Source organism: Argentina silus (assembly GCF_951799395.1).
Source record: "Argentina silus genome assembly, chromosome: 21".
NCBI lineage: Eukaryota > Metazoa > Chordata > Actinopteri > Argentiniformes > Argentinidae > Argentina > Argentina silus.
The window spans coordinates 5,583,943-5,647,462 of record NC_139675.1 but is presented as its reverse complement, the minus strand read 5'-3'; the positions used below and the strand labels follow the sequence as shown (position 1 = coordinate 5,647,462).

The 63,520-nt window shown below is 43.4% G+C and overlaps 2 protein-coding genes across 3 annotated transcripts; one reads left to right on the top strand and one right to left on the bottom strand.

Annotated features, from left to right (window-relative positions):
• Nucleotides 1–12,607: 12,607 nt before the first annotated feature.
• cUnh4orf33 (chromosome Un C4orf33 homolog) lies at nucleotides 12,608–16,815 on the bottom strand. 2 transcript variants are annotated; one of them, XM_083692753.1, is made up of 6 exons: nucleotides 16,512–16,815; nucleotides 16,012–16,192; nucleotides 14,545–14,605; nucleotides 14,341–14,392; nucleotides 14,019–14,218; nucleotides 12,609–13,696 (listed from the first exon to the last, which is right to left on the bottom strand). In XM_083692753.1, the coding sequence occupies exons 2-6, from the start codon at nucleotides 16,190–16,192 to the stop codon at nucleotides 13,600–13,602; spliced, it is 591 nt and encodes a 196-aa protein (XP_083548879.1). In that variant the 5' UTR covers nucleotides 16,512–16,815; the 3' UTR covers nucleotides 12,609–13,599. The 2 variants fall into 2 exon arrangements, with proteins under 2 accessions (XP_083548878.1, XP_083548879.1); XM_083692752.1 differs by lacking the exon at nucleotides 16,512–16,815 and having other exon boundaries at nucleotides 12,608–13,696; nucleotides 16,012–16,484.
• A 1,262-nt stretch (nucleotides 16,816–18,077) lies between these two features.
• LOC310820808 (sodium channel and clathrin linker 1-like) lies at nucleotides 18,078–27,955 on the top strand. The gene is made up of 22 exons (XM_083692610.1): nucleotides 18,078–18,121; nucleotides 18,957–19,001; nucleotides 19,172–19,227; nucleotides 19,482–19,534; nucleotides 20,016–20,088; nucleotides 20,291–20,346; nucleotides 20,476–20,611; nucleotides 20,971–21,093; nucleotides 21,318–21,383; nucleotides 22,034–22,104; nucleotides 22,229–22,319; nucleotides 22,442–22,533; nucleotides 22,759–22,936; nucleotides 23,118–23,216; nucleotides 24,362–24,433; nucleotides 24,847–24,921; nucleotides 25,097–25,239; nucleotides 25,560–25,752; nucleotides 26,357–26,553; nucleotides 27,002–27,080; nucleotides 27,334–27,429; nucleotides 27,749–27,955. The coding sequence occupies exons 2-22, from the start codon at nucleotides 18,965–18,967 to the stop codon at nucleotides 27,809–27,811; spliced, it is 2,049 nt and encodes a 682-aa protein (XP_083548736.1). The 5' UTR covers nucleotides 18,078–18,121; nucleotides 18,957–18,964; the 3' UTR covers nucleotides 27,812–27,955.
• Nucleotides 27,956–63,520: the final 35,565 nt, after the last annotated feature.

Below are 63,520 nucleotides of genomic sequence, written 5' to 3'. Positions count from 1 at the left end.
TGAGGGGGAGTCTGTACACTTACAATGACATTACATTTACGTTCATGGCATTTAGCAGACGCCTTTATCCAGAGCGACTTACAACAAATACATTTGTTTAAGTGAGTGAGTCATCTATCCATCAGTCATCAAAAGAAAAAGTAATCTATGAGAGGACCAGGGGCCATTGGCAGTCACAATGCTAGAAGAAGGAAGAATTACTTCTTTTTTCTCTTTTTTTTACACTTCAACACCTTTTACCTGCATCAGTAATGTGGAAATGAAGTCTCTATTTTCAACAAGAGTACCTTCTTAAGTGAGATGGTATGCTCTACTCTATCCTTCCTGAGATGTAGCCTGTACCAACTGTGTCTGTCATTTCCCCTGAACAAAGAGATGTATTAGCAGTCTGCTTGAGATCCATCTCCTCCTCTGATATAAACCCTCCACACACACAGACACACACACACACACACATACACACACGCACGCAGGCGCTCACACATACACACAAATACGCACACACACACACACACACAATAACCAGTAACCTCCGTTAGCAGTTAGCGGAGATAGAGTCGCATGGGGTTTGGGGGAGGGTTTTGGGGGCTTCTGCGCTAGCCTTTTGATGTGAACCGCGGGAGATAATGCGATTGAGATTCAGCTGTTAAGAACCCTGCTTCTGACAACAAAGACTGAGACACAGAGGAGGAGAGTGAGAGAGAGAGAGAGAGAGAGAGAGAGAGAGAGAGAGAGAAACTCATCTTAGGGAGAGGATTTAATCAGGGCCCCAGCAGTTGACGGATAACATTAACATCCATTTTCTCTTTTCTTGCCCGTTCTCCATCGCCACGGTTACCCCCAGATGCAGACCATTGATCCAGGGGTGGCGTACGTCACCTTGTCGTTTTTCAGTAATGGAAAACTAAAGGTGTTCCGCTTCATTACGCCTTCATCTGAGTCTGACGCACTGGTTTTCCAAACAGAAGCTGTTATTCCATTATTTTGAATGTGTGTGTGTGTGCGTGTGTGTGTTTGTGTGTGTGTGTGTGTTTGTGTGTGTGTGCGTGTGCGTGCGTGTTCATCACACTATATGAAGTAATAGTGTAGTTCTATTTATAATCAAAGCCATCAGATTAACACATCATGGTGCCACAGGAGGTGAGTGACAGGTGGGTGAGGGAGTCACAGAGGGGCATCTGCCGCCAGACGTAAGCTTGATGATGTCACCTCATCCAGCCTACCTCCATCTATCTGCTTGAAACATCCAATCTCCCGGAGCCGAACAATATTGAACAACACAGACACTGACTGTGCAAGGAATTAACAAAAAATTGATGTAATTCCACTCTGAGGACTCCAATTTGCTTGAGCAAATAGAGTTGAACAGAGCAAAAAAAAAGTTCAGTTCGATTTTTTTTATTGCACGTTGTCTTTGACAATGTTCTGGAGAAAACTGTGATCATTCAACCAGAGTTTGAATAAAAGCCTGAAATAGCACAACACTTAAAACTTAGTTAAAACTTCCATTCCATTGTGTCTCAGCCTATGTGGCTTTGAAGCATTATGGTTAAGATGGCTGACTTTTTGGGACTTTTTTGTTCACGCAAATTGGAGCCCTAAGTGTGCATAACACAACTCAACCTATCAGGGGCTTGAGGAACACAGTAAGACCAGAAGGATACTTTGTGATCCTCTGTGGCTCAGTTGGTAGAGCACGGCGCTAACAACGCTTAGTGGGTTTGATTCCTGCTGGGACCATATATACTGAAATGTATGCACTCACTGCAATGTAAGTCGCTTTGGATAAATGGTACAAAGGTAGCTAGAACTATTTAGTTGACACAAGATGTGAAGTTATTTTTTCTTGTCAAACTCGTATTGGAAAGGGGTTTTCACTTTAGTGAAACCATCTACACAGGATTTTCCAAATTTGATTTTCCAAATTCGTTATTATGGATTTAATTACAACCACGAAATGAGTCATAGTAAAACAGCTCCAGTGCATGTTCTTAGCGGACAACAGGTTACCATGACAATAGAGAAAAACAACAATAGCCGACAGTATAGGTTTTTGTGATGACAGCTAGGCTACTGATTGAACAGGGAGCACAGCACCTCTGACAACAGATAAAGGTAAACATGTCACATTATGAGGAGTTAATCTTTCAGTTTGAAGTGATTTACTCCATAATGAAAGCATTTACATTTACATTACATGTTAGACATTCAGCAGACGCCTTTATCCAAGACATCCAAGACAACAAGTACATTTGTCTAAAGTAAGTGAATCAGCTATACATCAGTCATGATAAGAAAAAACAAATCTATGCTTGGACCAGGGGCCGTTGGCAGTCACAATGCTAGAAGATGGAAGAATTACTTCTTTTTTTTTAATTCAATAACTTGTAGCAGAGGTCAAAAACTGCATTTTAGAAGTATTGTACAGAAAACGACCACTAAAGCATGATATTATCTTTTTTGTGTGTTTATGTAAGCTTCCTACGGTACAGTAGCAAGGCCTTAGAGAGAGACATGATTCCACAGCCCGAGAGTTGTTCGTTTGGAGGAAGATGAAGGAGAGACTTCTGCTCATTGATATAAATAAACAGAGAAAGACAGAGAGGGATCAGGCGAAGCGGTGTAGGAGGGGTGATATCCTTGGGGCAAATAGAGGAGTAGGAGGAGGAAGGGATGGAGAAAAGAGGAAGATTGAATAAAATGACGGTAAGAACTGAAATGAGAATAAAAAAAACTCCTCTGACATATATGAAAATGTGATTCTCCACAACATACAATTACAACTATCATCAAAGGGTGTGTGTGTGTGTGTGTGTGTGTGTGTGTGTGTGATTGTGTGAGTGCACATGTGTGTGTGCATGGCAAAGTGCATGTGAGTCACGTTATCTGTTTCTCATTCATAGCATATGGAACATGCATGTCTTAACTAGTGTGACTGTGAATAAGACATATAATATGTGGGCGTGTGCGTGTGTGTGCGTGTGTGTGTGTGTGTGTGTGTGTGTGTGTGTGTGAGTTCCAATTGCCTCCACCTGTACTTGAGGAAGTACATTTATATGAAATACCAGTTAACCTTTCTTTCCCATCCAAAGCAGGCCCGACGTGATTTTATTAACTCTGGCAGGTGATATATTACCACAGTTTCCACTGTAAGATTACATTAAGCTGTTATCAGCCTCTCCCTCCCTCCCTCCCTCCCTCCCTCCCTCCCTCCCCATTCCTCCTCCTCCCTGTCTCCCTTGCTCTCCGTGCATACAGTAATTACACTCAGAGGGGACAGGCGAAGAGGAGGGGGGAGTGGGTGGAGGGAGAGGAGACAGAGAGGGGGGGGGGGGGGGGGAGAAGAGAATGGACACAGCTGAGAGAGACAGAGAGAGGGAATGAAGAGAGAGAGAGAGGGGGGGGGGGGAAAGAGAAAGGGATTAAAAAGCTCTTTAAACTTCTGTACGCCGTGCCTTGCCAAGTTGGCAATCCCCTTCTGTCTGAGTGTGACTGCTGTGTCGCTCAGGTCTCTAAGCAACATGGAGCGGTTTAATATAGCAGTTCCCTCTGGATGCATACTAAGAGAGAGGGATGGAGAGAGAGGGGGTGGAGTGAGACGGAAGGAGAGAGGGATGGGAGAGGGGGGGGAAAGAGAGAGGGATGGGAGTGAGAGGGGGGGAGGGAGGAAAGAGAGAGAGAGGGGGGGAGGGAGGAAAGAGAGAGGGATGGGAGAGAGAGGGGGGGAGGGAGGAAAGAGAGAGGGGGGGGAGAGAGAGGGGGGGGAGGGAGGAAAGAGAGAGGGATGGGAGAGAGAGGGGGGGAGAGGGAGGAAAGAGAGGGTGAGAGGAGGGGGGGGGGGGTGGAGAGTGGAGAGAGAGACACAGAAAGAGAGTGATGAAAGGGAGATCGGTCACCAAGCCCAATTACCGTACCTTAACATATGATGTTCTTTTGACGGTGTAATATTGTATAGAATGCAGTCTATGAAAACCTCCCTATTAAGAGGGATAATATGATAATAAGAAGAATTACTATTATTATTATTATTATTAGGGATCATCATCGTTCAATAGTGTACAGAATGCGAATAGGTTATTCCATTGCTGTATAGAACGACAATTAGCTATTTCAATGAAACGTTGGATCAGTGAATGAGGTGGAGAGTTCAGAAGCTTATGCTGATGACCTAATTAGGTCCTTTTTGATGGCAGGCCAATATAGAGGGATGGATGGATAGATAGATTCTGGCAAGAAAAAGAGAAAGAAAGTGCATCGACAACCTCTTTGGCTTGGGCAACTTTCCCCGATTCAGTTTGTGCCAGAATTAAATTCACTCCCAGATGACCAGTGGTCAGCCAAAGAGAGAGAGAGAGAGGGAGGGGCCTCTGACAATGAAGCTAATTAGACTGACAGGTCTTGGACGCAACGTTGTCCAATGGGGAACCATTTCAACCGGGACCGGTCAATCACTTTCACCGTGTTCGACACTGAACCGACTCCAGTGGAATTTCAAGTTAAGAACCATCACTTTTCATTCCCTGTCAACCGTGTTAGCAACCCGCCTCTCTCTCCATGTACTCCAATTATGACATTACAAAGTAATCGAAAAGTACAGCCGGCCCTCCTTTGGTGTCACTGCCATATTAGTCGTGTTAGCCCTGGAAAAGGAGCGCGGGCGGCAGCTGCGACAGGTTATTCAACCACCCCCCTCCCTCCCTCCCCCCACCCCCCCCCCACCCCACCCCCCCAAATTAAATGAGCCTGCTTTTTGAAAATGAGATTAGCCTGCCGAGCAAAAGTCTAGCCAAGATTACCCGCAGACTCGAAGAACGCAGCTGCACCTCGCCAGCGAGCCGACAAGGATGCGTCTGCTTCTGCGTCTGTTTCCGTGTCCTTAGTCAGTTTCAAAAGCCGGAGACATGAATAAGCTGCCGCCTTAATCACAGATTCATAAGGTGGCTTTGTGAGAGCGAGAGAGAGAGAGACACACACAAAAAAGAATATGCAGACAGATGACTTTCCATGGGGAGAAACAGACCCAGAGTTAATTGCGGTTGGGGGACGCATCAGAACTTTATCAGCGTTTTTTTTTCTCTCTCTCGCCAAGGATGTTGAGCAGCGGGTGGATATAACCCCTATCAACAAGCCAGATAAAGAGAGAGAGAGAGAGAGAGAGAGAGAAAGAAAGAAAGAGGGAGAGAGAGAAAGAGAAAGAGATAGAGAAAATAGAGGGGGGAGAGTGTGTGATGAAAAAAGCAGATCGAAGGAGAGAAACAGGGAGATGCTAGTATAGAGAGAGAGAGAGAGAGAGAGAGAGAGCGTGAAGAAGTGGAGAGATATTCAAATGTTCTCTCCTCCATCGGAGAGTGAGCGGGTTATCTCCTGCTCACATCGGAGCCTTCGCTCAGATCAGCCGAGGCCTTGATTGGCTGGCAGCCAGTAAACACTGACATGGAGACACTGATCAAAAACAGCTTCTCTCTCTCCTCCATCTCTCTCTCTCTCCCTCCCTCCCTCCCCCCCCCTCCCCCTCCCCGCCAAGAGCGACTCCAATGCAGACCTCATTTGCATCTTGTCCTCTTTTCTCACCCTTCTCCTCCTCACATGCAAGCCTTGCTCTTTCCTCTCCTCTCTTCATCCCTCCCTTGCAACCACCCCCCCCCCCCCCCCACACACACACACACACACACACACACTTCCTCCCAAGATGTATTCCAAAGCAGGCCTCTCTTCCTCTCTTTTCTATTCCGTCCCCCCCTCCTCCCCCTCCTTCCCCACCCAGAGTGACTCCAAAGCAGTCCTTGTCTTTCTTTTTTTTCCCCTTTTTTTCCCTCTCCACCTCCATCTCCCCCACAAACGTCCTCCCCCTCTCCACCTCCCTCCATCTCCTCCACAAACGTCCTCCCCCTCTCCACCTCCCTCCATCTCCCCTCTCATCTCTGTCCATACTCCTCTCCTGCCTCTCTTCCTCCTTCCTTACAACCTTTCCTATCCCACCCCCTCCCTCTACCCCCGCCACCCCCCCCCCCCCCCACACACACACACACACACGCGATGCAACAGCATCCCTCATTTACAGTTAATGATATTCCCATTTAAAGAGGTGCGACTTCACTCCAAAGTGTTTTTCGTCATTGTAGAGAGCGCCGTGCTTCCTCACACCCATTCTCTATATGCACTCCCTTTCTATCCAACACACTAATTACGTATTCCCACAGAAAAAAAGTTCATCTTCCGTAACACCAATTTAAGAGCACCAATTTTAGCATACCGCTATTCAGGCCATCTCGCAGTAATTTACCCCTTAATTGAGCAATTAAGCCGGATTTACTACATTTTGCTTTGGGCTCCACTGTGTTGATTGATTTAGCTAAATGCTAATGAGAGAATAAGTGGTAGTCAATGAAGCTACGCTAGCTGATCATCCAGTCACTTTTAGCTATCGATTTGCACCTCTTATCTCCTCAGACGGACCTGGAAGATGCTGTTAACAAAGGATGGAGATTAGGGTCTGTTTTTATTAGTCGACGAAAGAACGGAAAAAAACAAAAAGAGAGTGGACTTTCCGGTCGTTTCCATGATGGAACGTGTACTGTCTGTCACGACCCTTGGCTGTCAATAAGAGAAGGTTAGAAGTGGTCGTGAGTGGTGATTCATCCCCGTACCTCACAGCTGAGGGCACGCATTTGTATTTGGTCCCAGCGGGAACTGAACCCTCGCATTGAGAGCACCGAGCACCATCCCCCCCGCCAACCGGACCATAGAGGACTCGTTGGAGCTAAAAGGAAGAGGAAGCCGAGGAGAGGTCTCACAGCAGACTGTGTCAACGAGCTGCCGTTTTAATGTCAAGAGGTCCACCGCGACCGGAAACACAACTTGCTTTCTGTTCTGAAGTCTGAAACGTTCTGTCACATTTCCAGAGTGGCTGACCCTGGGACTGAGTGGATGGATGGATGGAGGGATGAAGAGATGGAGAGAGGGGGAGATTGAGAGAGGCGACTTTTCCTCTGCAGTATAATGAGGAGCACTTTGGTTTGGTGTGGGGGATACATTGTAGGCTGTGCCTCCTCCAGACTCTGACTCACCTCTACCAGCCTCTGACTCGCCTTAAAGTAGAGATTCTCAGCTTGTGTACATATTGGTTTCTCCATTCAGAAAGTACAGGAAATGAAATGCATGTTAAATTGGATTTAAATCTAATGAGTGACATGGCCAGTCAAGAACACTTGAAGCCCCTGAAAAACTGCCTGGTTGCTATGGCAATATGTTTTGTGTCATGAGTCTTACTGTATGATGAAACGCCATCCAAGGAATTTGGAGGCATTCACTTGTACTTGAGCAGACAAGATGTTTGTACACTTCTGCTGCTGTCAGCAATTACATAATACAAGTTAGCCAGTTGTAGTGGCAGCTATACATGCCCTAACATTAACACCCCCTTCCACCATGTTTCACAGACGAGGTGGTATGCTGGAAATCTTTTTTTCTCCAAACTTTCCACTTCAGTACATGATAATATCCATCTTATCTGTCCACAAGACCTTTATCCAGACCTTTGCAGGCTTTTTGGGTACTTTATAGCAAACTGTAAGTGACCATCCTTTTTGAGGATAACTAGCGGTTTGCACATTGCAGTGAAGCCTCTGTAGTTCGGCTGCTGACTTATTCTGCGGTTGATAGTCTCTGACACATTCACGCCACCCTCCTGGAGAATATTCCTGATCAGCGGGGCAGTTGTTTTGTGTTTTATGGTGAGCATTCTTCGGTCATCCACTGCAGAAGTCTTCCTTGGCCTTTGGGCAAGCTGAAAGTTGCCTATGTTTATGAGATTTTCAGGCTATTAAAGGCTCCCTTGACTTTCAGTGACACCGCTTTGATACCAATAGCAGACTCCAAAGGCAAATGCAAAGCCTAGAATCAATACTAGACATTGACAGCTCTCTTATGCCTGCACAATTGATGTGACGGAACACACCTGACAAGCCACTTGTCCCATTACTTTTGGGTACCCTGAAATAGGGCGACTATGCATAAGAAGTGTTGCAATTTCTGAATAGTGAAAACAATATGTACACAAATATCGTCAAATAAAAAAACTAACAATCTCTGCTTTAAACTACTACTTTAAACTATCTCAAACTTTTGGAGTGTTGAGCCAAAAGAAGAGAAAATGCTTCACTGTCCCATTAAATTAAAAGTCTCTGCTAAATGGCATTTATATCAGTGGAGGCTGGTGGAGATTCAAATCAGAGGACAGGCTTATTGTAATGCATGGAAATAGGAATGGTATCAAACATATGATAACCCATGATATGAAGTATCATTCAATAACCCATTTTTAAATCACTCCGTCAAGACCTCCAGGTCTAGATGCAGTTGTGGAGGCAGTTGAGGTGTCTAACCCAGATATATACCTTAATTACCTACTCTCCATTTTACTGCTCCTCTGTCTGCACACACACACACACACACACACACACACACACACACACACACGCAACTGCCCTATCAGAGCCACCAAAGGCCCTGTTAGATTTACTGGTGTCTCTATGGACTGCCCTCAGGCCAGTGGAGGAGAAGATTGTTGATGTGATGTGAGCCAGATTGTGTTATTCCAATCCATTCATTCATCAGCAGTAATGCCCTCTGCTCCTATCAATCTCAGACTAGGCCTGAGAGAGAGAGAGAGAGAGAGAGTGTGTGTGTGTTTGTGTTTGTGTGCGTGCATATGTGGGTGAGAGAGAGAGAGAGAGAGAGAGAGAGAGAGAGAGAGAGAGAGAGAGAGAGACGTCTGCACTCGAGGCCTGGCCTGGTGGGAGAGAGGGATGAGGGGGGAGAGAGAGAGGGGGAGGAGAGGAGAGGAGGTGTGGAAGGAGGGAAAGTAATAAAGATTTGAGGAGAAGATATGAGGAAGGTAGGAGGGATGAGAGGAAAGGAGGCAAGGAGCGAGGGAAGAGAGAATGGTGAGGTGAAGGAGACGGAGGAAGGGAGGGAGAGAGCCAGAGAGGGAGGGAGGGAGGTGGAGAGAAAGTGATGAGGAGGCAGGAGAGGACAAGGGAAGAGAGTGAGGGAAGTAAGGAGGAGGGAGGAGAGAAGAGCTATTTTAAATCAAGCTCTAGTCCTGATAATGTCACATTTCTTGTCATCATCAACTCATGACCACCCATCAGCTCAGATTAATTTCATTTGTTCTGGGAGCGAATACATCATACATTGTCTGCTCCCTGTCATCTGTTTGTGCGTGTGCGTGTGTGTGTGTGTGTGTGTGTGTGTGTGTGTGTGTGTGTGCGTATTATTCATGTGGACCAGATTGCAATTACCCAGCCAAGCATCAATGCCTCTTCCACAACCCTTTTTCTACCCATCCACTCAGTAAACATAACTACACCACTATTAATATATTCGTCATTCTTTTTAATTGCCTGACCCAAACTTTTGGCTAATAACTCATCTACATATTGTGAGTATAATATCACATCTTTGGCGATTTATAGAGTATAGGCAACTCTGTAGTTTCCAAAAACAGAGCACACAAGCAAAGGGTTAACAAAACCAATATTAAAACACCATAGCACCATAGAAGTGTTAAGAGGCTTAGCCTAGAAGCTACGACTAGCACACTAACAACACACCCTGACAATGTGACATTACTCTGTGTCCGTTGCCAAGGTAACATTGTTGTTTTCCAATTAAGAGTTTGTGAACTCTTATCTCCCGTATATAACCCTGTGTCAAGCTGCTCATACATTTCTTTCACTCACCATGTGTTCTTTAGCTTTTCCCGTGAGAGGAAAATGATCTACCGGTGTGAATATGTCCTATATGGGGAAGACTGGAAACACAAAGCAACCTTTTTGATATTTGTGTTTTGGATCTCCTCGCTAATGAATGGTTTTTTTTAACAGACTAAATGTAGAGCTAATATTACCTATCATCCATTTGCCGTAAAAATGAAGAAAAACAACTTATGAACGCCTGAACAACTAGGCCAAGGGGACATAATGAAATCAATTAGACCAACATTCATGATTTATTCTCTGTTTTGATACGAGGCAGAATACAATTTAGTTTTTTCCCCCAGCATTGTTTGCTATAATGTTTATTCAATGATAACGTATGAATATGATTCCCTTTTGTGACATACACACACACACACACACACCCACAGATACTAACACACACACACACTCACAATCACACTCACACACACACACAGATACTAACACACACACACACACACACACAGATACTAACACACACAGACACACACACACACACACAGCATGCAAACTTTCACATTGGTTTTTTTGTCAGGAGCAAAGTGCTAACCATTTGTTATTGACTAGACCCTGTATCATTAGGAAATGTCAATGAATAAATTAACACTAATTCATAAACATGAGGGCAATTTCACCTGATTGACTTTGCCCTGATCATAATGAGAACAGATTTGCATTTGGTTATTAATCTGAGTAACTGGTCAATGTAGATTGCACTGAGAGAAATATGGATGAGAGAGGTTGTGTGGGCCCATGTGTGTGTGTGTGTGTGTGTGAAGCTGATGATGATGTGTGTGTGTGTGTGTGTGTGTGTATGTGAAGCTGATGATGATGTGTGTGTGTGAAGCTGATGATGTGTGTGTGTGTGTGAAGCTGATGAGGATGATGTGTGTGTGTGTGTGTGAAGCTGATGAGGATGATGTGTGTGTGTGTACTCTGGAAATGTTATGCGTACAGTGCATGGGTGTGTGTGTATGTGTTTGCATGACTTGTTTGCCATTTTGCATTTTACACCCGTGTGTGTTTGTATGCCTCTGGCATTCTCCTCGAATGGAAAGCCTCTCTCTCCCCCTCTCTCTCTCTCATTCTCTCATCCCTCTCCTCTCCGCTGCATTGAGTGGAAGCTCATCTAGCCCTCATTAACGCTGACTGGCATTCGTTTGGCTCCGCGGCTCCCTCCCCTCTGTCTCCCTCGCCCATACCGCATCCTCCCCACGGCCCCAGCAAAGGCACAAAATGGCCGCCCTCGCCTGCAATTACCACCCGTGTCGTTAGCGATGGCCCCAGCCTGGCTCTGTATGCCACACTAGCCTAGCGTCAGGTAAAGTAACGATGGAGTTGTCAGACAATAATGAGATGCAGTTGATAACAGCATTTATCCAACAGACAAAGAGGTAAACGTAACGTTGTGTGTCCCTCCAATTAGGTGCTTATTCGGAGTTTGTGCCTTCCCCTCCGTTGGAGGAGCAACATGGAGGTGGTGTGTGCTGCTGTATAATGACGGTGTTGATGTGGGAAAAGGGTGAAAAGGGAAATGGGGAAGCTGACCTTGGGTTAAGCTAAAGCGTTGTCGTGACTTGCTGAGCAGATGTTACTGTGCGTGCCGACGCCTGGCCAATGGCATGTCACTGACGTCACCGGTGCTCGGCCGTGTCAATGTAGAGACCCAGGATTCAGTCAGGCGTGAGAAGTCTGTGGTTCCTCTACTGTATGTAACCAGAAGACAAACTCTTGGTATCATAGCACACTGAACACTTTGTAAAGTGCTTGTAGGCTTCAGAATACCTTGCTCTTTTTCATGCAACAAATCGACTCTTGATCCTTCTACAATTTTTCATCAAGACTTGATCCCCAATTCATACCCCTTAATTCTCTGAACTTTAATAAGACCCCTTTTTTCCCTTGATGGGGGCAGATTCCAGGAAAAGGCCAATAAAGTGAACTGAAAAGAGATTGGCAAAGATTACTAGAAGGTTTTTGACATTAAGTATCGTCTCCGTATGCTACTTTTAAATGTTTCAGAAGACTTTGCTCCATTCGCTGCGAGTCAAGTACGTCTGTGTCTCCCGTTTCAAACACTTGGAGGTTGAGCAGAGAGCGCATACTGGGCTTCTCTTCAGACTAATTAAACAGGACCAGTAGGAGGTCCAGGAGTGTGTAGGGGTGTGTATGTGTGTGTGTGTGTGTTTGTCGAGTTGAGAAGAGAATCACAAACGCTTTAGCTGGCCCTGCCCCCCCCCCCCCCCCCCCTTGTGCAGAAGCAAGGTACCACAGGCGATAACGAGGGGATTAAGCAGTGGGCTCTCTCCGCCTAATCACTGTCGTATTTCAAAGGGGAGAGGGCCAATTAAAAGAGAGAGGGCTCAATAAGGGATTACGGCGAGGGCCTCGGAGACGGCAGGACCAAAAGTTTTCGCGAGCGCTCCAAGAGGCGGGGATAAGTATGCGCTGGGTCTCGGCAGGGGGAGCGGTACGAGCAGGGTTTAACGGGAGGCAAGAGGAGGAAGGGAGGGGTTGAGAGAGACGCAGAGGTCCGACCGATCGGAGAGGGGGTTTGCGAGTCTCTGGAGGGACCGTGGGGGGAGGATTACCATGATGGATTCGGCGGCTGTGCTCATGTCGATTTTCCGAAAGTAGGTAGAAAAGTTAAGTGACAGAGTAAATATGGAGGCTGTCTGTCTGGATGTCGTCGCAGGCTCCGAGATCAATCGATAATGCTTTCAGGGACATTTTTGCGTGTTTATTTGGCGAGGAAGGAGGGAGTGTAGGCTGCGGAAAATCTACATGAAATTGACCGCACCAAAGATGTTGGTCAGCGTCACATTCCGAATCTTTGGAGGCAATTGGCACGGTTGCTAACTAAAAGGATGTTGACTGAACAAAAGAGTTATTCTGCATAAGTTGTCACAAAGTGAGATATTACTTCACCAGTTAACATGGCTGTACAGTAGCTCGTGTCCATGAAGTTCAGACAGAGTCAGACATCTTGTCACAAGCAGCTTGGATGTGTAGTTCCAATCAACGCAGTTCGTCTTGGGGAGGGATGGAATAATAAAGTGCGGGAGGTTTAGACAGTTTAGACGGCATTTCACAGTGCATTTTTGTACGTTTTTGTGAATTAAATATAACTGAGTAATATAAGTCAGTAATATAATTCCATGGATGATCAGACTTCAGACTGAGCATCTTTTTGGCAATGTTCTCTCTTCTGGATCCTGTGCTAAAAATGAATTATTTATTAAAAAAAAATAAAAAATAAAAAAAGTTTGTTTTTCATTTTACCACTGGAAAAGCAATATATCTGCAGATGTATTGGCTGTCTGTGAAATTTGCCCCCCATTAATCTTGATCGGTACCTGACCCAAAAATCTTGTATCTGTTGGGCTCTAGTCCTAACACCTAAACGCAATAGGCCTGTGTTGTCATTAAACATAATTTCAAAAAGGTGAACAAAGGCACATGGGGCTGCTACCACATTGCTAGCCTTTCACAAATTGTAGCAAAACACCTTCGGTTTTGGCCCACAATGCATTGGTCTCAATAAAGCAACACAGACATTAAACATTAGACATTATAGGCATCATAAAGTAGCTCATCTCATTAAAAAAAAATTACATTAAAAAAAGCCTCCAGGGGCAAAAAAAAAAAGGAATTCTCTGCACTTGAAGTAGGTCACACTCGGTGGGGCCAATTGAGGTGACGTCTAATTCCCTTTGACAACCTGATAACATATTTCATGTCAGGGCGGCTGACATCATTAACTAATAAAGATCGATTGCACTTTGTTCCTCGTCGTTGACTTTGGCCGGGCTGTCATCGCTTGTTTTTTCCACAGCCCTCAGCACTTTCCTTCCCAGAGATCCGACTCAGGCTGGACCCAGCCTTCTCCCATGATGCTTTGCAGGCAGAAGTCTTGGAAGTATTCCAGGAGGTGGCTACGTGAGTGAGAGGGAAAAAAAGTTATTTCCTCAAGGAAGGGAGGGAGGGAGGGAGGAATGGATGCGTTTTGAACAGGGCCTAAGCATACAGTGGTCCTAGGCTAAGAAGCACTTCCAATAGAGATTGTCCATTTTGAACATCTGATGAGATTTGAATTTGCTTCATGTCGGGTTAAAGATAATATATATCGTAAATCAAATCAAAAAAACAAAACAAGATGTGCTTTTATATTTACTCTAGTCTTTAGTCAAAGACTAGGCTTTATCTGGGTACGGAAAAATAGCCCTAAAATTGACGGTTTCATAATCACACACTCACAAGTTAGGTTTCTGACCCTCCACCAAGTCCGCCCTGGGGACAGGGTACAGAGCCTCGTAGGTCCTTCCTGACCCAGAGCCGTGGATGGCGTAGGAGTTCATCTTGTTGACGTTGGGTGGGAAGTACCTCCAGGGGAGGAGTGCCTCCCCAGTCCACCAGTCCCCCGTCATGGTGGTCGTGAACGACAGAGGAAGGCATTGCTGAAACGCACAATAACAACACAAGAAAGACAAACATAGGTGGATTGAACCATCTGTCAAAGAGGGAAGGGGGGGGCACAGCGGTTTTCCTCTTGTGACATTCGGCCATACTGTCAGCCTACCTGGAACGCATGTCCTCTGCCAGAGAGCAATAGCACCAGATGTTGTCCATGTCTGCGATGCAAAGCAAGACCAACTAAATTAGTATTTTGCCACTGTACTGTACATTGTTTGACCCACTTCACCATACAACATAGGCCTACTGTAAAATGAACTGAACTTTCTTTTTTCCAGCTGTCAAATATTTAGAAAAGTGTTTCACTTACGGACAAAGCTCCACCTCAAGATACTTCTCAGTGGTACTATCCAGGAAGAATGACTCAACCACTAAGGAGACAAGAAAAGAAACTCTAAAAGTTATCAATGATGGGCATTCAAAGTCATGCTCACACAGCAACAAACAACTCTTCAAGTTTTAATTTGAAATGAGAATATTATTGTATTTATCTGCAAGCTCGATGTGGGAGTACTGTCAGTCTTGTGACATTGTTGTTGGTCGAGTATTCAAATATAATATAATTACTTTGTTATCAAGGTCTAATTTGAAGTAAGAATCTTATTGTCGGAGCCATTCCACAGTGTCACGACAGAGGATGATGGGTCAACTGGTTCAATAGATAGATGATCAGGAAGTATGCATACACACGTGGTGGGAGATTCACACCATGGCCCTTTCTCAGAAACATTCCTCGCGTCCTCTCCTCTGTCTGAAAAAGCATTGGAGGAGAATATCTAAGGGGAGGAACCTAGATCTTCTCCTCCAATGCATCTTGAGTAGGAAGCAATTCGAGGACGGAGGAGAGGATGCAAGGAATCATGTTTCTAACAATTGAGAAAGGGCCAAAGCATACTACTGGATGTCTCACCCACTATGCTACATACTACTACCTGTCTCACTCACCATGCTACATAATACTACCTGTCTCACCCATCATGCTACATACTACTGCCTGTCTCACCCATCATGCTACATAAAACTACCTGTCTCACCCACCATGCTATATACTACTGCCTGTCTCACTCACCATGCTACTGCCTGTCTCACCCACCATGCTACTACCTGTCTCACCCACCATACTACATACTGCCTGTCTCACCCACCATGCTACTGCCTGTCTCACCCACCATGCTACTACCTGTCTCACCCACCATGCTACTACCTGTCTCACCCACTATGCTACTACCTGTCTCACCCACCATACTACATACTACCTGTCTCACCCACCATGCCGCATCAATACTACATCTTGCACTCCTATCTACCACAGAACGGTAATTTGGTTATTTTATCATTGGTTGTCTTATCATTTTTCATATTCTTTATCTGCAATAAATCGGAACTCCGCCCCAGTAATTACGCCTATTTGCAAAGGTCCACTGTTCCTGTTTGCCACTTGAAGACACAGACAGTTGAGTAAAGTGTTCGCTCTAAGCATTGTTTAAACCAACACTTTGCTTCACTGTCCATGTCTTTAAAGTGGCAAACAGGAACAGTGGAACTTTGCAATTGATAGTTACTCACTACAGATCTTAACCTCACTTCACATAAAAGCAACAGTAGAATATGGTAATGGTTTTGACTTTATCGCATGTAAATACTGAGGTATTTCAGTTTCCGGTGTAAACTGTCATGTGAGTGTCCTAATACAACCTGAATGATGACCACCAGCTAGGTCTGATTATCACAAGGACAAGAACCAACTATGGCCACAACTGCACTCTCTCTTCCCCACCTTCGTAGTCCCAGAGCCCGGGGAAGGGCTGGCCGGGCCGGCCTGGAGGTTCCGCAGGGTCATTGAAGAAGGGGCCAGACACAGACATCTTCAGCCCCCCGTCCCCAGGGGAGAACCTCACCCTCATGGGGTCGTGGGTCACGTGAATGCTGTCCCAGGTGTGCTCAATCACAAACTCCATCTTGAATGGTATAATGGTGCTTACGGTTACAAAATGGTTTATTGGAAGCATTTAATTGGGGAAATTGCAATGGGGTAATGTAAGTGGCATAAAACACTAACACAAGCAACACACTATATTCCAAGTCATTGTTTTTCTCTCTCTTTTTCCTCTCTGAAAAAACAGGAACCTCATATGAAAGTAACATGTCATGGGATCACAATTCAGTTCAAAGACACACAAAAATCTGATGGCTGAAGTGAAATCATACACACATTGTTGTACACAGGTTATTGGAACAAGCTATTGTGAATAACAATTACACAGAGCAAATACTTACCTTGGAAAGACTGACTCCTTTGGACGCCAAGTGAGTAATGAACACACTGACCTGATCACTATTTAAGTAGTGTATGAGTGATCAAGATAATGCACCTGAGGAGCATCAACTTCCTGGTGTGAAAGTCCCTTGTGCAAGTGGCACTTGGCTGACTGCCTTCCTAACTTGCTGCTTCAAGCTAATTTACGGAATTAACAGTGCAACCAATGATCTCATTCCGGAATTCTTCGAATCAAGAGGTAGTTATAATACATTTTTACACTTGTTTAGCTGCAAGCTGGATGTGTGGGTACCATGAGTCATGTGACAGTTGTTGTTGGTGGAGTTTGAGGGCGGTGCTTCTCACACAAGGAAAGATCTGATTCGCTTACCGCGGACGATTAAAACCGTAAGTGCTGATGTATGAGAGCAAGATATTTCTCTGAATGTGGCCCATACAACTTTGAACAGTTTAATGAGTTGTGATATAACAATCTTTTTAAAAAAATTCCTTGCATCTTGTATTGATTGTGACCTTAAAGTGTTTTTGTCCGTTTGTGATTTAATGTTGAATGTATGACTGATGAGTATACCCAATATAAACCCAAGTTATAAAAGTTATTGGCCTTTTTGCAAGTTTAATTATTTTATTTTATTTTAAATTTTTTACAATAAAATATTATTCAAACTTTCATATTGTTATTGATTAAATACATAATGTGTTGTATTCTTAATTACCACTTATCGCAGCATGCTTTGTGTGTTGCTATTCAAGACCGTGAATGTGGTTTGTTTCTGTGGTTACCAGCTCCTCTGCTCAGCCTTGGGGTTAAATCAGAGTCACTGTGTGTTAATGTTAAGAATGATTACCATGTTTGAATCAAATTAGTACACAATTAACATATTTCCCAGCATGTCTTGGACGTGACTGTAACGCGTTTACTAAGATAAAACTATTTCCACTCTTAATCACCATATTCATTTTACGAATTAGTATATATATGCCATTTAGCTGACGCTTTTATCCAAAGCGACTTATATTGCAGTGAATGCATACATTTTTCAGTATATATGGTCCCAGGTGGGAATCAAACTCACAACCTTCGCATTGCTAACGCCATGCTCTACCAACTGAGCCACAGAGTATATCTGGTCATCATATGTTGTATATTGTATCAGCGGTGCAATTCAGGGTTTTAACAAGTATTAAAGAACCTTTCTATCAAACTTTAATGAGAATTTCTGCCTAGCAAATTCAACTGCTTATTACACTGAAAAAATAATGGCTATACTATACTAAATATTGCATTACACCTTATTGAAATGCTAAGAATATAGAGTAATTACCAAGTTGATGAGACACAAAATTGAGTCCATATTAAACATGATTTAATTGGCCTACTGTATATGTTCTTATGAATGTCATCTTTTAAATAAAATAACGCACATATTCCTTTTTTGTGCAAGAAATCAACGATCCAACCTCTCGACATACACACATTTTTTATGGAACTGTTTCAGTGTTTGTTTTTCTCATGGGGGCAAAATGTGAGGTTGCACAGCTTTGTTTTGATTGGCTCTGACATGCTTGCTTCAAAACGGACGGCGGAAGGATTTAACCACATACAAAGGTAGCTTTTTGACCTTCTATTACACAGAAAATATGATGATTTTCGCCAAGCGTAGCGTAATTTGTGTCATTGATGAGCCTACGCAATGCATTTGCCCTCAAAATCTCTGATTTGTGTCTGCACTCATCGCAGCAATCAGTGCTGTTGCTGTGTCTGCTGCTGCCTGAAATCTCTAGCCAGCTACATAGCTAGTAGCTAGCTAACTAGCTAGCGTCCTACGCCTAGCAACTAGCTGCGAGTAAATGACACGTTGACCGCCACTGACGGTACCCATGCTCCACAGACAAATCAACCTACTATACCAACAGAGTGTAATTCCTACCACAAACCATTATTCCTGGTCTGCTTGGACTGTTTACAAAGTAAACCACCTGTTGTTGAGCTAACTAGTACTGTCCCATAGAGGTTGTAGTACTGGTGACAATCATTCATTGCTGCTACATACACTTGACATTGTATTACTATCGGTAGTATTGCAGTCGTTACTGCTGCTACACCCTTCTGCTCTACTACTGTGACTGTTTTATTATTACTGTGTTGTGTTGTTGATGTGTTGATTGTTGTTGACTGTGTGGTTGAACGAGGAGCAATATTCCAAAGCATTTCACTATATCGTTTTCGGCTGTATGCGATGTACGTGACAAATAAAAATTGATTTGATTTGATTTTGTTTAGTTAGTTTGTCTAAACGACACGGGTATTGCTAATGGTAACGCCGGCCTGGAAAGACAGCTATCCCACATAGATAAATAGAACAGTATACTCAGCCAAGCTTATATGTCTATGTGCTATCCCCTATCCCTGTCTGAAAATCTAAGGATGTTTTCTCATGCAGATTCCAAAATGTCAAGAGAGCAGGCAGAGTTCTTACATGACCAAGGTAAGGCGACAACCTTGATGCACTGTCTGTCTGGAACGAACTGGAAAGTTGTGTCAATGTTGCAGGGATTAGTGTGACCCCAAGTTTGTGATCTATCAGATATTTTGGTGATGCCAATGTTATTTTGTTCAGCAGCTAGATTGCTAATTTGATGATGTCATATATTGCAGTCCAACGGCTAAACTCGACTCAAGATGGACACCACTCTCATGCATCAGCAGCACAGGTAGGTACTACTACATCAAACTTGCCATATAAATATATATTGTCTGTCTATGTAGGTCCTGTATCTATTTCTATGCTTGCCACACACATTGTCTAGATCACCAGGCACTCGCTTTGCAGTGATACCGTAATGTCCTGTGACCTGTGGTTTGGAATAATGCATCACTGTAATCCACATGGTAGATAATATCTTTCGAGAATAGATGTAAGGGAAAAGGCTGGGAGGGAGCTGAATGTCCTCAATATGTTTTCAAGGGTGAGGAGGCCAGGCACCCAGAGTCTACCGCCCCCTGGCTTTCTGATAAGAGGTAAGAGAAACATTGCTGTTGGATGAATTATACAGGGAAGTGTTTCCCAGCTGGTGGGTGGCAGTCCACTGGTGGGCCATAGTGAGTCATGTTTTAAGGTTATTCGGTGGTTCATAAGAGAACTACAAAAGACTATACGTTTTGTAACATAAACAACTGATTTGGGTCAGCATTGTTTTGTATAGTAACCACTCTGCTCTGGGTTGTGGTTATGGTTATGTATAGTAACCACTCTGCTCTGGGTTGTTATGTATAGTAACTACTCTTCTCTCATTTGTGGTTATGTATAGTAACTACTCTGCTCTGGTTTGTTGTTGTGGTTATGGTTATGTATAGTAACTACTCTGCTCTGGTTTGTGGTTGTGGTTATGGTTATGTATCGTAACTACTCTGCTCTGGTTTGTGGTTGTGGTTGTGGTTATGGTTATGTATCGTAACTACTCTGCTCTGGTTTGTTGTTGTGGTTATGGTTGTGTTCCAGTATCATGACTCCACTTATAGCGGAGTATGACCGCCACATGGATGAAATGACAGAACAGCTGCAGCGCTACCAGGTGAAGCCTTAACCTGTTAAAGTTATCCTTGTTTTCCTCATGATGACTATGAACTCACCTGACCATATGGCTGGTGATGTCAAGTATGTACTGCATTTGCAGGACAAATCAGAAATCATAAAAACATGCATTGATCCTCTGTATTTTGAAAGGAACATTGCAACATATTTGAAAATCTTTATTTTCCTGTTTCAATCAACAGATACAGATGACGGATGTCAAACTGAAGCTGGAGAGGGTTGTCAAGGAAAACGAATGGTATGGTTTGAACTGGCTGAAAAAGCATGTCAGTCTCTATTACTGAGCAGAAGGAGAAATACTTTGGCTCTATATCACCACATTGTGTGTGTGTGTGTGTGTGTGTGTGTGTGTGTGCTTCTCCCTTAGGCTGCATGCTGAGCTGAGGGAGTCTGTGGAGAGACAGCTGCAGGCCCTCCCAGTGGGGGGTGGGGTGGAGGGGGACACACTGGGGGACGAGGGGGTCATCAATAACCTGCAGGAACAGATCCAGCTCTCTGTACAGGTGAAACACACACACTCTCCAGTGTTTGGCTATAGGGCAGCCCGCCACTGCAAGATCTTTCCCACCACTCCTGTGTATGCACGGCCCACCAAACCCTCAATGCAAAAGCAGCACGCAATTAAAAACCGTGATTCCCCCCCCCACTGCTGAAAAAAGCCCAAGGGGAAACACTGCTCTCATATGCTGTTGAATAGCACTCCATCAGAAATCATACTGTGTGTGACTGTGTGTGTGACGGTGTGTGTGATCAGAGCGCTGCTTATAATATGTGTGTGTATATGACATTGTTTATGATGTTTGTGTGTGTGCGTACAAGTGCTGGATGGTAATTGTGTGTGTGTGTGTGTGTTCCACTACAGGAGAGAGACCAGGCCATGGAGCTGTGGCAGGCAGCAGCTCAGGAGTTAGACAGACTGCAGCAGCTTTACCAGAGAACAGCCGCTGACGGACAGCTCCACGTTGCAGAGCGACAGCGCCTCAAGGTATACCTCCGTTTGGCCACTAGGTGGGGCCATTGTTACGGATTATATCACAGAAATATTAGTTGCTGATTATTGCAATTCTTAGAACGGTACAGTATGTGATACTATCACACGTTTTGTTTTTCTTTGTGCACAAATTATGATAATGTTATGTGCCTGATAGGATATAATTGGGCTACAATAATCCTATTTATTATTATTATTAATCTATTGTTTTATCATAGGATCAACTGAGCCAATTTCAGCAGCACATGCAGAAACTCCAAGTGGCCAATCAGAAAATGGAATCAGTGAGTTTCAGCCAATCAGTGAAATCACAATGTTGTTGCAATATACAATGAATAAGAGGAGCTAATGTGACAACGATCCTGCTCAAATTGTGCTTAGTAATCTTATTCAGCTGCAGTTAAGAGATATTAAACACACTGCTAGAAGGTACAGTCAGCAGCCACGAGTCTTCTTTGTTGCGTAACAGTCAGACAGTAATCTCTTGACTCTCCCGGCTTTTCCCGTGGTTGCTCACACACACACACACACACACACTCACTCAATGTGGCCCTGCTATAGAGAGAGAATTACCTGAGAGAGACAGTCCCACCTTTACCTGGCTCGGTAAGCTTAGAATACACACACCTGCCGTCTGCTGAGTATTCATTCTACCAGCAGTGCCTGTGACAGAGGAGAGTAACGCTATATCATTCTGATGCATTTTTAATGAGGGGCGCGCTGTGGGCTTTCCCCTCTTTCTCTCTCTCTGTCAGAGTTTGTATCGGTTTTGTATTTTAATCCTAGTGGTGTGTGTTTATGTGTGTGTGTGTGTATGTGTGAGAAGTTCAGTTTGTGTGTGTGTGTGTGTGGGGGACGGACGGACGGACGTTCAGTGTGTGTGTGTGTGTTAACCATGCCTCACCGACACACATGTCTCTCCTGTCACAATCAGACCAACCAGCAGTTCCTGAAGACGGTGACGGAACAGAGCGCTGAGATGGAGGAGCTACGCAGCCAGCTCAGGTACCCCTGCAACTACCCCAGATCCAAAATGGCCGCTACTTGAGATCCAAAATGGCCACCAGTTTAGGCAGGTCCGTAGCTGCTTTAATTGGGTTCCATTTGTCTTTTCTCCCTCCTGTTGCAGGCAGACGAAGGCTGATCTGAGAACAGCCACAGCCAAAGTGGAGGAGATGACCAAGCTCATGCAGAATGTTCAGGACCAGATGCAGAGACGGGTAGGGCTGCAGCAGTGTCCAATCGTAGTTCCCTATGACAAAGCGTTTTCTTCTCACACTTTGAATTTCTTTATTTCCATTATCAGTGCACTTATGATGTGTGTGTGTTTGTGTGTGTTCAGGAAGACGATGCAGCAGAGGCTTATGGGAGAGAGGAGGCCTCAGATCGCCGACTACAGCAGCTCCAGTCAGCCCTGAGCCAGGTGGAGGCCAGGTAAAACACACACACACTCACTCACTCACACTCACTCACACTCACTCACACTCACTCTCACTCTCACACACACACACACACACACGGCACTCCTCCCCATTATATCTCCCTGTCAATTCTCTCACCTCCCCTTCTTCTACCCCTCACTCTCTGTCTCTCTCTCACCTCCTCCCCAACTGTGTCAACCCTTTCTCCCCTTCTCACCCCCCACCCCCCCGCGCCCAGACTGAAGGCAGCATCCCAGGAGGCAGAGGAGGTGCGTAGGGAGCAGGTGGTGTGGGAGAGGCAGGTGGGAGAGATGCAGGGGCGCTATGCCTCGGTGGAGGATGACAAATACAAGGCCATCGCCAAGGTCAGAGACTCTGTCCAAATGGCTGAGGAGGCCTCGCTCCTGAAAGACCAGGTGGAGAAAGTAGTCATTTTTCTTCATTATTCATTCTCTCTCTCTCTCAACAATCCCTACCTCTCTTCTCCTGTACCTTTCCTTCAGTTTTGTGGGTAACTTGCACATCATGTAGTGTTTTCTAAAACCATTCAGAATAAGCATGAGAACAGTGTGTGTGTGTGTGGTCTCCTCTATCCAGGCTGTGCTGAGGGAGAAGCAGAAAGCCGAGGAGCTGGAGAAGATGAAGGAGGCCATAAAACAGCTGATCCAGGACGCAGCCGTACGCACCAGGAAAGAGGTGCGACCCTTAACCCCAATATAACCCAAGCAATTCCACAGATTGACGCAGAATACGCACCTAGTGTACAACGTTTACGACATTACCTGGGGGGAAAAGTGACCGCAGAAGGAACGTTGCCCTCTTACTGTTTTTGAAACAGCATCCAAGTGATGTAAACAGTCATTTTTGTATTTTGTTTTTATTTATTTATTTATTTGAGACCCCCCCCCCCCAGACATTAGCCCCAGCCTCATCTCCAACCCATATCGAGCCTTGAAGTCCCCCCATGCCTGATGGACCTTTAACTCCAACCCCAAGTCGTTCTCAGTCGCTCTGCTTAAGGCAAGGACTGTGACCAATGCTCTATTAATGGAGCTTTACTAATAGTCTTAAGTCTGTTCCTAAGTCTGTTAATGTAGCCTAGTGTCCACCAGGTCTCTGCCTTGACTTCTGTCTCCCCGGCTGAAGTCTGTCTGGCTGTCTGGCTGTCACAGTCTGGGGCTAGGTCCCAGAATAACTTGAAGGCTGCTCTTCAGACACCTATGTAGGTTATATATATTTAGCTTTTCTCTCATGGTCTGCGGGGCCTTAATAATTAAAAACTCAATCCTTAACTGTGTGTGTGGATAGTTAAGATAGAAAAGCCTCGTTTAAAATTTTCCATATGATATCCATATGACTTGTCTTGGCCTATACTGTCAGTGTTATGCATGCTGCCTGAAAGTGCCTTCCCCCGCATGAAATTGTGATGTCATGACCATATTTTGTCTTGTCAAAGAATTGGTGAAGTAGCGTGTAATGTGTTTCTGTAAATTTGTAAATAGTAAGACCATTAAAAATAGAAGAGGAATGTTTGGCACGCACACACACACACACACACACACACACGCAGCACAAGTTGTCCATGGATGCCATAGCAAGTTAATTTCTAAGACGATTATCCTAATATTTTTTTATATTGCGTGGCAAAATGTTGGTGCGACCAAATCATGTGCTGGTGCCATTAAATGAAAAAGATTAAAAATTTAAAAATTTAAAAAAAAAGGGGGGGGGGACGGGGGGGAACGCTTAGTCAGGAGCCCTGTCTTCCCACTACCATTTGACGGCCCCAAACCCATTTGAGGTTGTGATGTGAACAGATATGTTGTGTGTGTGTCTCCTAGGTGGAGAATGTCCGTAGGCAGTGTAACTTGCAGATCCATCGCCTGGCAGAGGAGCTCTCTGCTCTGCAGCTGGTAAGGCCTGGATCATAGAATCCATAATTCCATTAACTCTGTTTCAATGACTGTGATTAGCAGTAAGAGAGCAGGACCAATAAGAGATGAAGGCTGTTATTAAGCAGGCACTTACTAAGGAAGTACTGGGTAATACCATTATTACTTAATGATAATTGCATAAAAATGACATTTGCTTTTTATCTTGCATTCACTGGCTGAAGCACCACTTTGTGCCATTTAGTACCAGGTACTGTAGTTGCCAATGGTGCTGAATTTATTGAGTTAATGTCCAGAAAGTACTCCTTTTACCGCATCGTTACTCGGTGAATACCATCTGAAACTGGGTTGTAAAATACCATCCCAACAGGCCTGTGTTACCATGTTGTCTGCCCCTCTGTCTCCCTGGCTCATATCCTCTCTCCTCCACTCAGGAGTGTGCAGATAAGGAGTCTCAGATCGAGAGGTCGCTGAGGGAGAGGAAGGCTGTGGAGGAGGAACTGGAGAAGGTAGAGTAAAAAGGGTCAATGTGACATCACCACATGAAAAACAAACCTCACTCCTAATACGGGCGTATACTGTGTGAGGAAGAGATGTTGACACCCGTATCGTAAGAATGGGGGGGGGGGGGGGGGTTATGAGGCATGAGAATGTGCTGTTCTAACACGTCCCTAACCGCAAAAGGTGTACAAGGAGGGCAGGGGAGAACCCGAGTACAGGAAGATGGACGCCCTCCACCAGCGCTGTCTGAACGCCGAGAGGCTGAAGGACGACATGCACATCACCCTGCAGAGCACCCAGAACAAGATGAAGAAACTGGAGCTGGAGTGAGTGTGGAAGGGGACGTAGACACCTACGGTTAGACGTACAATCCATGTGTTGGGTGTTTGAATTGCAGTTAGGGTATAGAGAGGCATTTTGTCATCGTGCCCCCAGTGAAGTTGTGTAAGTCCGAGGGTCTTTCCCTACTTCTGTTTACACCAGTGTTGTAGTCTTCCCTCTTCTTTTTCTTTCTCGTCCTCACCTCTCTTTTCTTTCAATCACTCCGTCGTTCCTGTCAGTTTCTCTCTCCCTCTTGAGCTCCTGATGCTGCTGGTACAGTGTAATAATGTGACAATAACCTTCTCCCCCGTCACCCTAACCCCAGTTACGGCGAGGAGCTGTCCCGGTGTCAGGAGGAGGTGCGGAGGCTGCAGGGGGCGCTGGCGGGGGCGCGGGAGGACTGCAGCGGGGTCAGTGACCAGAGGCTGCAGCTGCAGGCTGAGAACATGCAGCTGCGCAGGGAGATGGACGAGCTGCGAAAGACCAGCCTGCTGACGCAGAGACGTGCCAAGCAACAGGTATGGAGGGAGGGGGGGACAGGGGGGAGAGGGGAAGGGAGGGGTAGAGAGAGGGACAGGGAGATGGGACAACTGTGCAAGACCAGCCTGCTAACGCAGAGACGTGCAAAGCAACAGGTATGGAGGGAGGGAGGGGGGGGGAGAGGAGAAGGGAGCGATAGCGAGAGGGACAGGGAGATGGGACAACTGTGCATGACCAGCCTGTTAGCCCAGAGATGCGTTTTACAACAGGTAGGATGGATGTACAGAGGGATGGAGGGAGAGTGGGAGGGATTGGGAGTCAACAAGACGAACAACAAGTAGGACTAGGTTAGACTAGGTTCAATATGATCGACTGTCTGTCACACAGGGATGAGCAAAGCATTATCAATCATTATCAATCATGAACTATCTTTTGGAGTCAGATATAACGTAATGTGAACTTGTGTTAGTTGGTCATGAGACCACTTGTGTAGAGTTTGTTCGATCATGTCCATAACTGTTAGAAGTCGTCATTGGGAATAAATGTATGTCTTATGTTTGACCCGTCATCTATTCTTCAGTGTTTTATTTTCATACTCTTCACACACACTCACCCACCCACACCGTGACCCCCCTCCTCCAGGTCTCCCAGATGGAGCAGGAGTGCAGTCGGAAGGAGCAGGGTCTGGATGCGAGGGTCAGAGAGCTGGAGGAGAGCAGCCGTAGCTCCAGCGCTGACCTGACCCGTCTGCTCTCAGCCCAGCAGAAGACCACGCAGCGCTGGAAGGACGAGGCCAAGACCCTGACCAAGGCCTTTGAGAACAAACTCACCAGCCTCAAGTACAATTTTTTTATGTATTTATATAAAAAATATATTTGTACAATATTTGCTGAAGCTTTATTTTACTAGAAGGTCCCATGTGAGGTCTGAGGACCACTTAAGATAGCATCTCCAGGAGATTTGATTAATTCAAGGCAGGTTCAAGGCTACAAGTCTATCCCAAAACAGACAGACATTTGGGCATGCGCCTACTTCAGTGTGTCTACAAGTGAGAACACAAAGCAGCACCTTTTTTACTGTCTCAGAATTTTACTGTATCTGAAACTGTATTGAGATTAGATTTTCCCTAAATGGTGCATTAAAGACAATAATGAGCAACCAGGGGAAAAGGGGGAAGGGGGGGTAGAGATGTGGATGAGACTGGGGGAAAAAAGGGAAGCCTGAGGCTTTCTATTGATTTCTGAACTTGTTTTTCTTCCTTCCTCTGGTATCGTCTGTTGGGTTCAGGGGAGAACTAAATCGACAGAAGCAACGCTCTCAGGAACTGGAGATCCAGCTGGAGGCTGACCATGAGACCATTGTAGAGGTGATTTTCACACACACACACACACTCACACTCACACACACACACACACACACACACACACACACACACACACACACACACACACACACACTCACTCTCCCACACAGGCACATTGATGACTGACAGAAAAAGTGCGTTGGTCTTATGAGATGACCGCTATAACCGACCTTAGCTGGTGTTTGTGATGATATGAGGTGTAAATATAGATATCATGAGGTGTAAATATCAATGTCTTGCTCTCTTTTGGGTCCAGTATGAGAGACAGACGGCAGAGTATCAGGAGAAGAACAGTCGTCTACAGAGGCGCCTGACACAGTCAGAACAGAGGGCAACCACAGCATCACAGCAGGTAAGGGTCCTCAGATGGCTCAATGAGAGGCGCTCAGTGATGATGTCAGCTACCTGACTTAATGTCGGGGCTTATTATTTTTAATGTCACCTAGCCCCTGGAGTACTAACATCAGTCCCTATTCTATATGTCAGAGAATCACGTGTCCTACACAATACATTCCCATGTCAGCATTCTGTAAGGTCATATTGAGGATAAACATCATATCTTGAATAAATACTTTGATGTTGAGAGGATGTTGTGGCTTTGAATGTTTTCTAATTGTTCATAGACATTTTTTCTAAATGTCTTTCCTCATTATTCATTTATTTTCTTTCAGCTCAGCATACTGACATCACAGAGAAGGAAAACTGCGTCCATGGTCGACCTGGAGACACTATGACGTCATGTGCCAATCTGAGCTAGTGCAATATGAATGTGTGACTGATTGATAGTTCGCTGTGATCCTTGTTATAATGAAATGATGAAAAATTGATTTGGATTGACATATTTTGTGGTCTTCATTAAAGATGTTTTGTATATTGTTTTTAGGATTTTCTGAGCACTTGGACTCTACAAACTAAGAAAGTCCAGGAGACAGGGAATCTTGACATTACAATTCTATTAACAGGAAAACTAGCAGTTCAACATAAAGGTAAAAGGAGCAGAGATAATCTACATAGAATCTGACACAGGAGGATCAACTTGCTTTGGCAAAGTCCTGGCAATGTTACAGAGAAATGTGTAAGTTAGATACCCCAAATCAGTATTGATTAACATAACATGATGATGAGAATTTTAGTTTGAATCAATTTTATCAGGCTACTACCTATCCATCCATGGAAAAATCAGTTTATTTGGAATAGACAGAATTAAACGGGCCTCTATAGAATGAACAAGAATATAGGCGGTTGAAACTGTGACATCACAGCATTGCAACCTTCAGTCATTCAAAAACTACACTTGCACCCAAACTGGTTCTCAAGCAGAAAACTAAGAAAAACTCATCCTCAATTTAAAAATGGTATTTTTGCCTTCATACAGATTACAACATCTCATATATTACTGCAAATAATCTGGTTAAACTCATATACTTATTGGAAAAAATGTTTCACAACGGAATCAACTGATTTCAGCCTTGCCACACCATTGGAAAAGGAGAAGGTAAGGATTTACTTTGTCTGCCTCACATTAAAAATCACAAATGGCTGAAAATTTGTTACCAAACTGGTTCTCAGAGTAGGTTAACTCTTGAGGTTCCTCGGGTCTCCACTGAACTGGGTAAATCCTCTTTTAGTTATGGTGCGCGTCACTGCTGGAACAATCTACAAAAAACATGTCAGTTGGTTGTTCTGGTGCTGCTCTGGCAGTTGAGGGTGTTCATTGAAGACCTCTTTGGTGAAGGATGTGATTGTTTCTCCTGATATATTGATTTAGCTATAACTTTGTTTGATGATAATAATGAATGTCAATAAACACAGTCATTCAACATACCTCTGTCTTTAGCTTTCTTTTCATCCTCCTTCATTTTTTCAAATGTTTAAATGTGATGATGTCATTAAAAACAAGTGTCAACTGAGCTCACAGGCAGCTCAGATGGATGATCTCCCCTACCAAGTGCTAATCCTACTCCTGCTCCATGGGTTTGAATCCAGTAATGGCCTGCTGGTTGACATAACAATGGTAGCCTGAAGTTTAAATATGATGAACTAAGAGAATTGCCAGAGAATTCTAGAAAGTTCGGAGGGATGATGCTGGTGGCTTTAACATTGAGTCTATGGGAAACTGAACTCTCAAAACTGAACACTTCTTTTAGATTTTTAACCACCTCCATCACCCACATCTGGATTATCTGAATCCATAGCTGTTGCACCATGGATTTCATAAACTGTGTGTGTGTGTTTCCTCAAACCATCCAAGTCAAATATACAAAATGAAGTGTGTCAAGTGTGAAGAAGTCGTGGCTGTGTGGTTAGTACCTTGCCCCATCATAATGGGGTTTAAGGTTCGAGACAGAGTCATGGCTCTGGAACATGTGGGGGACCCTGAGGCTGCTATCGCAGGGAAGAAGAGCTGTGCAGCCAGGTATCAACACCATTGTACGGTGGTTGGCTTGGCTCAGAATTTAGGAAGGAATTCTTTCTAAATTTTGTTAAATGTTCACTTTTTTGAGAGGATCTTCTCGATAACTCCCCTAAAAAGTATAGTTTGATTGACATGCCTCTAACCCAATCAATTCATCCAATATTGCCTTCAGCCAATGGGCTTTAGGGGCAGGGCTGGGACACATGTATAAAAGGACTGGGAAACACCTCCAGCAAGTCTTTTGCTGATGGACTCCTTGCTGCAAGCATTTTAGCTCTAGCAATGGCTGTTTTTCTGTGCATCCAGTAAGTGCTTTTAGGTCTGCAAATTGTGATTTCCAATGTATTCTTTGATTTTTGGCTTCACCAGATCAAATTAGATTCACCCAGTAGTCTTTCCGTACAAATGTAGCCCTGCTACTCTCCCTCAAACGCTCAGTTTTTGATGGGTAAGAGGTTGTGTTAGTCACCGGCTCATGTTATACTCCAATAGGATGCATGCTCGAGGTAGTAAAACTCATTCAAATAAACTAATCATTTGTTAACATTTTACATTCTTCCCATGGCAGGTACAGATAACAGCTGAAACATGATGAAACTGGCCATTTAGAATACTGGGGTAAAATGAAGCAAGACTGAACACAAAGGTAAGCAAATGTAGCTCAAGTTCTTTTGTTGTGTGAGCTAGCATAGCACAGTGTTGTATTTTGCAAGATAGAAAAATGACCTGTTCGCTAACTTATCGAATAGTTGCTGACAATTTTACAAAATTAGCTACAAAGCAACTCTACAAATGTAAAGGCATCCAACTGCAAACAGAAATGCTGCAAACAGAAATAACTGTAGGAAACAAATTGGTCAACATTATAGCCAGCTAAAAAACCTAGGAATGAACTACAGTTCTTGCTGCTTTTTGGGCAATTTAAGTAAAGTATGTAACCTGAAGTATGTAACCTGACATTTACCCAGAAATGATTTGATATGGAGATCACTCACTTTAGCCACGAATTTCCTTTTTTGGCAGGCAAGTAAAACAATTGTCCCAAATCTGTACCCTTTTTCCTGAAGTGTGCTCTTCTGCTCTCCTCAGAATGGATCCTCAAGGCTTAAAGAAGAAGAAGAAGAAGGCTTAAAAAAGGCTTAATCCTTTGTAATGGTTTTACACAGAAATAGGAGTGCAGAATTAAGACCATGCATATGCCATGAGGCTAAACCAAGATGGCCGCCTTAGCCTTTACAAAATGGTCGCTGCATGCTCATGGTGCCATCTTGAAACCTTCATGGCTTTTGTATTTTTTTTTCTCCGATATTCAGAGTTTAATATCCTTGGTAAGACATCATTTTACTGGCCTGCACTTTGCTGACACACATTAACCCTTTGAGATATTCCAGAGCTTGTTTGACTCATGTTTGCTCACTATTTTAGCAGTATACTTTCTTGACATATTGTAAAGTTACTTCCAACTTTTAGGTCGGTTGGCATTTGTACCATAATTGCAGAGAAGAAAAGATCTGCACCAAGTGACAAGGACTTATGTCACAGGTGTCAAACTCATTCCATGGAGGGCTGAGTGTCAGCAGGTTTTTGTTTTTTCCTTTCAATTAAGACCATACCATTCCATACTATTTGATGACCTTAATTCATCAATCAAGTAGATGGGAAGAGCAAAAACCTATAGACACTCTGCCCTCCATGGAATGAATTTGACACCTGTGACATAAGTCCTTGTCACTTGGTGCAGATCTTTTCTTCTCTGCAATTATGGTACAAATGCCAACCGACCTAAAAGTTGGAAGTAACTTTACAATATGTCAAGAAAGTATACTGCTAAAACAGTGAGCAAACATGAGTCAAACAAGCTCTGGAATATCTCAAAGGGTTAATGTGTGTCAGCAAAGTGCAGGCCAGTAAAATGATGTCTTACCAAGGATATTAAACTCTGAATATCGGAGAGAGAAAAAAATACAAAAGCCATGAAGGTTTCAAGATGGCACCATGAGCATGCAGGGACCATTTTGTAAAGGCTAAGGTGGCCATCTTGGTTTAGCCTCATGGCATATGCATGGTCTTTGTCATAATTCTGCACTCCTATTTCTGTGTACTGCCATCCATGGATGTGCACCACACATGCTCTCAAGAAACATTTTTTCACTACTATTGACATTTTCCAGAAATGTGAATTGAAATAAAGACAAAGCAGTGTTACATAAACAGAAGCACCAGCAACATGAAATAGCTGTGACTATTCAGGAAGATCTTTGACTTCTAAGAAGGTTGAGCATTCAAACCTGTTCTGGAGTGTGAGTCAATTGTGATGCAAGCGAATTGTGGTGGTGGCTCTGTGCAAAGAACTTTGCCTCACCTGTAAGAAATCACCAATGTGGTTTGGGACTTCCCTTTGAATATGTTTCCTCAAACATTCAAGTCAAATATATAAAAAGAAGCATGACAAACCTAGAAGCAGTGGTGGCTCTGTGCACACAAACTCTGCCTCATCTATAAGAGATTACTGGTTCAAGGCTTGGTTTGGAACTTGCTTTTGAATAGGTTTTGTCAAACCTTCAAGTCAAACATTCAAAACGAAGTCTGTAAAGTGTGAAGGAGTTGTGGCTCTGCGGTTAGTACCTCGCCCCATCATAATGGGGTTGGAGGTTCAAGACCTGGTGGTGGCTCTGGACCACATTTTTGGAACTTGCTTTTGAATATGTTTCCTCAAACTTTCAAGTCAAATATAAGAAACAAAGTGTGTCAAATGTGAGGAAGTCATGGCTCAGTGGTTGATACCGCTCCTCCAAGATCAGGGGGTTGGAGGTTCAAGACCCGGTCATGCCTCTAAAGCTAGGTTTAGAACATGCTTTTGAATATGTTTCCTCAAACCTTCAAGTCAAATATAAGAAACGAAGTGTGTAAAGTGTGAAGGCGCTGTGGCTCAGCGGTTAATACCGCATGCAAGACCCTGTGGCTGCTATCGCAAGGTAGAGGAGCCGTGCTCACCGGACATCGGTGCAGGGTCAGAAGGTGCGGACAAGGCTCGGACCAGCGCTGTGTCAGAAACGGACAAGGCTCGGACAAAAGTGGGGGGGGATTTAAGGGGTTACCCCCCCCGCCCTTCCAGAACAATGTACAGCAGCGGTTATGGAGAGGAGACGAGAAAAATTTTACAGCACTTAAAGGGATTTAAGGCGAAATTTCAATAAAACTACCTATCACATGAAGGTTGTTTTTTTTTAGAGTTAACAATCTCTACTCCCTTTCATCTTCCTCTCTGCGCTTTCCTCCCACGGCCTCAGCTGCACTCACTGTGCAGCTCTCATGGCCTCAGCTGGGTTCGAACCAGCAACCTTCTACTTAGAGAGCAAGTGCTTTACCATTGCACCACTGGGCTGCTCACAACAAACACACATCTCTTCGTAATTTTGACATTTACATCAGTAGACGGGTTCAAAAAAAAAAAAGAAAAAAAAAAAAGTCAAATAAAAGAAACGAAGTATGTAAAGTGTGAAGGAGTCGTGGCTGTGCGGTTAGTACCTTGCCCCATCATAACGGGGTTAGAGGTTCGAGACCCGGTCATGGCTCTGGAACATGTGCGAGACCCTGTGGCTGCTATCGCAAGATAGAGGAGCCGTGCTGCCTCCGGTGGCTTACCGGAACATCGGTGCAGGGTCTGACCAGCGGTATGTCACCACGGTTGGTGACTTGAAGGTGCGGACAAGCCTCGGACAAAAAAAAAGGGAAGTGGGGGGCATGTGAGGGAGTGGCTCGGACAAAAGGAAAGTGGGGGGGATGTGAGGGAGTGTCCCCCCCCCGCCCTTCCAGAACAATGTCCAGCAGCGGTTATCGAGAAGAAAGCTGTTTTTAAAATTGTTAAATGAATAACCCCCCCAATTTTGTTTTAGATCTCTCTCCCCATCCATCCTTTGGAAGGTTTAGGTGGTGGCTAATTCTTGGTAAAAATGCTTCTTAAGAAGAAGAATATTATATATAAAATTCTTCTTCTAAGAAGCATCTTTACCAATAATTAGCCACCACCTAAACCTTCCAAAGGAAGGTCACTTGGAAACTGCTCAACTTACCTCATGGCCTCAGCTGGGCTTGCGGGACCTGTCCTTTACCATTACACCACTGGGACGCAAAGACATCACTCGCAGACACCTGCAAAAAAAAAAAGAAGTGCAACAACATCATTAGCATGAACATTTCAAATAGCCACATTCTGCTCATGGGGCATGTTCCATACCATGACGCCACCAAGCTGCTGACAACAAATGCACATTTCCAATGCCGCAGACACAAGACAGGAAGTTGCAGTTTTGCTCAATTATTATTTACTATTAGTACTATTTGGATGAAACTGAAAGTCACATATGCACAGCAATAACATACATGAGCACAAGGTTTTCAGCTAAATATTGCTTTCACAAAAGTTACAGTATATAAGACACACAAATCTATTGAGTAAGTGTTGACAACAAAATGGAATTATTTCCTTGACAGCATATAGCTATTTCTCCCATTATAGTTCATCTTACTCCATGTTAACTCTCATTGCTCAACAGTTCAACTAACAATCAGCCTGTACTCACAAATAAAATAGGTCATCAGTAATACAACATGTGGCCTGGCATACAGGAGAGAATAGATGACTGTAAATGTTTTTTTGTGTTACAGTCATGCCATTTTTGTTGTTGTAACTACCTGCATGACTCTGAATATTTGAGATGAACTTGATTTATATTTATAGTAAGCAATCATATTCTCTGTAACAGGCGCAGTACTACCATAAACTATATAGTACAATGTTTTTCTGCTGTGTGAAATAACTGTTCTAACTGTTTTTCACATTTGTTTTCAAATTAAAGTTGTCCAACCTGCAATGAGTATTTATGTTTATAGTTACTATTTAGTGTGTCATTATGAAATTAAGGGGTATGTGTTAACTGTTTAAGTTGAATACTGTTTCAAGAAATGTGCTTAAGCGATCGAGAAAAACTGTAACCGTGGTGCAGTTACACCTGTTCTTAAAACATTTGACAATGCACAATTTTGCTAATCTTGGAGAGAGTGGGACTGACATTTGCGATAAAGTATTGCATTAGCTTCCTTACATTCAAAGGCACAGACTATATCACTCAACAGAACATCACAGCCACTCTTCACAACCTTCTAGACAAGGCAGAAATCTAACTCCAGAGAAACTGACTACTGCACACGTAGCTACACCTGTTTTCTTTACAGACATTGTGACTGTCCAAAAACTTTTTTACAAAGTTATGTTCTGACTTTTGGTATATGGAGTTGAATCCTAGACTGTGAGTGAAGGTTGTATGAACCGTGACTAGCAACCACTGCTAGAGAGCAGAAGCATCACAACTGTGTAAAACTCATACACATACAACTACACTGTGTAAAAGCACATTTGAGTGGAACAGCATGGAAGTAGGGTCAGAGGCAGGTAGCAGTAAATGGTTTTGATGTAACTCCCAGGCCAAATCACTGTAGCCAAAAAGACAGGTAAAAAGGGAGGCAACTCATGTAAACTCAAATCTAAAACACAATCAAACAAAACCAAAACAATTCTTTCTTACTGTAATTTGGCAACAACTTCTTCCAAGGCCATTGTAGGGGCTGATTGATTCTTCAACTATTAGTATGAAACCGAAGGTCACACACGCACAGCAATAACATACGAGCACAAAGGAATATTTTCAGCTAAACGATGTTGCCTTCACACAAAACGCAAAAGATCGCCAACTGCAGTATATAAGACAAACATCTATTGAGTAAGTTAAAAAACGAAGTTATTTCCTTTACAGTATAAAGCTATTTCTCCCATTACAGTTAATCTCTACTCCATACGTATAAACTCTCATTGCTCAACAGTTCAACTAACAATCAGTCTGTAATCACAAATGAAATAGGTCATCGGAAATATAACATGTGGCCTGGCATACAGGAGAGAAGAGATTACTGTAAATGTTTTGTTTGGGGCACTTTTTGTGCTCTACAGTAATGCCATTTTTGCTGTCGCAACTACCTGCTTGATTCTGAATATTTGAGATGAACATGATTAATATTTATAGTACTGTTAGAAATTATTTTTATAAAAACAGTTTATTATTGCTATAATAAAAATACATTACTGCAGTGTGCTAAATTTACTAATGTGATGGCCCGTGAACAACAAGGGATGCCAAGTCTAAACCACGGTTCCTCCCCAACCAAATAGCCAATCACAATCATTTTGTTTACTGTAAATGCTTTGTTTGACTGTTTGAATGCATCTATTTTTGGAGGTGATTTTCTTCTCCAAAAGTGGTCCTTGTACAAGCCTAGAATTTTGACATATAAATAAATAGCTAAAAGTAAGAAGTAGTTTGTCTTCTCCTTCAAATAAAGAACACGTTCTCACAGTACGCAATAATATTCTCTGTAACAGGTGCAGTGCTAACAAACTATAAAGTACAATGTTTTTCTGCTGAGTGAAATTCTTACAGCTTTTCAGATTTGTTTTCAAATAAAAGTTGTCCAACCTGCAATGAATATTGATGGTTATAGTTACTGTTTAGTGTGTCATTATGAAATGAGTAGTGGATTGAACTTTTCATTAGATGACAAAGTAGAAGGTCCGCAGGATCTTGGGCCCCTGAGGAAGGTTGGCATGGGGCCCAAGATCCTGCAGACCTACTACAGGGGCACTACCGAGAGCGTCCTGACGGGATGCATCACTGCCTGGCACGGCAACTGCACCGCCCTCAACCGCAAGGCGCTGCAGAAGGTGGTGCGGACAGCTGAGCGCATGAGTGGATGTGAGTTTCCCTCCATCCAGGACATATACAACAAGCGATGTGTCAGCAAAACCCAGAGGATCATCAGAGACCCCAGCCACCCCAATCACAGCCTGTTTGAACTGTTGCCGTCCAAAAGACGGAGCCTCCTCCGGAGCCTCGGGGCCAAAACTCAGAGGCTCTCCAACAGCTACTTCCCCCAGGCCATCAGGCTCATGAACAAGTCTACCCCAAAACATTAACTTACCCCCAGAACACCCACAGAATGGACTCTACTAGCACACAGTCACTTTAACAACACCTCTTACAATAATAATGACTAATAATGAGAATTTTACTCCCTGCACTCGTGTATGAGACGTAACAAATAAACTTGAAACTTGAAACAAAGGATACTTTTTTGATGCACTGATTAGCTTTTGTGACATATGGGTTAGGGTTAGGGTTAGGGTTAGGGTTAGGGTTAGAAATGTGAAAAAGAAATGTGGTGTTTTGGTAAACGTGTTTGGTAAAAGTTGAACACTGTTTCAAGAAATGTGCTCAAGAGATTGAGAACTGTAGCAGCTATACCTGTTCTTAAAACAGTTGACAATGAACAACTTTGAACAAGCTCTGCTGAGGGTGCATATAAGGAAAGCTGCTGGCCCAGATGGCATACCTGGGCGAGTACTGAAGACCTGTGCTAACCAGCTAGCTCCTGTGTTCACGACTATATTCAACCTCTCACTGGCTAATTCTGTAGTACCCACCTGTTTTAAAAGATCATCTATCGTCCCTGTGCCCAGCCTGCTTGAATGACTACATACCCGTGGCTCTAACCTCAGTGGTCATGAAGTGCTTTGAGAGGCTGATTAAGGACTACATCTGCTCCTCCCTCCCTCCGACCCGCTGCAGTTCGCATATAGACCAAATAGATCCACGGATGATGCAGTCTCCCAGGTCCTCCACACCACTCTCTCTCACCTTGACAGTGAGAAGGGGGGCTATGTGAGAATGCTGTTTATAGATTACAGCTCAGCGTTCAATACTATAGTCCCCACCAGACTGGCTGATAAAATGATTGGATTAAAACTAAACACTCCCCTGTGTGCCTGGATCCTGGACTTCCTGACGTCCAGGCCACAGGTGGTCAGGGTGACACACCTCCAGCTCACTCATCCTGAGCACAGGGTTCCCCCAGGGCTGCGTACTTAGTCCCCTCCTCTACTCCCTGTACACCCACGAGTCGTGGTGGGGCTGATCTCAGACAACAATGAGAAAGCCTACCTGGACGAGGTGGCGGACCTGTCACTCTGGTGTCAGGAGAATAGCCTCATCCTGAATGTCTCCAAGACAAAAGAGCTGATTGTGGACTTCAGGAGAGCACAACAACTAAGGACCTACACGCCGCTGGACATCGGTGGGACTACCTGGGAGTCCACATCACAGAAGACCTGACCTGGACTACCCACATCAGCAAGGCAACGCCTGTTCCATCTCAGGCAGCTGAGGAAATTCAAAGTCTCCCGGAGGATCCTTCAGTCCTTCTACTCTGTGGAGAGCATCCTGGCTGGTAACATCACCGTCTTGTCACCGTCTAACAGCACGGCCCAGGACAGGCGAACTCTGCAAAGGGTGGTACGCCTTGCAGAAAGGACCATGGGAGCTCCAACCCCCCCCCTCCATGTCCTGTACACCAGCAGGTGTAGAACCAGAGCCTGCAGGATAATGAAGGACCCTCACCACCCGAAAAATGGACTGTTCCAGCTGCAGAGAGGCTTAGACTGAGTTTCTTCCCCCATGCCATCATCATCATCAACGATGACCCCACCAATGCTCAAGTCACTCACAAACTCAGACATCATAACACATACGCACACATATAACTACCCATTGCAGACTCATCTTTCACTGTAATTAACTGTACTGTTAACCTGTCATTGCCATTGTATATAGCCATTCCATTGTGTACATTACTTACATTGCTGTTTATACTGCTGTTTATATTCTATTTATTTTTAAACTTATTGTTGCACTCCTCTGTGGCACTGTCACTTTTGCATTTCACTGTATACTTGTATACACGTGACAAATAAAGAATCTTGAACTTTTCTGATCAAGGAGAGAGCAGGCCTGATATTTGAGATAAAGCTTTCAGAAAACTGACCCCAGGACTGCCCAGATTCAAACCTACAATCCTTACATTCAAAGGCACAGACTTTGTCGCTCAACAGCACAAAAACAGCACCCCAGAGCAACACACTATTGCACATGTAACTACACCTGATGCAGAGGCAATGCATCACTACTGTGTAAACCTCCACATACAACAACACTGTGTAAAATAATATCTCACAACACACTTGAGTGGAAGAGCATGAAAGTAGGGTCAGAGGCAGGTAGCAGTCAATGGTTTTTATCTAACTCCTAGGCCAAATCCTTGTCGCCAAAAAAGACAGGTAAAAAAGGAGGCAACTCATGTGAACTCAAATCTAAAACACAATCAAACAAAACAAAAACTATTATTTCTTACTGTAACTTCTTTGGTGAAGGCAACGACTTCTTCAAAGGCTGTTGTCAGGGCTGATGGATTGATTGGCAATGAGACTCATCTGGGCTCCAACAAGGGATGTCTGGAGGGGTGTGGCAGTGGGGGTAGGTTGTGAGGGGGAGGGGTGTGCCAAAATTCAAACACTCCTGGGGAGCTCACAGGGTTATGACAGTGAGTTCATGTTCTCACATTTTTAGGAAGACATCTGCCACCTCAGTGGTTGTGTGGTTAAGACCTGTGTGTGAAGTCTACAAGGTCCCTGTTTGAAATGTAATCATTTCATTTTCTACTTACTAACAACCTTTTTGGGCATAATTGAACTGCTATGGGACAATTAAATGCAGTTAAAACACTGCTTTGTCTTTATTTCAATTCACATTTCTGGAAATAGTAGTTAAAAGCAGTTTCCTGAGAGCGTGTGTGGAGCACAACAGAAGTCCTTCTCTTCTCTGCAATTATATTACAAGGTATGTAGGTTATCGTTTTTCAGCTGGCTATAATGTTGACTAATTCATTAGCAGCCTACAGTGTCTGGTGAATTTATGCAGCATTTCTGTTTGCAGTAATGCAAATGCTATTAATTTTTGTTGAGTTACTTTGTCGCTTGCTGTGTAAAATTGTTAGCAACTACTCAGCTAAGTTAGCGAACAGGCCATTTTTCTATCTTTTTCTAACACAACACTGTGCTATGCTAGCTCAAACAACAAGATAACTTGAGCTACATTTGCTTACCTTTGTATTCAATCTTGCTGCATTTTACCCCAGTATTCTACATGGCCAGTTTCATCATGTTTCAGCTGTTATCTGTACCTGCCGGGAGCTGGTAGTGTGCACTGCTAGTGCTGGCTAACATGGGAGGGATGTAAAATGTTAACAAATTATAATATTGGCAAATTTGATTGAGTTTTACTCCCCACTGTGAAAAATAAGGACTGGGCTGTTGCTGGAAAAAAATCGGAGGATTGTGAACGTTTGTGTTTTACTCATGGTTGTTGTTGAAGGACGAGCTTCTGCTAGGGACAAGCCCTGAACACACACTGCTATATCGCAAGAGCTGGACCCTGGTGGGGGGTCGCCACAACACTTTTAAACAGAAAACAGAGCGCTTTCAGGGGGTCCCCAGACAACCAGTGAAAACCTCACCAAGATAAAGACAAACTTATTTCACTTTTAATGTAAGAGGCCAGGTCTCTCGTGAAAAAGAGATGCTATCTCAATGGCAATCTTTACTTAACATTAAAGTGAAGTAAAGAGACACCTGTTTAAAACATCAAAACTTAATAACATCAACTTAATAACCTTGGGTGAACAAGTAACACTGTTATGGAATAGCTATGGCAACACATGTATTTGCTTTAACAAAAGGGGGAAATGCTGAGAATATCCCGATTCCCCAGGCCTCAATTTCAATTTCCATGTTAATTAACAAGATTGTTCTTCCTTCTCTCCTCAGGAACTGGCCTTGTCAGGACACAGAGGATAATGTAATCCCAAAAAGTGGCCTCAGAGATTCACTTTGCACAAGACACCAATTTCACTTCTGATTCTCATACACTCAGAGAACATACTACATCTACAGCAGCACCAACAAGAAGGTTATTTGTCCACAACTGAATTTTAGCAATTCCAGCTCATACAACAATGCTTGAGTGAAAGGGGGATCTCTCTCTCTCTCTCTCTCTCTCTCTCTCTCTCTCTCTCTCTCTCTCTCTCTCTCTCTCTCTCTCTCTCTCTCTCTCTCTCTCTCTCTCTCTCTCTCTCTCTCTCGCTCTGACGTCAGTTTCATTTAGAACCAACACACTTAAATTTCCTTCATTGGGGAATGGCATTGTGGGTAGTCCGCCATCTTTATTTAAGACCTATCCAGATGAATCCGATCTACTGCAACAATCACCGGGATACGAACAGTTAGCAGATCTAGCTCTAGCATTGAGTCTATGGGGAACCAAACTGTCTTGTTGACATGTCCCATGAGCAGAAGGTAGCTGGTTAAAATCGCCATGTGACTGATCTTGTTGTTTTTTTGTTTTTGTTTTTGTTTTTTTGCCTGTCTGCAGATGTAAAAATTACGAAGAGATGTGTCATCATTGTGAGCGGCCTGGTGGTGCAATGGTAAAGGACGTGCCCTGTAAGCAGAACGTTGCTGGTTCGAACCCAGCTGAGGCCATAGGAGGAAAGCATGGTGAGGGAAAGATGAAAGGGATGAGCAGTCGAGTTTACAAGTGAGATTGTCATGGGGGAAAAAAAATAAAACAAGCTTCAGGTGATAGGTAGTTTTAGTAAAAACTCTCCTTAAATCCCTTTAAGTTATTCAAAAAGTTTAGAAAGGAATTTAGAGTGACATTCCAAGGCTGTTCTGTGTTCTATGTTCTATGATCTATATGTTCCATGTTCCCTAGAGGCTGGTACAAGAATTCCGATGGAGGCACATTATTAAGTGTGTTATTCTAATTGACAGATCTGCTCCCAGGACAGTTTTTATTTATGTTTTTTTCTTCACATTTATATTTATATTTAGTTCAATGACTGTAGTTTGGTTACCCTCTCATGATCTATCTATTAAGTAAGCTACTACAATTGCATGTGCAGAGTCCCTGTAACTCTTCCCCAGATTATTGCAGCAAAATAGCAGCAGTCAGTTACACATACAATTAAATGTTAAAAGTCCCTCAAAGAGTATGTAATTTAATGTAGTAGAGATAGATAAGCCTAATTCATTTTCAAATTAATTTATTCTTCAATGCAACATATTGTTGTTTGTTTTGTTAATCTGCCATGTTGTAGTGCATCTCACTGCCTCTTCTTTGGGGATACGGCCTATAAGAAGAAGAGAAAGACTTTGACACAAGTTGACAAGTTTCAGAGGTGGGTTCTGAGCAGTGTTTAGCAAACTTATGTAAGCTACACTAACAGGTCCGTATCACAGGTAGACCATACCTTTAAACTGGGCCGTAGTTCTGGCTGGGAACCTGGTTCCCCCCTGCCCTGTTATCTGCAGAGAAAGCAATAATATGTATCTGTTATCCCTAAATGTTCTGCAGTACTTCATCCAACTCAGTAGAATGTTCAGGATTCAAAATGGTAAAGACCCGTCTTTGCTCACCAGAACAAAAGAGAGAACGCGTACCATCTGCACAGAGAGGCACAGGCAATGGTGCCAGGGGTCTCAGGATGGGTGCCACCTGTGACATCACAGAGCCAGTGGTGAAGGAACCTGGGTACCTGTTCCCATATCTATGAGGAGCTGTCACACATGGGGAAAAGGTGTTTGCTCAGAGAAGATGACCACAGAAAGTAAATAAACTGTCACAAATAAACTGAGTCTCACATTTACATGTGAAGCAGATCCACCACACACATTCTCATACACACGCTAGCTATAGAGGTGTAATTACCTGCTCTCATGGAGTATGGGTTAACTCCATTTTGGAGACCAATGTTGCCCTTTGGTGGAGGTGGAGGTGGAGGTGGTGGTGGTGGTGGTGGTGGAGGTCCGGTCTGTAAAAGAGTGTGAACAAAACATTAAAAACATAAGAAATAACTGGTCAAAATAAGACAGTGGTTTATCAAATTTAAATATCAGTGGGTACCTTCTGCTGAGACACAGTCTCCTTCACCCATCCCCGAAGTGCATCAAAGACCATCTCAGGAGGAAGAGGAGAGAAGTTTGAGTTAGGGTTAGGGTTGACATGACAACCATCTGATAAGCATTCACAAATATGAACAACGAAGGAGACAGAATAGCAAACGATTGGATGAGCAGTAATTGGTCATTGCAGTACGTTCATTAGAGGGATAGTGTGTGTGAAGTTGCTGCAGCAACTTGGAAGATTGATGGGTCGTTGAGATTAGGGATCACCGTTGACAGGACTGCAATTAAAATATAGTTTGAGGGCCTCTTGCCAATAAATGGAAGAGTTAAGATCTTGAAAAGTAATTTATTTCCTATTGGCTTCAACATCTCATATCTTGCTCTCCTCTAAAAGGTTATCACCATCCTATCTTGTCACCATGCAACAAGACGGTCGCATTCAGTCTAATATGAAGTACTTGTTTACTAAAGACTCTTTGTAGAATATGGAGAACTGGTTCCTTACTGGTGTGTTGCTGTTATCAGGGAGGTAAGCCTCTTTCGGTCTCCAACGTGCCAGCCAGCTGAACCAGCCCTCTCCACTGCTGTTCTGCTTTGCAGCAGTAGGCTCAGCTTCTGGCTGGCTGTGGGCCTGAGCAACTGGCTGCTTTGGGACTTTGGGTTGGTCTTGAGTTGTCATCAGGTCGTCGACATATCTACTCCGAACATCTGTGACAAGGAGGATCATTCTTTAACCTCTTCACTCAGTGCTAGTCACTCTGTCAATTGCAGCACAAATATAAAATCACCTTTTCTCCTGGAGTAGAAATTACCCTGGGGGACCATTTGGGTGTTGGGAGGTGGTGGAGGACACGTCTGAAATTCATAACAATCAATGTATGAATGTGACATTGGTTATTGTCAGTCAAATAATGTGATGCAAAGCTTGAAGAACATCTTCAACTCACCTGAGAGAGGCATGGCTGAGTGTGACACACATTACTCACAACAGTGTCCATCGGTGGAGGTCTCACACCTTCTCCAGGTGGAGGGTTTGTCATGGGCACGTAGAGTTGCACATTTGGGATGAGCATCACATCATCCACATGGGGGACTTCAACAATCATGCTTGTCCCTGCAATGTCCTGAGAGGCTTCCATTCCGGGACGGTTGTCATCCATAGTTGGACCGGGTAGGACGTCATCCAAGACGGAAGCCTCCGTGCCAAGACAGAGGTTGTCCATAATTGGAAAATCCGATTCGGACTGTACATCATCCCAAAACAGATTGCATAACCTAGGCTGGGTGTCACTCTGAGCATCAATGTTAGGCTGGATGTTTCCCACTATAAGGATGTCCTGACCAGGGGAGTCTTGGTTGGACTGGATGTCATCCAGAATTGAAGCATCCAGGGCAGGTTGATGATCCAGGACAGAAATGTCTGGGCCAAGCTGATCAGAAATACTACTCCCTGTTGCAGGTGTGACATTATCCACAATCAGGCTGTCCAGGCCAGGCTGAACATCATCCAGGATTGGGGAATGAAGTTGGTACTGGATGTCTTCCACAACAGGAGCAAGGAATTCCTGTTGGACTTCATCCACAAGCAAGGCATCTGATTCCAGCTGGATGTTGTCCTCAGTCGAGGTTTCAACAACCAGAGCACCAAGTTCACACTGGGTCTCTTCCACAATCAGATCATTCACCCTTGGCAGAATGTCATCCACAAGCAGAGTATCTGACAGGACATTGTCCACATCCAGAGTGTCTGACTCAGAGAGGACATTGTCCATATCCAGAGCATTCACAACAGGAGTGTCTGAATTGAACCGGCTATCATCCACATTTAGAGTAGATGGGTCAGGATGAATGTCCAGGTTGGCCATCGGTGGAGGTCTCACACCTTCTAAAGATGGATGGTATGTCATGGGCGCGTTGAGCTGCACATTTGGCATGAGCATCACATCATCCACATGGGGGGCTTCAACAATCATGCTTGACCCTGCGATGTCCTTTTTGGCAACAGTCCCAATCTCATTAAAAATAGAGGCTTCCATTCCGGGACGGTTGACATCCATATTTGGACCGGGTAGGACGTCATCCATGATGGACGCGTCCGTTCCAAGACAGCGGTTGTCCATCAATGGAAAATCAAATTCGGACTGTACATCATCCCAAAACAGATGGCATAACTTAGGCTGGATGTTATCCACAGACAAGGCTTCTGATTCAGACAGGATGTTGTCCTCAGTCAAGGTTACAACAACCGGAGCACCAAGTTCACACTGGGTTTCTTCCACAATCAGAGTAGATGAGTCAGGATGATTGTCCAGGTTGGGCTGGCTGTTGTCAACATTTGTAGTGGCCATTTTGTGCCTGAAATAGTTGATGCACGAGGTATCCAGAGCAGGCTGCACGTGATCACCAATTGGAGCACTCAAGCCTGTCCTGATGTCATCTACTATTGTAGTGTTCAGTTTAGGCTCTATGTCCTTCACAATAGGAGTGCCCACCTAAATATACAAATACAAGTGTGTGAAGGAGCGGCCCTTCAACAATGACAAACTGACTACATTTTAATTGAGATAATTGAGCATATGCCATTTTAAATAGGGTCAGGGTCTTTTTAGATGAGGTGAGCCACTATTGATATTTTTAGCTGCAGATACTTTGTATAGTATTTATGATTTTACTTTCTCTGCAACTGCAGTTTTAAAATAAATCAACAGCTTTTGAACAGTTTGTTATCATAGTAATTGTTTAAGTGGTTGGGCATCAGCCAGGTTTTCTAAAATATGTTTGCTGACTCATAGAAACATCCCAACACCATATATTTATCATCAATATCATCTAACTCATCCTGTAAACACACATCTGGCTTCACTAAGATGATGTCACTTACTCTTCCCTGCATGAGGAGGAGTGAAACAAAGTGCCACATATAGTGTTCAGTGAGGCACTCCTGAGATCTCCTCTGAGCAAACTGCATCATGCCCTCCAATGTGACACCACTAAGGAGAGGGAAACACATGAGGCTGAACACTCCAAATCCCCAAAATGATCAGATCTGATATGTACTGGGTGTTTGTGCAGATGTCATTGCTGTTAACAGTCCCTACTGTGGAATAGGCCCAGGAAACGATGGAGGGGCTCCCTGCCACTGTGGAGTCTGCTTGTGGAGATGGCAGGCAGTAAGAAGGGGAAGGCGTGAAGGACCGTTCACTGGATCCAAGAGCTCCCCTTGATCATGCTGATAATGGTCGTTGACGTGGATGTATGTATTTTGGTGCTGATCCCAGTCATGCCTCTCTGTAAAACAAATGAGAGCAGAAGCTTGATTCTTTCACTTTGATCAAGGCATGTCAAGACAAACATTAGATCCAACGTGTGTAATGTTTATTACTTACCCCAATGGCCGTCTTGAACACGGTATAAGTATCCATTTAGATCATACTTGTAGCATCCTGCTGCACTAGCCTGAACAAAACATTAAAGAGATCAGTAAAAATAACACTCCCATAATGTGCATGTATTTGTTCTTACTATTAAGAGAAAAGCACATAGAATTGAAGTGGCACTATTACTTATGTATAATAAAGTAATATGTATATATCCCATATATAGCCACTAATACGTATATGTATCTATCCCGTGCTCCAGGAGCAGGTGAACTGGTGGTGTTTTATTTGTATTTTGTATCAATAAACAGGACACACCAAATACAACATATATGACAAGCTGTACTGACAGTAGCACAAAGCAATCATGTGACAAGGACAACACACATACAGTAACAGGAAATAAAAACGAACAAAAGAGAACAGAAAAACAAGATAACCACGGTGTGTCAGGAGGAGAAAAGATTAAACAAAGGAATATGTATGTGGCACATAGAGCTAGTCACCCATTAGAATGCACAAGGGCTAGGCTAAATCATTGTACTGAGATAATTGGTTATATTTATTCTTTAAAATAAATCTGTAATTTGGGGTTTCTCAACACTCCCTCCTGGCTCAGTTTTTCCCTCTTTCTGTGGTGCACATTAAATGCCCTTGTTTAGAGGCAATATTTATTTCTAATCCAATTATTATCTACAACAGTTATTACATACATCTGAAGTATCTTTAAAACTTTACAGTTCAGTTTAACAGATGTTTCAGTACTCACAGAATATGGATCCATGGTCCAAGTTGTGCTCTATATCTTGGTCATAGTCACTGCCATACTGTACTGTACTTTGGTCAGAATATCCAAGAATGAACCTAATCATTTCTGCACCTGTTTTATAAGACAGTGTTTAATTATTGCGTCATTTTGTGTCATCTTGTGTCATAATCATAATGACACGCTAGAGATAGAAAAGCCCATTGGTGAATTATCAGACTACGTCACAATGACATCACGCAGGTCTGAATGCGCATGTCGGTTGCAAAAAGAAAGTTCGAAAGTCTGAAAACATGTCGTGTTGTGCAGTGGGATGCCAGAATCGAAAAGCTGTTAACAAAGCTCTTAATTTTTTTACCGAATACCATCAACTGACACTTCGTTTAATGCTAACCGCAGACGTCTTTGGTTGCAAGCCCTCAGAATAAAAGATTGGGACGAAAATTCCCGACTTTGCAGTGTTGATTTAATGTCAGGGAAGTTAGGCTAAATCAGCCACATCACTGTTTAACAATAAAATATATGATTGAGTTTTATGCATATCTAATTAACAATATGTTTGTAAGTTACAGAATAACTGGATGTACAAGTTTAAATCTTACTAGCTTAGTAGCTAACTTACCATCTCAATTTTCTGTTGTCTTGCTAGTAGGCTAACGTTAGCTAGCTAACAGACTGCCACCAACGTCGTTAGTGATACTCCGCGTTGTCACAACAAGCTAACAAGTTAAATCGCGTTGGCGATCACTTTTAATTACTTAAACCTAACTAACCTACAAATAATGTTATGGCGAACTCAGACTAATGTTAGACGATATCGCATTTTCTGTCACTAAAATAAACTTTATTTGTACAGAAGAGGTATCTTCAACAGTCCCTACTTTGTCCCGACACAGTGTGTTGTATTGTGGATTCCAGAGGTAAATGATTGCTGCCTAGAAAGTGATGACAGTGGTAAATTGAGCAGACAAAACTTTAGCTATAGGCACACAGGTCCACGAGAAATGTGATTTCATAAGTCAGTTCTTTGGCATGGAGTTATATAGAACATGATGGTGACCTAGTTCACCACACAACACCGCAAATCACAGCACCAGATGTTGGGACAGGTTCCAACACAGTTTTATAAAATAATAATATAATATATGCCATTTAGCTGACGCTTTCATCCAAAGCGACTTACATTGTAGTGAGTATATAGGGTCCCAGCGGTCCCATGTTTCTTAAATTAATGATTGATTGATCAACATATAATTACTGTCAAGTGTTCTAATCAATCAATCAAATGTATTTGTACATAGGAGTCCTGGAACATGACAGAAACCTAATTTTCATGTTTGGGTGATGTTCATTTGATTGTGGTGAAGCCAAAACTCAAACTAAAACACTGGAAATCACGATTTGCAGACCTAAAAAAACACCTCAAAAACAGCTTTTGCTAACACCTTAGCATACAGCTAGTGTAAGAGCTAAAAGGCATGTGCTTTCAGCAAAGGACACTGTGTGTGTGTGTGTGTGTGTGTGTGTGTGTGTGTGTGTGTGTGTGTGTGTGCGTGGTACTTCATGCTGCTCAGACCATTGCCCTCCTAAGCCATGTCTTACCGAGCTACTGCCTAGACATCTACAATGACAGACGGACATGTCCTGGACTCCTACGGCTGTTTACAATATTGATCTAGGATTGTCATTGAGATTCAGAAAAGGGCACGGTTGAGTCAGTAGGGGCAATACTATAAACACTGGTTGTGCCACTGTGACCTCTGGCAGCTGAAGGAAGACTGCCCTCCTGAGTCCATCAATAAAGACACAGAGATGGGAGGCATCAGAGAGTTCACTTGTCATCCATTTCTGTCTGCAGTCTGTGAAAAATCAGGACTGGGCTGTTTTTTCAATGCTGGAAAACAATAGGAGGATTGTGAACGTTTGTGTTTTACTCATGGTTGTTGTTGAAGGAGGAGCTTCTGCTAGGGACAAGCCCTGAACATATATGCCATTTAGCTGTCAGGTAAACACACACTGCTATATTGCAAGACCTGGATAACATGGGGAGAGGGAGGGAAAAAGTGGCGCTTTCAGGTGTTCCCCAGACAACCAGGGAAAACCTCACCAAGATAAAGACAAACTTATTTTACTTTTAATGAAAGAGGCCAGGTCTCTCGTGAAAAAGAGATGCTATCTCAATGGTATTGACCTGTATAAATAAAGGTTAAGTAAAGAGACACCTTTTGCAGGCATTTAAAACATCAGAACTTCGTAACATCAACTTAATAACCTTGGGTGAACTAGTAAGCCACTGTTTTGTAATAGCTAGGGTAACACACGTATTTGCTTTCACAAAAGGAGGAAATCCTGAGAAGATCCCGATTCCCCCAGGCCTCAATTTTGATTTCCATTTTCATTAACAAGATTCTTTTTCCTTCTCTCCTCAGGAACTGGCCTTGTCAGGACACACAGAGGATAATGTAATCCCAGCAAAGTGGCATCAGAGATTCACTATCCAAAGAGACACCTATTTCACTTCTGATTCTCATTCACTCAGAGAACATACTACATCTACAGCAGCACCAACAAGAAGGTTATTTTTCTACAACTGATTTTTTCCAATTCTAGCTCATACAACCATGGCATCAATGCTAATAGATCCATAATGGGGAAAGAGAATCAGAATTCAACCCAAGAGGGTTGTTGAGTGAAAGGGAGCTCATTGTCAGTCTGCCCGTCAGTCCCTCACTGTTACTATTTTAAATTGTTTATACACTGCCAGTGAAGTCAACATTGTCTGTCATTCATCCCACTTCAATCATTCAATGTTGAGATCAAACAACAAATATGACAAGTAGAGAATATGTTGGAAACCCAACAAAAAAACACACACGTAGAAAACATGACGAGCGTCACTTCAAAGGAAATTAACTGATTCCATCGACAGTTCTCCTCAAACAAAATGTCGCATTAGTATGGTTGCCTACTTACAATTTGTCAAAGGCGCAAAGAAAACCAATAGTGAAGTGAGGAAGTGTCCGACTCCAAAGGAACCAAACGCATGCGTTTATATACAATAGGAAAGTGACTGCACTTGTGAGCCGGTGGTGCTGAAACTATCTGCTTCTTTCTGTCTTTTATTCATGCAGGAATATTTATAGTGCCACAGGATCACTCATGTGGCAGAAGAGCTGAAGACAGGAGCGGACTTACTGTGGCAGGGAGGACCCCCTCCAGGGGAATGGCAACGACACCTGCAGGTCATCCAAGAGGTTGGAGACGCGATGGCATGGCCGCCGTAGATCTGTTCACATCACAAGAAGACTTTATTTAGGTTGACTATAAAACATTACACCAAATACCCCAACATATAACAAAGGATATACAGGTAACCATGGACACAAGTAGCACCATCTTCAACACACAGTTCCACACAGCAGCTGCCACAGAACACTATCAGAAGAAGAAGAAGAAGAAGAAGAAGACTCTTTATGTGGCCATGCAATCAATTCTCATCAATTATAGGAATTTGACACGTGCACACCCCTCCCGTGACAACACACACACTGCACACACTGCACACACCACACCCCCAAGGGAGAACAGAGCTCTGGGCTCTGGGCACAGGGCAGCCATATTCGGCGCCACTGGAGCAGTTAGGGGTTAAGTGCCTTGCTTAAGGGCACAATGGCAGTGGTAGGAGCGTTAGACATGATGCCAGTAACCTTCCAGTTACCAGCTCACATCCGGGTCCCTCATAGGGTGGAGATCGAACCAGCAACCTCCCGATTGCTTGACTTTTCGCTTGACTTTTCTCTTTGGGAGACCTGCAATCTCTAGCCTGTGTACTGCAATATAGTGTGTGTGTCCGATGCTGTCAGATATTGGTGCCACGAACTGACACCTAAAGCCAAGGATACTGATAAATGTGGGGCTGTTATTTTAACAGTTTTGTAGAAAAGGCTACCACCATGTAAAGGTTAAAAGAGCTACCTTTCTCTAATATGGTCCCCACTCCTCACACATGTACACACTGCCACACACACGTACACACACAGACACAGATGTGATTGTGCACACATCCAGGTACCCATAGAGCCTAGACTTAGTGTCTAGTCCTGCTTAGTGTCGAATGTGCTCTGCTGCTTCATTGAATTACATGTGTCTTTGTGAACAATTCTTTTGAACAACAATAGAACAAAGGTCAATCAATCAATAGGTGCATAACCCCAGGAGGGGATATCATTCATATTCACAAGGGGTCATGAAACTATCAAAAAAGGGGCTGTGACAACGATCGATCAAACTAGGGAGACGTGTATCTATGTGTGTGGCTATGTGTATGTCATTGACTTGAGGATGTGATTGAACCTCATTCCGCATCTAAGATAAGCAGAGGGCAGAATGTTATCCATTTGATTGTGGTGAACAACACAGTTTTTCTGAAGAAGGATTTCTACAGTGACGTGATCCCCTTTATGTAAACTACCTTTCAGTCTACATGTCATGCTCCATGGCTTGCCCTACTTGTTACGATGAAGAGTCATTCTGACAGGCATTTAGAGTAACATTCCAAGGCTGTTCCGTGTTCTGTGTTCTATGTTCTGTGATCTATATGTTCCATGTTCCCTAGAGGCTGGTACAAGAATTCCAATGGAGGCACATTATTAAGTGTGTTATTCTAATTGACAGATCTGCTCCCAGGACAGTTTTTATTTATGTTTTTTTCTTCACATTTATGTTTATATTTAGTTCAATGACTGTAGTTTGGTTACCCTCTCATGATCTTAAGCTACTATGTAAGTGCAGAGTCCCTGTAACTCTTCCCCAGATTATTGCAGCAAAATAGCAGCAGTCAGTTACACATACAATTAAATGTTAAAAGTCCCTCAAAGAGTATGTAATTTAACGTAGTAGAGATAGATTAGCCTAATTCATTTTCAAATTAATTTATTCTTCAATGCAAAACATTTTTGCCATGCTGTAGTGCATCTCACTCTGCCTCTTCTTTGGGGATACGGCCTATAAGAAGAAGAGAAAGACTTTGACACAAGTTGACAAGTTTCAGAGGTGGATTCTGAGCAGTGTTTAGCAAACCTATGTAAACTACACTAACAGGTCCATATCACAGGTAGACCATACCTTTAAACAGGGCCGTAGTTCTGGCTGGGAACCTGGTTCCCCCCTGCCCTGTTATCTGCAGAGAAAGAAATAATATGTATCTGTTATCCCTAAATGTTCTGCAGTACTTCATCCAACTCAGCAGAATGTTCAGGATTCAAAATGGTAAAGACCCGTCTTTGCTCACCAGAACAAAAGAGAGAACGCATACCATCTGCACAGAGAGGCACAGGCAATGGTGCCAGGGGTCTCAGGATGGGTGCCACCTGTGACATCACAGAGCCAGTGGTGAAGGAACCTGGGTACCTGTTCCCATATCTATGAGGAGCTGTCACACATGGGGAAAAGGTGTTTGCTCAGAGAAGATGACCACAGAAAGTAAATAAACTGTCTCACATTTACATGTGAAGCAGATCCACCACACACATTCTCATACACACGCTAACTATAGAGGTGTAATTACCTGCTCTCATGGAGTATGGGTTAACTCCATTTTGGAGACCAATGTTGCCCTTTGGTGGAGGTGGCGGTGGAGGTGGAGGTGGAGGTGGTGGTGGAGGTCCGGTCTGTAGAAGAGTGTGAACAAAACATTAAAAACATAAGAAATAACTGGTCAAAATAAGACAGTGGTTTATCAAATTGAAATAACAGTGGGTACCTTCTGCTGAGACACAGTCTCCTTCACCCATCCCCGATGAGCATCAAAGACCATCTCAGGAGGAAGAGGAGAGAAGTTTGAGTTAGGGTTAGGGTTGACATGACAACCATCTGATAAGCATTCACAAATATGAACAATGAAGGAGACAGAATAGCAAACGATTGGATGGGCAGTAATTGGTCATTGCAGTACGTTCATTAGAGGGATAGTGTGTGTGAAGTTGCTGCAGCAACTTGGAAGATTGATGGGTCGTTGAGATTAGGGATCACCGTTGACAGGACTGCAATTAAAATATAGTTTGAGGGCCTCTTGCCAATAAATGGAAGAGTTAAGATCTTGAAAAGTAATTTCAAAAGTAAAGAATATTTAAACATTTCCTATTGGCTTCAGCATCTCATATCTTGCTCTCCTCTAAAAGGTTATCACCATCCTATCTTCTCACCATGCAACAAGACGGTCGCATTCAGTTTAATATGAAGTACTTGTTAACTAAAGATTCTTTGTAGAATATGGAGAACTGGTTCCTTACTGGTGTGTTGCTGTTATCAGGGAGGTATGCCTCTTTCGGTCTCCAACGTGCCAGCCAGCTGAACCAGCCCTCTCCACTGCTGTTCTGCTTTGCAGCAGTGGGCTCAGCTTCTGGCTGGCTGTGGGCCTGAGCAACTGGCTGCCTTGGGACTTTGGGTTGGTCTTGAGTCGTCATCAGGTCGTCGACATATCTACTCCGAACATCTGTGACAAGGAGGATCATTCTTTAACCTCTTCACTCAGTGCTAGTCACTCTGTGTCAATTGCAGCACAAATATAAAATCACCTTTTCTCCTGGAGTAGAAATTACCCTGGGGGACCATTTGGGTGTTGGGAGGTGGTGGAGGACACGTCTGAAATTCATAATAATCAATAAATGAATGTGACATTGGTTATTGTCAGTCAAATAATGTGATGCAAAGCTTGAAGAACATCTTCAACTCACCTGAGGGAGGCATGGCTGAGTGTGACACACATTACTCACAACAGTGTCCATCGGTGGAGGTCTCAGGCCTTCCACAGGTGGAGGGTTTGTCATCGGTGGAGGTCTCACGCCTTCCACAGGTGGAGGGTTTGTCATCGGTGGAGGTCTCACGCCTTCCACAGGTGGAGGGTTTGTCATCGGTGGAGGTCTCACGCTTTCCACAGGTGGAGGGTTTGTCATCGGTGCGCAGAGCTGCACATTTGGGATGAGCATCACATCATCCACATGGGGATTTAAAATAGAGACTTCCATTCCGGGTCGGTTGTCATCCACAGTTGGACCGGGTAGGACGTCATCCATGATGGAAGCCGCGGCGCCAAGACAGAGGTTGTCCATAATTGGAAAATCCAATTCAGACTGTACATCATCCCAAAATAGATTACATAACCTAGGCTGGGTGTCACTCTGAGCATCAAGGTGGGTCTGGATGTTTCCCACTATAAGGATGTCCTGACCAGGCACTATGGTGTTTATTGGGGAGTCTAGGTTGGACTGGATGTCATCCACAATTGAAGCATCTAGGGCAGGTTGGCCAGAAATGTCTGGGCCAAGCTGGATGCAGTCAGAAATACTTCTTTCTGTTGCAGGTGTGACATTATCCACAATCAGCCTGGGCAGGCCTGGCTGAACATCATCCAGGATTGGGGAATGAAGTTGGTCCTGGATGTCTTCCACAACAGGAGCAAGGAATTTCTGCTGCATGTCCTCTACAATCAAGGCTTCTGATTCAGGCAGGATATTGTCCTCAGTCAAGGTTTCAACAACCAGAGCACCAGGTTCACACTGGGTCTCTTCCACAATCAGATCATTCACCCTTGGCAGAATGTCGTCCACAAGAGTATCTGACAGGACATTGTCCATATCCAGAGCATAAAGGCCAGACTGGGTGTCTTCTTTGAGTAGAGCATGACGTTGGAGTTTGACGTCATTCACAATAGGAGTGTCTAAATTGAACCTATTACCCACATTTAGAGTATCTGGGTCAGGATGATTATCCAGGTTGTGCTGACCGTTGTCAACAGTTGTGCTCAAGGTATCAAATTCGGACTGTACATCATCCCAAAACAGATTGCATAACTTAGACTGGATGTCATCCACAAGCAAGGCTTCTGATTCAGGCAGGATGTTGTCCTCAGTCAAGGTTTCAACAACCAGAGCACCAGGTTCACACTGGGTTTCTTCCACAATCAGATCATTCACCCCTGAATTGAAACGGCTATTACCCACATTTGGAGTATCTGGGTCAGGATGATTGTCCAGGTTGGGCTGGCTGTTGTCAACAGTTGTCGTGGCCATTTTGTGCCTGACATAATTCATGCACAAGGTATCCAGAGCAGGCTGCACTTGATCACCAATCGGAGCACTCAAGCCTGTCCGGATGACATCTACTATTGTAGTGTTCAGTTTAGGCTGTATGTCCTTCACAATAGGAGTGCCCACCTAAATATACAAATACAAGTGTGTGAAGGAGTAGCCCTTCAACAATGACAAACTGACTACATTTTAATTGAGATAATTGAGCATATGCCATTTTAAATAGGGTTAGGGTCTTTTTAGATGAGGTGAGCCACTATTGATATTTTTAGCTGCAGATACTTTGTATAGTATTTATGATTTTACTTTCTCTGCAACTGCAGTTTTAAAATAAATCAACAGCTTTTGAACAGTTTGTTATCAAAGTAATTGTTTAAGTGGTTGGGCATCAGTCAGGTTTTCTAAAATATGTTTGCTGACTCATAGAAACATCCCAACGCCATATATTTATCATCAATATCATCTAACTCATCCTGTAAACACACATCTGGCTTCACTAAGATGATGTCACTTACTCTTCCCTGCATGAGGAGGAGTGAAACAAAGTGCCACATATAGTGTTCAGTGAGGCACTCCTGAGATCTCCTCTGAGCAAACTGCATCATGCCCTCCAGTGTGACACCACTAAGGAGAGGGAAACACACGAGGCTGAACACTCCAAATCCCCAAAATGATCAGATCTGATATGTACTGGGTGTTTGTGCAGATGTCATTGCTGTTAACAGTCCCTACTGTGGAATAGGCCCAGGAAACGATGGAGGGGCTCCCTGCCACTGTGGAGTCTGCTGGTGGAGATGGGAGGCAGTAAGAAGGGGAAGGCGTGAAGGACCGTTCACTGGATTAGCTCTGTCCAAGAGCTCCCCTTGATCATGCTGATAATGGTCGTTGACGTGGATGTACGTATTTTGGTGCTGATCCCAGTCATACCTCTCTGTAAAACAAATGAGAGCAGAAGCTTGATTCTTTCACTTTGATGAAGGCATGTCAAGACAAATTAGATCCAGCATGTGTGTAATGTTTATTACTTACCCCAATGGCCGTCTTGAACACGGTAAGAGTATCCATTTATATCGTACTTGTAGCATCCTGCTGCACTAGCCTGAACAAAACATTAAAGAGATCAGTAGAAATGGCACTCCCATAATGTGCATGTATTTGTTCTTACTATTAAGAGAAAAGCACATAGAATTGAAGTGGCACTATTACTTATGTATAATAAAGTAATATGCATATATCCCATATATAGCCACTAATACGTATATGTATCTATCCCGTGCTCCAGGAGCAGGTGAACTGGTGGTGTTTTATTTGTATTTTGTATCAATAAACAGGACACACCAAATACAACATATATGACAAGCTGTAGCACAAAGCAATCATGTGACAAGGACAACACACATACAGTAACAGGAAATGAAAAAAAGAACAAAAGAGAACAGAAAAACAAGATAATCACGGTGTGTCAGGAGGAGAAAAGATTAAACAAAGGAATATGTATGTGGCACATAGAGCTAGTCACCCATTAGAATGCACAAGGGCTAGGCTAAATCATTGTACTGAGATAATTGGTTATATTTATTCTTTAAAATAAATCTGTAATTTGGGGTTTCTCAACACTCCCTCCTGGCTCAGTTTTTCCCTCTTTCTGTGGTGCACATTAAATGCCCTTGTTTAGAGGCAATATTTATTTCTAATCCAATTATTATCTACAACAGTTATTACATACATCTGAAGTATCTTTAAAACTTTACAGTTCAGTTTAACAGATGTTTCAGTACTCACAGAATATGGATCCATGGTCCAAGTTGTGCTCTATATCTTGGTCATAGTCACTGCCATACTGTACTGTACTTTGGTCAGAATATCCAAGAATGAACCTAATCATTTCTGCACCTGTTTTATAAGACAGTGTTTAATTATTGCGTCATTTTGTGTCATCTTGTGTCATAATCATAATGACACGCTAGAGATAGAAAAGCCCATTGGTGAATTATCAGACTACGTCACAATGACATCACGCAGGTCTGAATGCGCATGTCGGTTGCAAAAAGAAAGTTCGAAAGTCTGAAAACATGTCGTGTTGTGCAGTGGGATGCCAGAATCGAAAAGCTGTTAACAAAGCTCTTAATTTTTTTACCGAATACCATCAACTCACACTTCGTTTAATGCTAACCGCAGACGTCTTTGGTTGCAAGCCCTCAGAATAAAAGATTGGGACGAAAATTCCCGACTTTGCAGTGCTGATTTAATGTCAGGGAAGTTAGGCTAAATCAGCCACATCACTGTTTAACAATAAAATATATGATTGAGTTTTATGCATATCTAATTAACAATATGTTTGTAAGTTACAGAATAACTGGATGTACAAGTTTGAATCTTACTAGCTTAGTAGCTAACTTACCATCTCAATTTTCTGTTGTCTTGCTAGTAGGCTAATATTAGCTAGCTAACAGACTGCCACCTACGTCGTTAGTGATACTCCGCGTTGTCACAACAAGCTAACAAGTTAAATCGCGTTGGCGATCACTTTTAATTACTTAAACCTAACTAACCTACAAATAATGTTATGGCGAACTCAGACTAATGTTAGACGATATCGCATTTTCAGTCACTAAAATAAACTTTATTTGTACAGAAGAGGTATCTTCAACAGTCCCTACTTTGTCCCGACACAGTGTGTTGTATTGTGGATTCCAGAGGTAAATGATTGCTGGCTAGAAAGTGATGACAGTGGTAAATTGAGCAGACAAAACTTTAGCTTTTGGCACACAGGTCCACGAGAAATGTGATTTCATAAGTCAGTTCTTTGGCATGGAGTTATATAGAACATGATGGTGACCTAGTTCACCACACAACACCGCAAATCACAGCACCAGATGTTGGGACAGGTTCCAACACAGTTTTATAAAATAATAATATAATATATGCCATTTAGCTGACGCTTTCAAAACACCTCAAAAACCAAAGCGACTTACATTGTAGTGAGTATATAGGGTCCCAGCGGTCCCATGTTTCTTAAATTAATGATTGATTGATCAACATATAATTACTGTCAAGTGTTCTAATCAATCAATCAAATGTATTTGTACATAGGAGTCCTGGAACATGACAGAAACCTAATTTTCATGTTTGGGTGATGTTCATTTGATTGTGGTGAAGCCAAAACTCAAACTAAAACACTGGAAATCACGATTTGCAGACCAAAAAAAACCACCTCAAAAACAGCTTTTGCTAACACCTTAGCAGACAGCTAGTGTAAGCTAAAAGGCATGTGCTTTCAGCAAAGGACACTGTGTGTGTGTGTGCGTGGTACTTCACGCTGCTCAGACCATTGCCCTCCTAAGCCACGTCTTACCAAGCTACTGCCTAGACATCTACAATGACAGACGGACATGTCCTGGACTCCTACGGCTGTTTACAATATTGATCTAGGATTGTCATTGAGATTCAGAAAAGGGCAAGGTTGAGTCAAGGAGGGGCAATACTATAAACACTGGTTGTGCCACAGTGACCTCTGGCAGCTGAAGGAAGACTGCCCTCCTGAGTCCATCAATAAAGACACAGAGATGGGAGGCACCAGAGAGTTCACTTGTCATCCATTTCTGTCTGCAGTCTGTGAAAAATCAGGACTGGGCTGTTTTTTCAATGCTGGAAAACAATAGGAGGATTGTGAACGTTTGTGTTTTACTCATGGTTGTTGTTGAAGGAGGAGCTTCTGCTAGGGACAAGCCCTAAACATATATGCCATTTAGCTGTCAGGTAAACACACACTGCTATATCGCAAGAGCTGGATAACATGGGGAGAGGGAGGGAAAAAGTGGCGCTTTCAGGGGGTCCCCAGACAACCAGGGAAAACCTCACCAAGATAAAGGCAAACTTATTTTACTTTTAATGAAAGAGGCCAGGTCTCTCATGAAAAAGAGATGCTATCTCAATGGTATTGACCTGTATAAATAAAGGTTAAGTAAAGAGACACCTTTTGCAGGCATTTAAAACATCAGAGCTTTATAACATCAACTTAATAACCTTGGGTGAACTAGTAAGCCACTGTTTTGTAATAGCTAGGGTAACACACGTATTTGCTTTCACAAAAGGAGGAAATCCTGAGAAGATCCCGATTTCCCCAGGCCTCAATTTTGATTTCCATTTTCATTAACAATATTCTTTTTCCTTCTCTCCTCAGGAACTGGCCTTGTCAGGACACACAGAGGATAATGTAATCCCAACAAAGTGGCATCAGAGATTCACTATCCAAAGAGACACCAATTTCACTTTTGATTCTCATACACTCAGAGAACATACTACATCTACAGCAGCACCAACAAGAAGGTTATTTTTCTACAACTGATTTTTTCCAATTCTAGCTCATACAACCATGGCATCAATGCTAATAGATCCATAATGGGGAAAGAGAATCAGAATTCAACCCAAGAGGGTTGTTGAGTGAAAGGGAGCTCATTGTCAGTCTGCCCGTCAGTCCCTCACTGTTACTATTTTAAATTGTTTATACATTGCCAGTGAAGTCAACATTGTCTGTCATTCATCCCACTTCAATCATTCAATGTTGAGATCAAACAACAAATATGACAAGTAGAGAATGTTGGAAACCCAACAAAAAAACACACACGTAGAAAACACGACGAGCGTCACTTCAAAGGAAATTAACTGATTCCATCGACAGTTCTCCTCAAACAAAATGTCGCATTAGTTTGGTTGCCTACTTACAATTTGTCAAAGGCGCAAAGAAAACCAATAGTGAAGTGAGGAAGTGTCCGACTCCAAAGGAACCAAACGCATGCGTTTATATACAATAGGAAAGTGACTGCACTTGTGAGCCGGTGGTGCTGAAACTATCTGCTTCTTTCTGTCTTTTATTCATGCAGGAATATTTATAGTGCCACAGGATCACTCATGTGGCAGAAGAGCTGAACACAGGAGCGGACTTACTGTGGCAGGGAGGACCCCCTCCAGGGGAATGGCAACGACACCTGCAGGTCATCCAAGAGGTTGGAGACGCGATGGCATGGCCGCCGTAGACCTGTTCACATCACAAGAATACTTTATTTAGGTTACTATAAAACATTACACCAAATACCCCAACATATAACAAAGGATATACAGGTAACCATGGACACAAGTAGCACCATCTTCAACACACAGTTCCACACAGCAGCTGCCACAGAACACTATCAGAAGAAGAAGAAGAAGAAGAAGAAGAAGAAGAAGAAGAAGACTCTTTATGTGGCCATGCAATCAATTCTCATCAATTGTAGGAATTTGACACGTGCACACCCCTCCCGTGACAACACACACACTGCACACACTGCACACACCACACCCCCAAGGGAGAACAGAGCTCTGGGCTCTGGGCACAGGGCAGCCATATTCGGCGCCGCTGGAGCAGTTAGGGGTTAAGTGCCTTGCTTAAGGGCACAACGGCAGTGGTAGGAGCGTTAGACATGATGCCAGTAACCTTCCAGTTACCAGCTCACATCCGGGTCCCTCATAGGGTGGAGATCGAACCAGCAACCTCCCGATTGCTTGACTTTTCGCTTGACTTTTCTCTTTGGGAGACCTGCAATCTCTAGCCTGTGTACTGCAATATAGTGTGTGTGTCCGATGCTGTCAGATATTGGTGCCACGAACTGACACCTAAAGCCAAGGATACTGATAAATGTGGGGCTGTTATTTTAACAGTTTTGTAGAAAAGGCTACCACCATAGTCCTGCTTAGTGTCGAATGTGAACAATTCTTTTGAACAACAATAGAACAAAGGTTACAATCTATCAATGGGTGTATAATCCCAGGAGGGGTTATCATTCATATTCACAAGGGGTCATGAAACTATCAAAAAAGGGGCTGTGACAACGATCGGTCAAACTAGGGAGACGTGTATCTGTGTGTGTGGCTATGTGTATGTCATTGACTTGAGGTTGTGATTGAACCTCATTCCGCATCTAAGATAAGCAGAGGGCAGAATGTTATCCATCTGATTGTGGTGAACAACACAGTTTTTCTGAAGATGGATTTCTACAGTGACGTGATCCCCTTTATGTAAACTACCTTTCAGTCTACCTGTCATGTTCCATGGCTTGCCCTACTTATTACGATGAAGAGTCATTCTGACAGACATTTAGAGTGACATTCCAAGGCTGTTCCGTGTTCTGTGTTCTATGTTCTGTGATCTATATGTTCCATGTTCCTTAGAGGCTGGTACAAGAATTCCAATGGAGGCACATTATTAAGTGTGTTATTCTAATTGACAGATCTGCTCCCAGGACAGTTTTTATTGATGTTTTTTTCTTCACATTTATGTTTATATTTAGTTCAGTGACTGTAGGTTGGTTACCCTCTCATGATCTTAAGCTACTATGTAAGTGCAGAGTCCCTGTAACTCTTCCCCAGATTATTGCAGCAAAATAGCAGCAGTCAGTTACACATACAATTAAATGTTAAAAGTCCCTCAAAGAGTATGTAATTTAATGTAGTAGAGATAGATTAGCCTAATTCATTTTGAAATGAATTTATTCTTCAATGCAAAACATTTTTGCCATGCTGTAGTGCATCTCACTCTGCCTCTTCTTTGGGGATATGGCCTATAAGAAGAAGAGAAAGACTTTGACACAAGTTGACAAGTTTCAGAGGTGGATTCTGAGCAGTGTTTAGCAAACCTATGTAAACTACACTAACAGGTCCGTATCACAGGTAGACCATACCTTTAAACAGGGCCGTAGTTCTGGCTGGGAACCTGGTTCCCCCCTGCCCTGTTATCTGCAGAGAAAGAAATAATATGTATCTGTTATCCCTAAATGTTCTGCAGTACTTCATCCAACTCAGTAGAATGTTCAGGATTCAAAATGGAACAAAAGAGAGAACACGTACCATCTGCACAGAGAGGCACAGGCAGTGGTGCCAGGGGTCTCAAGATGGGTGCCACCTGTGATATCACAGAGCCAGTGGTGAAGGTACCTGGGTATCTGTTCCCATATCTATGAGGAGCTGTCACACATGGGGAAAAGGTGTTTGCTCAGAGAAGATGACCACAGAAAGTAAATAAACTGTCAGAGTCTCACATTTACATGTGAAGCAGATCCACCACACACATTCTCATACACACGCTAGCTATAGAGGTGTAATTACCTGCTCTCATGGAGTACGGGTTCACTCCATTTTGGAGACCAATGTTGCCCTTTGGTGGAGGTGGAGGTGGAGGTGGAGGTGGTGGTGGAGGTCCGGTCTGTAGAAGAGTGTGAACAAAACATTAAAAACATAAGAAATAACTGGTCAAAATAAGACAGTGGTTTATCAAATTTAAATAACAGTGGGTACCTTCTGCTGAGACACAGTCTCCTTCACCCATCCCCGATGAGCATCAAAGACCATCTCAGGAGGAAGAGGAGAGAAGTTTGAGTTAGGGTTAGGGTTGACATGACAACCATCTGATAAGCATTCACAAATATGAACAACGAAGGAGACAGAATAGCAAATGATTGGATGGGCAGTAATTGGTCATTGCAGTACGTTCATTAGAGGGATAGTGTGTGTGAAGTTGCTGCAGCAACTTGGAAGATTGATGGGTCGTTGAGATTAGCGATCACCGTTGACAGGACTGCAATTAAAATATAGTTTGAGGGCCTCTTGCCAATAAATGGAAGTTAAGATCTTGAAAAGTAATTCATTTCCTATTGGCTTCAACATCTCATATCTTGCTCTCCTCTAAAAGGTTATCACAATCCTATCTTGTCACCATGACGGTCGCATTCAGTTTAATATGAAGTACTTGTTTACTAAAGATTCTTTGTAGAATATGGAGAACTGGTTCCTTACTGGTGTGTTGCTGTTATCGGGGAGGTAAGCCTCTTTCGGTCTCCAACGTGCCAGCCAGCTGAACCAGCCCTCTCCACTGCTGTTCTGCTTTGCAGCAGTGGGCTCAGCTTCTGGCTGGCTGTGGGCCTGAGCAACTGGCTGCCTTGGGACTTTGGGTTGGTCTTGAGTCGTCATCAGGTCGTCGACATATCTACTCCGAACATCTGTGACAAGGAGGATCATTCTTTAACCTCTTCACTCAGTGCTAGTCACTCTGTGTCAATTGCAGCACAAATATAAAATCACCTTTTCTCCTGGAGTAGAAATTACCCTGGGGGACCATTTGGGTGTTGGGAGGTGGTGGAGGACACGTCTGAAATTCATAACAATCAATGTATGAATGTGACATTGGTTATTGTCAGTCAAATAATGTGATGCAAAGCTTGAAGAACATCTTCAACTCACCTGACGGAGGCATGGCTGAGTGTGACACACATTACTCACAACAGTGTCCATTGGTGGAGGTCTCACGCCTTCCACAGGTGGAGGGTTTGTCATCGGTGCGCAGAGCTGCACATTTGGGATGAGCATCACATCATCCACATGGGGATTTGAAATAGAGACTTCCATTCCGGGTCGGTTGTCATCCACAGTTGGACTGGGTAGGACGTCATCCATGATGGAAGCCTCGGCGCCAAGACAGAGGTTGTCCATAATTGGAAAATCCAATTCAGACTGTACACCATCCCAAAATAGATTGCATAACCTAGGCTGGGTGTCACTCTGAGCATCAAGGTGGGTCTGGATGTTTCCCACTATAAGGATGTCCTGACCAGGCACTATGGTGTTTATTGGGGAGTCTAGGTTGGACTGGATGTCATCCACAATTGAAGCATCTAGGGCAGGTTGGCCAGAAATGTCTGGGCCAAGCTGGATGCAGTCAGAAATACTTCTTTCTGTTGCAGGTGTGACATTATCCACAATCAGCCTGGGCAGGCCTGGCTGAACATCATCCAGGATTGGGGAATGAAGTTGGTCCTGGATGTCTTCCACAACAGGAGCAAGTAATTTCTGCTGGATGTCC

Excerpts from the sequence above, each read along its gene's own strand:
- cUnh4orf33 (XM_083692752.1), bottom strand. The coding sequence starts at position 16,243 with ATGCTTCCAATAAACCATTTTGTAACCGTAAGCACCATTATACCATTC. Across the intron at positions 14,606-16,011 it reads CGGGCTCTGGGACTACGAAG|TGGTTGAGTCATTCTTCCTG; the intron begins GTGGGGAAGAGA and ends TTGTCTCCTTAG. Across the intron at positions 13,697-14,018 it reads GAGGGTCAGAAACCTAACTT|CCACCTCCTGGAATACTTCC; the intron begins GTGAGTGTGTGA and ends TCACTCACGTAG.
- LOC310820808 (XM_083692610.1), top strand. The coding sequence starts at position 18,965 with ATGTCAAGAGAGCAGGCAGAGTTCTTACATGACCAAG. Across the intron at positions 20,347-20,475 it reads GTTGTCAAGGAAAACGAATG|GCTGCATGCTGAGCTGAGGG; the intron begins GTATGGTTTGAA and ends CTTCTCCCTTAG. Across the intron at positions 24,922-25,096 it reads TGGAGGAGGAACTGGAGAAG|GTGTACAAGGAGGGCAGGGG; the intron begins GTAGAGTAAAAA and ends TAACCGCAAAAG.